This window comes from Pyrus communis, chromosome 8 (assembly GCF_041283825.1).
Source record: "Pyrus communis isolate YQ-2024b chromosome 8, ASM4128382v1, whole genome shotgun sequence".
Taxonomy (NCBI): Eukaryota; Viridiplantae; Streptophyta; class Magnoliopsida; order Rosales; family Rosaceae; genus Pyrus; species Pyrus communis.
The window spans coordinates 14,509,157-14,581,245 of NC_142572.1; the positions used below are offsets into that span (position 1 = coordinate 14,509,157).

A 72,089-nucleotide genomic window follows, 5' to 3' on the forward strand; every position below is an offset into this window, starting at 1 on the left:
CCTTTTTCAATCACATGCTTTTAACGTTGAATTTCGTAAGCTAATTTCAGCAGTGGAGCGATAATAGAGTTTATTATTAAGTTTGTATATGAGAGAGCATGTGCGGAAAAAAAAACCCAAAAAAACAAACAAGTTATTAGTTATCTAAAATGCAGTTGAAGAAAATAGTTATTAGTCGTAAAAAATACACTTGTATATGAGATAGCGTGCAAAAAGACTAGTTATGAGTTATCGAGATTGCAGTTAAAGAAGGAACCATGGGTGGGAAACACTAGAGCGGCGGAGCTCATAAAACGCATCGTCTAAATTATTTTGTTCATCTTTTGAAAATTAGGAATGTCTTTACAATGATTTTGTCCACGGACATGGATCCTCTCCGGATCCAATTGTCCTAATCCTAGGGATCCATCAATCCAGGCCGTTGAAATTTGATCTAGCGGCTACAAACAGGGGTCCACTTTAAAAGTTATAATATCTTTAATCGTTAAATCAAATTTCAACGGTCCGGATTCATGAATTCCCGATAATTGGATCAGGAGAGGACCCATGTCCTTTGTCCACATGGGAAAAGCACTTTTCTTTTGCTCAAATACAAAATTAAATTAAACTTTTTAACTGTAAAGCAATGCCCCTAAGAAAATGACAAATGAAAAAACACTACGAACTAGTCTTAGTAGCAAAAGCAAAGTAAAACTCATCCCTACACATTGCCACTAGAAAGTAGAAATATATTAAATTTCGGCAATTTGTATATTTGAGGTTCACCTACTCATCGCCACTAGAAATTTGTATTTAGTTGTCTTGATCCATCTGAATTGTACCATCATTTTCATCAAAATCATTTAGACTTTGATAGCTTCTTACATTCTAATTCATCTCCGTTCTCCTCATAATATCCTTTGTCTTCTCACCATCGGTCCGTCTGATTCTCATGAACTATTGAAAAATGCTTGTCCTTAAGCCCCGGGCAAAATTTAAATGATACACCATTTTAGAATTGATAGGAGTTCTAAAAAAAAGGAAATTGTAGCAATGATTTCTCAACTTTAACTCAATTGGAGCAATGGTCTCTCAACTAAAAATTCATGACCATTGGTCCCTTAACTCATCAAAATGTGTAGCTATGGTCATTTTCGTCAACTCCGTTAAAATTTTCGTCAAAATTAATCATGTGCCACGCACGTGAGGCTGAATCAAGAGGGAAATATAGAAAACTAAATGAAAAATTGTAGCAATGGTCCCTCAACTTTAGCTTAGTTGTAGCAATGATCCTTCCAACATAAGTCATTTTGACGGAAATTTGATGGAGTTGATGAAAAGGACCATAACTGCACATTTGGATGAGTTAAGGGATCAATGGTCATGGATTTTGAGTTTGTAGCAATGATCCTTCCAACATGAGTCATTTTGACGGAAATTTGATGGAGTTGATGAAAAGGACCATAGCTGCACATTTGGATGAGTTAAGGGATCAATGGTCATGGATTTTGAGTTGAGGGACCATTGCTCCAATTAGATTAAAGTTAAGAGGCCATTGCTACAATTTTCTCAAAAAAAAAATTTCAAGTGAAGCAATGTCCTCTTCATTTTTTTTTTCTTTCTTTTTCGATTTGCAGATATTTCTAAAAAAAACCTCATTTAATTTCTATACTAGACCCAAAAGCAATACTAGTAAAGCGGACAAAAAACTTCCACAAAGAAATAATTTAACTAATTAATAGGGATTTGGAAGGAAAAAAAAAGAATCCTAAAAATTTAAAACTTTTCTTCAGCTTGAAACTTCCATAATGCGATCATTAGGTTGGATCCGGCTAGAATGTCTATAAACTCGATCACTTATAATAACTTCCACATTGCTGATCAAAAACTCATTTCTCTGCACGCGCTCGCTCTCTCAAGTGCAAGGGACTTTTTCAATCACACGCTTCTTTTAACGTTGAATTTTGTAAGCTAATTTCAATAGTGGAGCTGTGACATCCCGTCCCGGGATTATTAAAACGCACTTGTGGAAGGACATTTTTACCCCTAGTTCGTTTCTTTGACGTTATTGGTTGTTTTGTGTGTTGTGGCATTTGTTGGGCCACACACACACAGGCACACTCACTGTCTCTCTCTCCCTGCCCTTTCTCTGTCTCTGTCTGTCATCTCCCTCTCCCTCCCCGTTACCTTGATACGTACGGACCAACCCACAACCACCCTAAACACTAACAGATCGAGGAAACCAAGGGTGCAGCTGTGATCGTGAGGTCGAGGGGAGCACGAATATACCATTTTCAGGTAAGAACTTCGACGTTTTCACGTCGATATCGCGATGTCCGTTTTGAGCACTGTTCATGCAACATTAATTTACTTAGTTTTTGGACATTTGAAGCTTATAGGTGTGTTGGTGAAGTCCTAAGGAGCGTCGGAGTAGCTCGTTGGACAAATTTGGACGTCGGGAAGGCCTGGTTCGAAGTTGGCCGAACTTGGAGTTTTTGGACAAGGTATAATCTCTTAGTTTTAGCCCTTAAAACTTGTTGGGACTTGTTCTTCTAGTCTAGGGCTTTCATTTGGTCCAAGAATCACGAAAAAAGGATGAAAAATGAGCGAGAAAACCTAAGTTGCAGGTTTTCCCAGTTTCCGGCGCCGGCGACGTCGCCGGCGATCGAATGAAGAAGGCGACGGAATATTCCGTCAGACTGACGGAATATTCCTAACGCCGTTAACGGTTCCGGTTAGATTTAACGGAATATTCCGTCAGTTTGACGGAATATTCCTGACGGCGTCTGTTGACACCGTCAGTGTGCCTGGCACGTGGCCGCGCGTGGGGGGCGCGTAGGTCCGTGCCTGTGCTGGCGCGTGGGGGCGCGTGCGGGGTCCAAAATTTTTTCTAAAAATATGGTTGTGACCTTGAGGTTGTGTAGAGCACGTGGGTATATTCATTTGTCCATTTTGAGCAATGTATGAGAAGTTATTACGAGAAACGGGTTATGTGCTTTAAAGTTAACGTTTTTATAGTTGTTTCGCATCTAGGTGACACGTACCCAGAGGACGAGCGTGCACATGCGAGACAGGGGGGCTACGACCCTTCTACATACCAGTGAGTGGGCTTTTGTTTTCCGTATATACCTATATACATTTATATTCCCAGAATTTGATTAAAAAGGGTTATTTACATTATGCCATGCACTTTATTATTATCGTTTATGCATCATTGCATGCATTATTTGTGGCATATATATACATATGCATATGTCATATATATTTATATGTGGGTGCTGTGGAGGCATAGGTAAGTGCCAGGTAAGCGTTAATTAACGATTGCATTAAATAGTGGATAGAGATGCTTAGAGAGCTCATAACCTGCACCCCCGGTGTTAGTGCTCCCGCCCAGAGTAGGGCACAGTCCTTCACGTGTTGTTCACCTCCCGCACCATACGCTCAGCTTGGATCCAAGCTAGGTGCATAGGCTTGTCGTACAGACCACAGTAGGTGGTTCCGACTCGTAGGTGACCCGCGATTATTCGCACAGCCCTCACGTGATCGTAGCACTAGAGCGTATATACGTGTTACACCCAGGCCTGTCGTACAGACCCCTTTAGGTGGTTCCGACTCGTGGGCAGGTTTAGATGTGGAGTTGAGATTTGAGCTCTATATGCAGCCGTACAGGTCACGTTAGGTGACTCCGGCTGCCAGAGGATTGTGTGATTGATATGACTCATACCTGAGCACTTGCATATCATTATGAGATTTTGACATGGTATATATTGAGCATGAATGATATACCCCTGAGCATGTTTGGCATATCTATACATACGTATATATATTTATTTTCTGGGAAGTATACAGGTTTTACGGCGAGGGGTTAGATTGTATTTTGCTAAATGGTTTTAAAAGAGCTTTGTTTTTGCCCACTCACGCTTTTGTTTTGCGCCCCTCCAGGTTCTAGTTGCTTAGCCGTTGCGGTGGTTTCCCTTGAGAGCTTTTCGGCGTTCTGACAGACACTCCCCATTGTAGGGTCGCCTTCGGGCGTACTACTGTTGTTGTTTTATTTGGACTGCTATAGACCTGCTCTGAATTTGTATCGCACTAACTAGCACTTATTCTAGTACTTGTATGCTAGTTTTTAATTATTCGTACTTTTATATTACTACTTATTAGCTTCCGCACGCGCACATGGCTACGTCACCTTTGTGTGACGGCCAGCACGCTCCGATCTCGGTCGGGGTGTGTCAGGAGCACTAATGGAGTTTATTAATTTAATTTTATATTTGATCAAAAGAAATGCTTATTTTTAACTACGCTTTATGAAATTTAATTTTAATTTTACTTTATCCTCTGCAACTCAAAATCACCATTTTATTCTCAAAATTCTTTCCACTTGACTTGTGGACTCCTTTTTCTCCCTGAAACTCAAAAGTCATCCCTTAAACATATGTGGAACTCACCATTCAATAAGACTATGTTGCATGTGCTAATGAAATAACATGTCAGTATCCAACAATCCAAAAATATTAAAATTGAATTTTATAGAGTAAAATGACGAAATTAACAGAAAATATTAAAATTCACCACTACATGTTAACATCCCACATAACAGAATTAACATAATTAAGGCAATGTGGAATGAATTTTGAGTTTTATAGAGTAAAATAACAACTTTTGATTTTTAGGGAGCAAAATAGGATCCAAAATCAAGTTTCATGAGACAAAGTCGAGCGAATTTTGAGTTTCGGGAAATAAAATAACGATTTTTGAGTTACAAGGGATAAAATGAGATTAAAATCGAGTTTCAGGTAGCGCGTTGTTAAAAATAAGCCCAAGAGAAAAGTGTTTTTCCCTTGTGGACAAAATTATGACAAAGACGTCTCAAAATTTCAAATGACAAAAAAAGAGTAATTCAGACAAAGCGTTTTATGGACTCTGCCACTCTTCAATGTTTCTCACCTATTTTTCCTTCTTTAATTGCGTTCTCGATAACTAATAACTAGTTTTTTTGCACATACTCTCTTATGTACAAGTGCATTTTCGATGAGTAATAATTAATTGGGGTTTTTTTGAAATAGGTCCAAAGTAATTAAAAATTAGACCTATTTCAAAAGTCAAAAGTCACTAAAAATTGGACCTATTTCAAAAGGTAGTCTATAAAATTGGACCTATTTCAAATTTTCCCTAATTTTAATTTTCCCTTAACTGCATTCTTGAAAACTAATAACTAGTTTTTTTTTTTTTTTTTTCGGCACACGCTCTCTCTTATACAAATGCATTCTACCTGACTCATAACTAATTTCTCCTCACACGCTCGCTCTCTCATGTGTAAGGCTTTTTCAATCACTCCTTTTCAAGTTCAATTTCGTAAGCTAGTTTCAGTAGTGGAGCAATAGTACTGTTTCTTAATTGAATTCGTATTTGAGCAAAAGAAAAAACGATTTTAGAGAATGGTTTTGTGTTTCAAAAGTACTTGAAGTATTTTCTGCAAGAAGCACCAATTATATGCTTCTTCCAGGAAGCACTTTAAGTATTTTTTCCAGGATTCACTTGCATTTTTACTAAAGATAGATTCTAAAAACATTTTCAACAAAAAAACTTTTCAGTCCTTTTAAAATCATATCTAAACGAGCTTAAAATCATGGCAAAAACGTGCCAAATTTTCAAAAGACGAAAAAAGTAATCCACAGGACGCATTTTATGATTCTTCCTCACGGTCGGGCATGTCATCTGCTTCTCCTCGGCATCGTCAACTTAGCAGTTCGCAACTTGATCTCCAACTCTCCCATGAGCAGCTCGTTGTTGTTTTTCTTCCCAGAGATGAAATCGAGGACGGGACGGGAAGCTATCCGGTCGAACAAAACAGCGAGGGAAGAAGAGAGAAAAGCTCCGCCTACCAACTCAGCCATGGTCACAACTGAGTCGTCGACGGAAGGGAATCTGAAAGATGAAGAAAGAGTTTGGATTATGGGGATGAGGTAGTTCAGAGCGTTCAGATCTCCGTCAACTTTTTCCACATGGGATGTTTCATTGAGTTTTGTTTTGATGCTAAAAGATTAAAGTTGGAATGCAACGCGGTTTATGGGGTCCTCCAGTTGGGGATTTTTAACTTTTAGCTGCTGGGATAGGGACAATAATATACAACCACTATTCTTGATTGAAAAATGACTTTACCACTTGTCTCGGATTCCCTTCAATAATTGACCATCAAGATTTTTAACTAATATTTCATGTCATTTTATTTTTATTTTTGATTAAGGAGTGTGATTAGTTTTTAAAATCGAACCCTAAGTGACGGAAAATGTGATCTATCCCTGTAGTGTTCTTAGGACATTATGAGTGCACAACACAAGCCTTTGAGGGAAACATAATTCAATCGTCAGGCTTCTTTTTGAAGCTCTAGTAAAACAAGTTAAGATATGATTATTGTTTTCCAAAAGGAAGGTGTTATTGACATACCTTCTTTGTACTTACGTACACCTCTTTATTAATTTTCATCATTTTATTATTTTCAATTTATTTGACAATTTATTTGATCCAACAGTCAAAAATTGAAAGTAGTGTATGAAAAGTAAAAAAATGTGAGTGATAGCACCACCTTTCAAAACTATCTACCTGCAGCAATAGTGTGAGTCGCAATGGGATTTTTTGTTTTTGGAAGGTGGATTAAACAATAAGAAGAGAAAAGTTGGAATTGTTGGGAAATTTTGTTTTTCTTTTTACTCGTATTGATTTTGGGGCTAGTATATAAATTAAATGATGTTTCTTAAGAAATAAGTCTGCAAATCTGAAAAGAAAGAAAAATAAAGGAGGAGGAGATTGCTCAAACAATGGTTCACTTGAAATTTTTTGTAAATTCCTATCATTTCTATAAATGGTGTATCGCTCAAATTTTTGCTCGGGGCCTCATGACTGTCTCTGTTTACTAGTTCATGAGAATCAGACGGGTGTGAGCTGACGAAGATATTATGGAGAGAAAGGAAGTGAATTTGAATGTAAGAGCTATCAAAGTCTAAAATGGCCTTAGTTAAAATGACAGTACAAATTCAGATAGATCAAGATAGCAAGATGCAGATTTCAAGTGGTAATCAGCAGGTGAAACTTGGTGTAGGTGTAGATCGAATGCATCATATCATAGTTAGTATCAGATCGATCGAGTTGCACTTTCGTTATACTTGAAATGTAATCTAATATGAAATTTAATTGGTGTAGGTGTAGAAGAAATTATTAAGATGTACATGACCCACTTGACTACTATGTTACATACGAAATGTAATCTAAGTTTCATCTTCCTCAAGGATTTACTTATATCACATTATAACTAAATAACGCTATGCCATGTGAAGAAAGAGAGATTGAGAGAATCCATATAATTTCATTCTACAACTAACTTACTCTTCATATCTATATTATTTTTTATTCAACTATCATTATCTCTTTAAACACAAATTTACTACCTAAAGTACTCTTACAAACTCAATTCAATATGTAAATTTATCTTTACATCTATTTAAAAAATAAAAAACTAAACTCAAAGCATACATTCTCTCCTTTGACATTTTAATTTATTTGGTAATTGTTGGCTGAATAGTTTTGCAAGCATTACAAAAGAAGATGCACAGTTGCATCCGCGAAATGAATTATGCACAATCCATGGAAAATGTCATGGCTGCAACCTTAATTTCAACATAATTCCACGAATCAAAGGGCCTTTTTCCTTTACAACTCCTCTTCTTTTTCACATTAAAAGCTGGGGTCTAAATCTTTTTTGTTTTTTTTTCTTCTTTTGTTTCGCACACACAGACTTGGGCTAACAAAGTCTTTTTATGCAGGCAATGCTAAACCTTAAAAAAAACTTGAAATCAAAATTATTTTTTTGCATAAATCGTCTCATACCTTACTTGGAGGATCCAAAACTTTAAAATCAACACCTATCGGTCGAAAAAGCTTGTTTTTCTGTATGAGATCGTCTTAGGGTTTTAGCCAGAATAGAACATTGGTTAAAGATTGTGTGATGGTTAGGATTTGTTTATTGGATTTTTTATTTATTAATAAATTTTAATTTTATTATTAGTTTATCTTGTACTGATGGTAATTATGCAATAAAGTAAAAAAGACAATTTACATTTAAAATTTAAGTTGAGTGTAAAATTGTGTTAAATGAGTTCAAATAAAATTTTTCATGATATTATATTAAAATTCTTTTGTTCACCCCCCATAATTCGTTAAAACACCCCGGCATCAAAATTTCGCCCTAGAATTCCAACTTTACCCTTGTTTCTCAAGGAAGTGCCACCCCTTGCAAATACAAAGCATCCCACATCTATCCAACCTACCACCTCACCGTCGCCGGTGACTCTATTGTGTCCTCTAGGATCAACCGGACCTTTGAAATCGAGCCGCGAGGGAGGGAAAATGTGATCCATGGCTGTAGTGTGGTTTGGTCTTTATGATTTAGATAAACAATTAAGTCTTTGAGGGAAACAGAATTCAAACGCCAGGCTTCTTTTTGGGGCTCAAGTAAAACAAGTTAAGATATGATTTTTTATTTTTATTTTTAAAAAGAATGGTATTATCGACACATCTCATTTAACTTTTTATACACCGATGAACACATATTTTATTACTTATTTTACCCTGAAAATTACATTTTATGATGACTTGTTGGATATAAACAAGAGGAATTATATAACTTTGAGTTTTTATAGTCATACTAATGAATAGGATCAAAGTCATATTAATTTCTTAGTTTTAATATAATCATGTGCTATGTTAAATGCCTATGACCATGATTGAAGTGTGGACTATGGATTTACGATTTAGAAAATACATGTGACTTAAATTTGTTTTACTTCAATCTCTTTGCAGGATACTCATTGGAATAAAATTGGAGGATGTCCATTTGGAAAATACAATTACCGTTTCGAATCAAGTAGAGAATTTAAGAGGGCAATATGAAGGTCATGGTTGTGGTTTTAAACCTTCGTCAGTTACGGAGAATGAAAGAAGGAAGTTAAGGGGAAAGACAAAAGAAACCAAAAGGAACAGCTGGAGTTCAATTGGCATTAATTTGGAGATAGTTGGGGCTGCTCATTATGGAAGAAATGAATGAAAGTGGGAAGAAGAAAAGGAAGAATAAGACAAGCAGAAGAAGGAAGCAAAAGTGGGCAAGACAAAGAAGGAAAAAACAGCTGGTTAATATAGTTAATTGGTTGGTCATTATTCATGGAAAAAAGAGAAAAAGAAGAGGAATTAAAGGGAGGAAACTGATCATCATTCAAGAAAAAAAGAAAAGAAAAGAGAAAAGCATCAGCGGAACATGTAATATCCCACATCGTCCAGGAGAGTGGATCATGTAAGTCTTATATGTATATTCTCATCTCTACCTAGCACAAGGCCTTTTGGGAGCTCACTAGCTTTGGAATTCATAGAAACTTCGAAGTTAAGCGAGATTGGGCTAGAGCAATCTCAGGATGGGTGACCCACTGGGAAGTTGCTCGTGAGTTCCCAAAAACAAAATCGTGAGGGCGTGGTCGGGGCCCAAAGCGGACAATATCATGTTACGGTGGAGTCGAGCCCAGGATATGGTGGGGGCCCGGGCCAGGATGTGACAGAACAAGAAGAAGAAGGCAACAGCAGAGCAAGGGCATTTTTTAGGCTTTTCTAAACTTTTTTTTTTTTTTTAATTTTATGAATTCAATAATATTTACGATTATGTTCCAGAACTAATTTCTTTTCACTAGGGCTACGATGTAGCCTAACTATGAATTCTTAATTTCTTAGTTTAATTATTTATGAATTTTCATTCACTTTGAGTATCATTTTGTTGTGCTTATGAGCTTGATTTTAATATTGGTGATTGGCCACCACTTTGGTTTGAGTTGAGTGTATTTGATGAGAGTTAACACAGATGCCATGTTGTTAATTCGATATTAGCATCTTGCAAATGGTACCATGAATTCCTTGTTGTAGATGCCATACACTAGGTTTCATGCGGTCTCTTAAGTAGTTCCTAAATCGTTAATGAACTCTTGTGTGTTTAGTAATCTAGATGCCATGGATTGTTAGCACATATGAGTATACATAGTAATCTAGATGTCATGGATACTATATGAATTAGAGGAACTAGACCATCAATTTGGATGATTACTCATTAATAATTAACTGTAGGAATTGAGTTGGATTGGTTGTGATGAATTGGATGCTCTAGTGTCTTTCACAACTAATTTATAATTTTCTTTGCACGTTGTTCATCATTTTACATTACTTGTTAATTTCATTTTACTTTTTATTAATTTAGAATCTCTACTCCTAAATTTTTCTCAATCATTAATCGTACAATTTCAATTCAAGTGCAATACAAATTAAGTTAGATAGAATTATTTCAATCTTAGTTGGAACGATCTTGTGCTTGCCTACTACACTACTTAACGATTCGTACACTTGCGAGCATTAAAATTTGGACTTAATTGGGTTGATTTCGGTTAATCTAATTTTGGCAACGTATACTCTTTGTTAATTTTTATCATTTTATTATCTTCAATGTGTTTAATTCAACTGTAAAAAATTGAGAGCATTGTATACAAAATAAAAAGAAGTGTGAGTGATAGCACCACACTTTCAAAACTATATACCCGCAGCGATAGTGTTAGTCGCTGTGGGACTTTTTATTTTTGGAAGGTGGATTAAACATTGTCGGGAAATTTTGTTCTTCTTTTTACATGTATTTCTTTGGGGTCTAGTATAGAAATTAAATGATGTTTCTTAAGAAATAAGTATGCAAATGTGAAAAGAAATAAAAAAGAAGAAATAGTTTGGATTGTGGGGATGAGCTATTTTTCACATGAGATGTTTCAGTGACTTTTGTTTTGTTCCTGAAAACTTAAAAGTTGGAACATGCAACGTGTTTTATGGGGTTCGGCAACTTTTACCCAATCAATAACTTCCCTGTGTTCCCACCTACTTTTCCTCCTCTAACCGAAATCTGAACTTCTAATAGCATTGGATTTTTTTTTTTTTTAATTGAAGAAAAACTTCAAAGTTTAAGTTTAGTAACGCTTTAAGTAACTCGCCTATAAAGTACATTCGTAAAAATAAAACCCAATAAAATTAACGGAGACCACACATGTGGTGGAGCATGTGATTTAATTTGAATCATGATCGAGAAAGCAAGATACATAATTTTTTCATAGTGATATAATTGTATCATCAGAAGTTTACCTATTGGAGTTAAATCATAACCTGCTTGACTAGTGTGTTATTATTGTCTGATCTTGGACCAGAAAAGCTTTATTTGCTGGGATAGGGACAATACTATCAACTACTATTCTTGATTGAAAATGACTTTACCACTTGTCGCGAATTCCCTTCAATTATTAACCATCCAGACAGAGATCTATTGCAGCTCTACATAAGAATTGTTGTTGGACTTGGAAAGAAAGCATAACTGTGTAATTAACAATAGAATGATATACATAGGGTGATGTTATTTACACATTTTTTAATTTCCGACCGTTCAAATCGAATGAAATGAATAAAAATTAACAATGGTGTGTTGGAGGTAAGAGGGATGTGTGAATTTAACACTACCCTATATATATTAGCATATGCCTTCACACTTTACGTGTGTAAACAATTTTATTTTGTATTTTTTATTTTTGATTAAGGAGTGTGATAAGTTTTTAAAATTCTAAAAAAGAAAATTTCAGTTATGAAAATGGGATAATAATGGGGAAATAGATCCTCTCCGGATCCTTATGTGGGGATCCTAGGGATTCCCACATCTCAGTTATTCATCGTATATCGTGCGATCAGTTTTCGTCAGGTACTATTTGTGTTTAATTTTAAATAATAAAAGTCAAATGATTTCTGACCGTACAATACATAATGAACGACTAAGATGTGCAAATCCATAGGATCTCCACATAATGGATTCGGAGAAGATCCATTTCCTAATAATGGGGCTGTTTCTTTTAAAGTGGGCATTATTTATTTTTTAATATATCGCATAATTACTGTCTTGTACTCATATTGTAAATATTGTGTATTCAAAGTAAGGATAAAATAGAAAAAAAAATAGGGATATGATTGTCATTTTGAGAAAGAATGAGGTTGACAAAACCTCTTTCTTTAATAATAGTATAGATGGTGGGAAAATACCTTTCTCGAGCTTTTGGCTAAGATCAAGAATAGATAGTAGGAAACGGAATTTGGGACTTTCATCTTCCTCAAGGATTTACTTGTATCACATTATAACTAAATAATGCTATGCCATGTGAAAAGAAAGAAAATAAAGAAAAAAAACTTACTCATAATACTAGAGAAGTTTTATTTGAATCTATAAAATTTCATTCTAAACATAACTTACTCTCTACACTTATATTATTTTTTTATTCAACCTTCATCTCTTTAAATACAAATTTATTACTTAAAGCACTCTTACAATAATATGTAAATTTATCTTTACATTCATTTAAAAAATAAAAACTAAACTCAAAGCATACATTCTCTTCTTTTACGTTCTAATTTATTTGGTAGTTGCTGACTGAATAGTTTTGCAAGCATTACAAGAGAAAGATGCACGTTGCATCCGCGGAATTAAGCATGCACAATCCATGGAAAATCCCATGGCTGCGACCTTAATTTCAACATAATTCCACCAATCAAGGGCCCTTTTTCCTTTACAACTCCTCATCTTTTTCACATTAAAAGCTAGGGTCTAAATGTATTTTTCTTTTTCTTCTTCTTTTGTTTCGCTCAGAGACTTGGGCTAACAAAGTCTTTTTATGCAGGTATACACTCCTAAACCTTAAAAAAAAAAAAAACTTGAAATCAATAAATTTTTTTTTTGTGTGCATAAATCGATTCATACCTTATTTGGAGGATTCAAAAACTTTAAAATCATCATATATTGGTCGAAAAAGGTTGTTTTTCTCTATAAGATCGTCTTAGAGTTTTAGCCAGAATAGAACATTGGTTAAAGATTGTGTGTGGTAAGGGTTTGTTTATTGGATTTTGTATTTATTGATAAATTTTAATTTTATTATTAGTTTATCTTGTACTGATGATAATTATGTAATAAGATAAAAAAGACAATTCACATTTAAAGTTCAAGTTAAGTGTAAAAGTAATATTATATAAGTTCAAATAAAATTATTCATGATATTATATTAAAGTTATTCATGATATTATATTAAAGTTCTTTTATTCACACCTCATAATTTGTTAAAACACCCCGCTATCAAAATTTCCCCTACAAGTTAAACAAGTTCAAATATGATTATTGTTTTTCGAAAGGATGATCTTAGTTTATTTTTCATTTCGAAAGGATGATCTTAGTTTATTTTTCATACACCTTTTTGTTAATTTATGTCATTTTATCATTTTTAATTCATTCTAAAAATTGAGAGCATTTTGTGAAAAGTAAAAAAGGGTGAGTGATAGCACCACCCTTTCAAAACTATCTACCCGCTGTGATAGGGTGAGTCGTTGTGGGATTTTTTGTTTTTGGGAGGTGGATTAAACAAAAGGAAGACAAAAGTTGGTATTGTCGGGAAATTTTATTCTTCTTTTTACTCGTATTGCTTTTGGGTTTAGTATAGAAGTTAAATGATGTTTCTTAAGAAATAAGTCTGCAAATCAGAAAAGAAATAAAAAGGAAGAAATAGTTTGGATGAGCTAGTTTTGCTTTGCCACTAGAGTACTAGTTCAAAGTGTTCAAAATTGACAGAGTCTACACAAGTGGTGAAGCATGTGATTTAATTCGAATAATGATCGAGAAAGCAATCACAGTGATATAATTGTATCATCAGAAGTTTACCTATTGGAATTAAATCATGACCCGCTTGACTAGAAAAGCTATATTTGCTGGGACAGGGACAATACTGTACAACTACTCTCCTTGATTGGAAATGGCTTTACCACATCTCTCGGATTCCCTTCAATAATTGACCATCCACACTGACATCTATAGCAGCACTATATGTGAATTCTTGTTGGACTTTGAAAGAAAGCAAAACATTGTAATTAACAATAGAATGATATATATATATATATATAGATATATATGTTGGTGCTATTCATCCATTTTTTTTTAATTTTAATAATGAATAATGATATATACTAGCAGATGTCTACAAATTCTGTGCGTAAATAATTTTATTTTATTTTTAGTTTTATTTTTTAATTAAGGAGTGTGATTAGTTATTAAAATATTTATCATTTACGAAAGGGAGGATTACAGGTTTTACAAATTGTTGTGGTGCTTGTGTAAGATAGGTGGGCGGAGTGCTTAGAGAAAAACTTATAAGGAATTCTCAGAGAAGTGAGGTAACAGAAATGATTAGGGGAGAAAAACTGGACAAAGAAAATATATATATATATATATATATATATATTTTCTGTAATTATTTTAGTTAAAAAGGGACATTGTAATATTTTCATGTCATGTTTTGATTAGAATTATAGAAAATTATAACAATTAGTTAAAATTCTATACATGATCCAAATTTAGATTATTTTGCCAAATTTCCCTTGAGAGTTCAAATATAGACCCTAAGCTTGTAGAATCTCTTAATACCCTAAAAGAAAAGGAAAAAAAATGATGAAATTAGGAGCCGAGTGAAGCAAAGGCACAACTTTCATCCTAATACGTAACCAGTCGATTGAGTGACCTCGAATGAAATTCGAACATTAAAGTTAGAATAAGAAAATACTTTGTATAACAAGGATTATCACCATAGTTTAGAGGTGTGACTTTTACACAAGAGGTAGGCGACCACTATCTGGGCACAGTCATCGTATGCTAATCTCCAGTTTAACTTTGAAACCTTCAAAACGACGTGTCGTCTTATATCAGTCACGACTCACACTTGAAACGACAACCGATGAGTCAGTATCCTTCAGTCAGCAGCACATAGCTTAGAAAGCGAGGGGAAAATGCCAGCGGCGTTGTTTAGGTGGCTACTGCAGCTGCACATGGACGTGCCAACAGCCGGCCGGTTCTACGCCGAAGGGTTGGACTTCACCGTCAATGTCTGCACTCTTCGATAGACGGATCTACAGTCCAGCCTATTCAAGCTTTCCCTTATGCAAAACCCCAAGTGAACTCTCTCTTTCCATTCTCTGAGACTCTGTGCTCGGTGCACACCAGGTGCTTGATGATTTGTATAAACCATTTTTTTACACATCCTTTCCCACAAATTGTACTGTTTGCTCGTGTTTTTCGTAAAAACAGTATAATGGAAAGAGACCCAAGTGAAGTTTGTGTCGATTGAAAGAGTAAAACTTAGAATTTCTTGGGTTTTTTTCGATGTTATGATTCTTGCTATTTTTTGGTAATATGGTGTTATTTGAGCAGTAATTGGATTTAAGCATTATGTTTTGAATGAAATTGGCATCTGCTAATGACTAATTTTGACAGGGATCATGCAGTGCAGAATGGAAACTCTTCACTTTTGTCCTTCACAGTGCCAGACATTAATCAAACAGTCACCAAGTTGATGGCATAAGGAGCTGAAACTTAATGGCCCTATCAAATATGAAGTCCATGGTAAGGTGATGACTAAATTTCTAAACAAAACCATTGCGATCATTTGTTCGTATATCATTGCTACACTGGGTGCAGAGATTTTAGTAAGAGTTTCGTGTTACAGGTTGCTGCCATTCGATGTATTTGATGGGCATATGTTAGGCCTTTACGAACCTGCATAGGATTTTCGGAAGCAAACCCCTTGAAAAAGTGCGACCAGCTGAGGATCAAAATATGGTGATTCGAGCTTTCGTAAGATAATCATGAAATTTTTACCCCATTACACAAATGACTGTAGGAGCTTCTATTCCTAATTCTCCGTCATTCTCTTTTGGTAGCATAGTTTGGACCCAAAAAAATTCACCAATTACATAGATCGAACTCAAAATAACAATGTCACTTACACATGACATTGTGTTATTGGTTTGGAACGACAATGTGGCATCTGAAGGGGCGCATGTAAGTCCTTACACAACGAGTTTGACCAATTAAGATGTCTAATGTAAGATGCTATCAATTGATTTATGTCTAAATAAGAGGAAATTGTAGTAATAGTCCATCAACTTTAACTCAATTGAAGTAATGGTTTCTCAACTAAAAATCTAAAACCATTGATCCCTTAACTCCTCAAAACGTGTGGCTATGGTCATTTTCTTCAACTCCGTTAGAACTTCCATCAAAATGAGTCATGTGCCATGAGGCTGAATCTGGGGCAATTATGGAAAACCAAATGAGAAAAATTGTAGCAATGATTTCTCAACTTAACCCAACTAGAGAAATGGTCCCTCATCTTTAACTTAATTAGAGCAATGGTTCTTCATCTTTAAATCAATTGTAGCAATGGTCATTCCAACATAACTCATTTTGACGGAGTTAACGAAAAGGACCATAGCTGCACGTTTTGAAGAATTAAGGGACCAATGATAATGGATCTTCTGATAAGGACTACAACTCCAATCTGAAATTCACCGTCTCGATCCTTCAGTTTGAAGTTGTTGCTCTGTATGTTGTTTCTCTCTGTGCAGCTCTTTTCTTTGTTTCATGTTATTATAGACTTAGATATTTATGTGCATGCATCTTATATCGACATGGGTCTGAGCACAAATATCAGAAAACAGAGGTATAAATCTTTGTCTTCAACTTTTTTTTTTTTTATACAAATTGATGTGCATATCGAGCTACAAAACAACCAATTTCTGATATATTTGTGCGTATAGTTTGTGAAATGGGCATGAAAATTTATTTTGGTGAGCTTGAATTCTGCATATAAATTGTTAGTTTAGGTTAATTTGTTTTCTAGAGCTGAAACTTTTCTTGCTGCGATATATCTGTTTCTATTGACCTTTCAAGTTAGCAAAAATGATAAATGACAGTATTCATTTGATTACCTTACCTCTAAAGAGTAAAGACTTATCTGCTTGATGGAGATACTGGGTGGTGACGTCTGTGCTGTCCTTGAAAGGGAATATCAAAATATGGCTGCTGAGTTTATGATGAAAGATGTCCAGTTGATTTGGGCAGAGGTTTTTAGCCTTTCACTTTATTAGATTGATGATAGGTATAAGTTACAACTTAATGTTGATGCTGCCATCTATGTCTGGTAAAATTTTTTTGCTGAGTTTATGTTGTAACTTGCATTTCCCTTGAATTAAATTGCTACGTGCGTGTCTATGTCATTAGCCATTGTTTTGATTCTAGTTATAGCAGATAACAAAACTTTTGATTTTCCTCTGTAAAGACTATTTGGTCTTGTTGTGGCAGGTCAAGCTTGCAAAATATTGTGGTCGATATTTACTTTAATCAGTTAGGAGGGCTCTGTACACTATGCTTTGATGAGTAAGGAGTCATTCACACACAACTGAATTGACAATGGAGTTCAGTTTGTCACATATGAATTGAATGATTTACCAGATTTCATTCATATAATCGGATTCTTGTATGAAAGCTCTAAGTTGTTGAATGAAACTTGTTTTTCAAGTCTTCTGTTGAAAGTATATGTTGACTTATGCCTTATAACCATTAGAGTACTCTCTTATTTATTAAAGTCTCCTAATCGAACTCTATTATTCCGGGGTAGTGTGATTGGATCTTATTATTAAATTTGGTTATGCTAGATTAGACTGGAAATGGTCTGTGTGTATAGGATTTATGAAGTAGTACCGGTTGACTCCCCCCATCTTATTCCTTATATTTTTCAGGAAGCTAGTAAACCTTCTGATAATTTGTTCGAGCTGAAGTTCAACACGCATGTTTGTGCAACTCTTCACCCTAACATTTTTCGTTTCCCATCTGCAACAATGAAAATAGTTAAGACACTATTTTCTGAACTACAACAACTATTTCTGGAATTACAACAAGTAAACCCACACTATTTATGAAATGAACCAAAATAATCCACACTGTATATGGAAGGTAACAAAATAAATATTATTTTTGAAATTACAGCAAAATAACTAATACTATTTCTAAAAGTAAACCAAAATAATACATATTATTTTTGGAATTACACCAAAATAACCAAAACTATTTCTGAAAGTGAGCCAAAATAATTCATACTATTTCTGGAACTACAACGAAAAACTTATACTATTCATAAAACCAAACCAAAATAACTATACTATTAATGCAAGTGAGCAAAATAAACATTATTTCTGAACTATTTCTAACAATGAACCACTATTTCTTGAACTAACACAAAATAACTCACTATTTCTGAAAGTGAATCAAACTAACCTGCACTATTTCTGAAATCACAACATTATTACCCACACTATTTCTGAAAGTGAACTAAAATAACCCACACCATTTCTTGAAATACAGCATAATAACTCGTACTATTTCTGAAAGTAAAATAACTCACTATTTATGAAAAATAACAAAATAAACACTATTTCTGAAACTAATACAAAATAGCTCACACTAATTCTGGATTTGAACAAAAAATAATGCACATTATTGCTGAACCAAAATAACTCATAATATTTATGCAAGGGAGCAAAATAAACATTATTTATGAACTATTTCTAACAGTGAACCATTATTTCTTGAACTACAACAAAATAACTCACACTGTTTCTGAAAGTGAACCAAACTAACATGTACTATTTCTAAGACAACATTATAACCTACACTATTTTTGAAAGTGAACTAAAATAACTCACACTATTTCTTGAACTATAGCATAATAACCCGTACTATTTCTGAAAAATAACAAAATAAACTCTATTTCTGGAACTAATACAAAATAACTGACACTAATTCTAGATTTGAACAAAAAATAATGCACACTATTGTTGAAACTATCACAAAATTATAGACTATTTATGAAATTGAATAAAAACACACTATTTCTCATGGTTTTAAAAGACGCTAGGCGCTTATCGAGTGATGGACTGGGGCTTAGGCAGGTATAAGTAAATTTATTTAGCTTTAGTACTTTGGCAAATTTTATAGAATGAGATGAAAGTTTAAATAATTACAACTCCATAGTACTTTACAAAATAATTTTCAATAATCATATGAATTTGTTGTAAATTTTAAAAAATAAAAGTGACTGTTTTGATTAAAAACTAAATTGAATAACAAGGTGACTTGTATAAAGAATTGATTTGCTACAACAGAGCAATACGTGAATCGTGATTGTGCTATAACTCAAAAGCCATTGGATGATTGGAGATTTTTATATCCTTTTTCCTCTTCGTGAATCGTGATTACTTCCGTGAAAATGTAATGTACCACTTGCTAACAATGCCCGAACCTAACCTAGCCTAATAATAGACCGGATACGGAAAAATGAAAGGCCAAGACCCCACATGTATGGAACACATACATCGTGGTTGGTGTGTATGATGTCATGCCAGCTATTTTATTTCCTTTATTTCTTTTACCAAAAAACTTCACATTCAAGTATTACGGCTTTTACGTGAAAACTTTTATGCGTAATTTTCGTCAAAGATAAATTTAAACTAATTTATTTTGGTTAATCTATTGTGAAATTTTTCTCTTTCTACTTTCTCATTTCTTTTTTATGATCAAGCAATGTCACTCAATGATCAAAACCGTATGTCATTTTTTAAAGAGCAACTTTGCAACAAAAGAACCAAACAAGATATCGTCAAACCATTTTAGAATAATATTGTCATAATTTTAGTGTTCAAAAGAATTATTGAATAACCGTTACATATGAGCAAAAACCTTTGAATGCATTTAGCTTTTTGTAAAGATGGTTTTTAAATGATGACCTAAAGATAAACAGTTCAAATCATCGTACAACATTGCAGGATGAGAATCAAAATAATAAAATTTCAAAATTGATTTGTATAAAAAAAAATAACAAGGCGACTTGTATGGGATATTGCTACTATGTAATTTTAATTTCATGTGCTATTTTTGTTTTGTAGTTGAACTATAAGATTAATTTGATTTTATTCATGCTGCTTGATTATTAAGATGCATTCCTATTTAAAACATGAATAATAGGTAACATTCATGATAACCCACACTATTTTTGAAAGTGAACTAAAATAACCCACACTATTTCTGAATTGTGTATGATTTATCCTTCATGGTGTGAAATCATGATTTCTTTTACTATTTAGAACAAGAAAAGAAACCTTGATTTGAACAATTCGTTATGAAATCTAATTTGGTAATTAATTTAATTTAGTGTTTTGAAATCTAATTTCTGTCTTTCTTTTGAAATTTAATTTAGGGTTTGGAATTAATTTTGTTTGCAGAGTTGACTTCTTCCTCGGCCTTCCACAACCCACCTCAGGCATCGTCAGGCATATTTGGTTATGTTGAGATTGTGTGTTTTGCATAGTTGGTTATTTCGTTTGATTTTATTCTTTAACATCTGCTAGTTTATAGAAATTGTTCAATAAGTGGTACTTTATTAATTATTGACATTTAAAGAGCAGGTGTTGGTTCTTGAGACTTTCATCCTACTCGTACTCAGCACCACATGGAAATTTCTTGCAAGAAACATTGTCAGATTGGCACATTGCTTTTGAATAGGCAATTGTGCAGATTGGCAGATTAGTAGAAACAAATAGGCAGATTGGGCCTGCCTATATGTTAATTTTTCAATATAAAAGGTTGAATTTTAGCCCAAAAGCATAATATATCAAATTTTTATCCAAAAGCCCAAAACCATTTCGGGATTCCCGATTTGTCCCGAAATCCCGACACTATTTCAGGATTCCCGAAAATTGGGATTCCTGAAAATTTGGTTTGGGATCGATATTGAAATTGGGATTCCCAAAAATTTCGGTTTGAGAATCAAGACAAGGATTTTGGTATGGATCCCATACCGAACCACCCTTAATCTTTACTAATGGCATTGTCCTTGGAGTTGGAGGTTACATTGCACTAATGACAGTAGTCTTCTTCTGGCTTATGAGTGATACCGACTGATCTTCTCGGTAGGAATATAATTCTTTATTTGATTTCCATTAGTATACAAGCTGTTCACGACACAACTATTTTGGCAAGTATGTTAATTATTTGACTTATTTTTTTTCGTAATGCAGGACAAGTTTCATGCGAGATCTTTGAGGAATAGGCCTGAGCAAATGATGGCGGTGTTGTACTTACAAGTGAAGTGAGTATTGTGAGTCAAGCCCTTATTGTTGTGTCTAGAATGGTTAGAATGGCTGTCGCTTCGGCTACCACTCCCTCCTTCCACTCCATACTCCTCTGAATTCATAGCTCAAAATTATCACCTTAGATTACTTAGTTGAACTGCCAGTGTTGGTTTGTATAAGTAGCCATTAATTTATTATTAGTGAAAATGCTTTTTCATTTGGCAGACAAGAACTCTCTTTAATTTCAAAAGCGCTTTTATACAATACAAAACACTTGGTTGCCTACCAAACAACAAACTGCTTCATTGTAAAAGTTAGACCTAGCAATTTCTTACACGACCCGTTAACACGACATGTAAACGACACGAAAATAACGGGTTTCGGGTCATTATCGGGTCACACGATAATAACCCGTTAATAACGGGTCCTTAACAGGTTTACACGAGAGTGACACGCGGGTAACCTGTTTTGACACGATAAGAAAAATGCTATTTTGATGATTTTAATTTTTTAAACTACTAAAAAAAACTTACTATAAAATGCAATAGATATAATGAATATGTATATATTGTTTATTAATTATTATTCTATATAAACTTTAAATTTTAAGTTTTATTTATTTATTTTTATAGTATATTATAGGCAAAGATTGAGATTAAAAATCATAAAACACATTAAAAATAAAAATATCAAGTAATATAAAAATACCAAACACATAAAAAAATTATAATAATTAATTTCCCGCCTAATATTTCAAGAGTTTCATCCATTTCCCGCCTAATGTTTGGGAAATTTTGCAGCCTATATCCATCCATTTCCCGCCTAATATTTAACCCAAAGAAACTCTAAGTGTTAGTTAATGTATCGTTTTGATGGGATACGCATCCTATGAAACAAATTTCAATGATCCAACCGTCAAACTTGTTTATATATGCTTCGAGATTGCATACGCCAAAATTTGCAAAAAAAAAATATTCACAGATCAAGAAACGAGACAAAAAATTTTAACGGTTATAAACGAAAAATCACGATTTAACGGTTGTTTTAACTATGATTTTGATGATTTTTTATAGCTATACTCTTTGACCCTATATGAATATAATGAATAAATTCGATCTTCAATTTAAAATATTTACATTGGTGGATACCACAAAATCTTATGTCATACTTGATAAAAGTATAAATAAACTCTCAAGTGTTAGTGAATTTATCATTTTGATGGGATACGCATCTTACAAAACTAATTTCAACGATCCAACCGTCAAACTTGTTTATATATGCTTCGATATCGCATACACCAAAAATTGCAAAAAACAAACATTCAGAGATCAAGTAACGAGACAAAAAATTTTGACGGTTATAAACGAAAAATCACGATTTAACGGTTATTTTAACTCCGATTTTGATGATTTTTTACAGCTACACTCCTTGACCCTGTATGAATACAATGAATGAATTCGATCTTCAATTTAAAATATTTATACTAGTGGACACCACAAAATCTTATGTTATACTTAATGAAAGTATAAATAAACTCTTAAGTGTTAGTGAATCTATCGTTTTGATGGGATACGCATCCTACGAAACTAATTTCAACGATCTAACCGTCAAACTTGTTTATATATGCTTCGAGATCGCATACGCCAAAAATTGCAAAAAACAAACATTTAGAGATCAAGTAACGAGACAAAACTTTTCAACGGTTATAAACTAAAAATCATGATTCAACGGTTATTTTAACTCTAATTTTGATGATTTTTTACAGCTACACTCCTTGACCCTATATGAATACAATGAATGAATTCGATCTTCAATTTAAAATATTTACACAAGTGGATACCACAAAATCTTATGTTATACTTGATGAAAATATAAATAAACTCTCAAGTGTTAGTGAATCTATCGTTTTGATGGGATACGCTTCCTACGAAACTAATGTCAACGATCCAACCGTCAAACTTGTTTATATATGCTTCAAGATCACATACACCAAAAATTGAAAAAAAAAACAAACATTCAGAGATCAAGTAATGAGACAAAACTTTTCGACGGTTATAAATGAAAAATCACGATTTAACGGTTATTTTAACTCCGATTTTGATGATTTTTTATAGCTACACTCTTTGACCCTATATGAATACAATGAATGAATTCAATCTTCAATTTAAAATATTTACACTAGTGGATACCACAAAATCTTATGTTATACTTGATGAAAGTATAAATAAACTCTTAAGTGTTAGTGAATCTATTGTTTTGATGGGATACGCATCCTACGAAACTAATTTCAACGATCCAACCGTCAAATTTGTTTATATATGCTTCGAGATCGTATACGCCAAAAATTGCAAAAAACAAACATTCAGAGATCAAGTAAAGAGACAAAACTTTTCAACGGTTATAAACAAAAAATCACGATTTAACGGTTATTTTAACTTCGATTTTGATGATTTTTTACAGCTACACTTCTTGACCCTATATGAATACAATGAATGAATTCGATCTTCAATTTGAAATATTTACACTAGTGGATACCACAAAATCTTATGTTATACTTGATGAAAGTATAAATAAACTCTTAAATGTTAGTGAATTTATCGTTTTGATGGGATACGCATCCTACAAAACTAATTTCAACGATCCAACCGTCAAACTTATTTATATATGCTTCGAGATCGCATACGCCAAAAATTGGAAAAAACAAACATTCAGAGATCAAGTAATGAGACAAAACTTTTCGACGGTTATAAATGAAAAATCACTATTTAACGGTTATTTTAACTCCGATTTTGATGATTTTTTATAGCTACACTCCTTGACCCTATATGAATACAATGAATGAATTCGATCTTCAATTTAAAATATTTACATTAGTGGATACCACAAAATCTTATGTTATACTTAATGAAAATATAAATAAACTCTAAGTGTTAGTTAATGTATCGTTTTAATAGGATACGCATCATATGAAACTAATTTCAATGATCCAACCATCAAACGTGTTTATATATGCTTCGAGATCGCATACGCCAGAAATTGCAAAAAACAAACATTTAGAGATCAAGTAACGAGACAAAATGTTTCGACGGTTATAAACGAAAAATCACGATTTAACGGTTAGTTTAACTCTGATTTTGATGATTTTTTACAGCTACACTCCTTGATCCTATATGAATACAATGAACTAATTTGATCGCCAATTTAAAATATTTACAGAAGTGGATATATACCACAAAATCTTATGTCATGATGATCTATGAAAATTGAGGATTTTGTAAAAGGAATAACATGTAAGCTTTGAGTTCCATTGGTAAGGTTACATGGTTGTTTAGATTTTTAAAACCCTCCAAATCTCATGAACAATGTTATTTATTTTAGTGAAAAATTAATAAAATTAATAATAATTATTGTAGAAATGTGAAAAATGTAATCACTCGTAATAAAAAGTTTTACAACTTTCATTAAGGGGTCAACTCCGAAATTTAGTATGCATATATTGATTTAGTATTATGTTTTACATTTTTTGGGGTCAAATTATGTTTTTCATTTTCATTTTTATTGATTTAAAATATATTTTTCTTAACGGGTAACGGGTCGGGTCATATTACCTGAAAATATTAATGGGTTGATTTCGGGTCGGGTCATATTACCCGTTTACTTTAACAGGTATTACACGACACGACCCGTTAAGCTATCGGGTATAACACGAAAACGACACGAACACGAGAAACACGACACGAATGCCAGGTCTAGTAAAAGTGATACGATAAAAAACGTTCGTGAATAAAAGCATTTTACAAAGTAGCACGTCCAAACGAGCACTAAAGCGTAACTTTCATCCTAAAATGTAACAAGCCGATTGATCGGCCGTGGAAGTCGGATGAATTTCAAACATCAACGTCCGGGTAAGAAAATTATTTGTATATCAAAAATTATCAACACAGTTCAGAGGTGAAACCACTATGAGCTGAGAATGTAAATCCGGACCCATTCATCATCAGCTGCACAAGTAAACTCGGTCGCTCTCCTTTCCCTGAGACTGGGTGCTCGATGCACACCACGTGTTTGATGATTTGTCAAAACCAGATTTTTATACATAATTTGCCACAAATTATACTGTTTGCTGTGTTTTCTGTAAGCCCCAGTGAAGTTTGTGTGGATTGTAAGCGTGAAACTTCGAATTTCTTGGGTTTTTTTCGGATTTATGATTCTTGCTAGTGTTTGGTAACGTGGATTTAGTTGAGCAGTAATTGGATTTAAGCTTTGCGTTTTCAATGAAATTGGCATGTGCTGATGGTTAAAGTTTGACAGGGATCATGCGATGCCGAATGTAAACTCTTCACTTTTGTCCTTCACAGTGCCAGCCATTAATCAAACAGTGACCAAGTTGATGGCATTAGGAGCTGAAACTTGATGGCCCTATCAAATATGAAGTCCATGGCAAGGTGATGACTAAATTTCTAAACAAAACCATTGTGATCATTTGTTCGTATATCATTGCTACATTGGGTGCAGAGATTTTAGTAAGAGTTTCGTGGTACAGGTTGCTGCCATGCAATGTATTTGTTGGGCATAGGTTAGGCCTTTATGAACCTGCTTAGGAGTTTCAGAAGCAAACCCCTTGAAAAAGTGCGACGAGCTGAGGATCCAAAATATGGTGCTTCGAGCTTTTGTAAGTGAATCATGAAATTTTTACCACATTAGATTTGGAGAAAATTACAAGTCCTCTCGAATTTCCTTCAATGATTGGTTTTGTTTGATCATCCAGAGATCGATTTCAGCTGTAGGCATAGTGTGTGAATTATTGTTGGACTTGGAAAGAAAGCAAACAGTGTAACCAAAGAGTGATACTTAGTGGGCAATGGATTCATTCTGTGTTCGAGGTTTACCTTCTTACAAGGACTTACTTGCATCGGGTTTGCCCCTACCATGCTATCCTAGACTAATAACGTAATGCCATTTGGAGACGCTTCTACCTGACAATGTGTTATGCCGTCTGAAATGCCACCATGGCGTCCGACGTGGTGCATGTAAGTCCTTACACAAATTACTGCAGGAGCTTCTATTCCTAATTCTCCATCATTTTCTTTTGGTAGCATTGTTTGGCTTGGCCCTAAAAAAATTCACTAATTACATAGATCAAACTCAAAGTAACAATGTCACTTACACATGACATTGTGTTATTGGTGTGGACCGCCAATGTGGCATCTGAAGGGGTGTGTGTAAGGCCTTACCCAATAAGTCTGACCAATTAAGATGTCAAATGTAAGATGCTATCAATTGATTCAAGTCTAAATAAATAGCCTTTGATTAACTGACGGCACAAATCGGATGGATCGAGACAGCTTGATACATACAATGATAATGAGCATGTGCTGCTGGAGCCTGGAGTTGGAACACTAACCCAACATACTAAAAAAAACCCCATCAGAATAGTACCCAACTAAAGTGTTTTTGGCCATTCAGATGATATGTAAATACATATAGACACCCACATACATACACCTGAGAGAGAGAATTCAGCAAGTACCAACTTCAAGAACATTCTATATCTATGTTGGTGATGTGAGCAATCTTGGGCCAATCTTCCCCTGTCTCTCTTCGGAATCGTTCTTCTAGCAGTGGACACCGCTGGATTTTCAGTCCAGAAAGAGATTTGGGAAGCCATTCTCCTGGCAATCTCCCGAGATTACGGCACTCCCAAATAGTCAAGCTTTTCAGAGATTTGGGCGCTTCTTCTGGAAAGCCCTGGAGCTCAGGGCATTGGTGTATCGTGAAAACTTCAAGAGAGGTGAGTTGTCTCAAAACCTTGCCTTGGATGGTTGTAAGATTCGGAAGATTGTAGATGGAGAGACGAGTGAGACTGGCGGGCAGCAAACCCTCTTCCGGAAACGAACATCCCATTTCTTCTCCACCTTCTTCACTGAATCTGATTTTCAAATGTCTAAGAGAGTTGAGTCTTGTTAAACCCCACAGTGAGCGGTTTGCAGCGAGTTTTCTACAACACTGAAAAGAAAGGTCTTGTATATTTGACGCCAACCCTCCTTGAGGAAATGATTCCACTTCTGGACAGCCAATTACCATCAAATTCTGAAGAGACGGTAGAAGCGTATGCATTTGTTCTGGCAATGACCTCAATTTCTCGCATCCATTGATATGCAGATACTCCAATTGGGGTGCATCCATCCCTCCATCTGGAAAACATACAAAATTTGGACATCCTTCAATGTGCAAGTAACTGAGGGAGGGGAATTTAGGGCATGTCGATTCCACATGTGAAAGTGAACCATTGAAGGATTTCAGCGCCCACAATCCTACCCTTTCAAGCCTTGGCAGCTTCTCCAACGGTAACATCTCAGTCAGCTTGGGACAAAGTTTCAGTTCAAGCCGACGAAGATTGGGAAACATTATTGTGGTGTTGCCTATGCTTCCATCATAATATGACCACTTTTCGCACTCCAACATATTTCTGAAGGACAATTGTTCTAGAGATCTAAATGGAGTAATCCCACAAGTGTCAGTACCGTAAAACTCACTACCAATCTCCACCACGTTCTTCAGCCCTTCAATACAAAGCTTCTTGAGGTAAGGTAATTGCCCAAGTGCTGGCAATAAGCGGCAATGTTTGCAATCTGTAAGTCGAATACAAAATAGTTTAGAGAAAGATGGATCTCCTAACCAACCTGGAAATCTTAAACCCCCATAAGATTCAATCTCAAGTTGTTTGAGGTTTGTATGAGGTCGGAGGTTGTTGAGCACTTCTCTGTCATTTTCTGGACCATGATCACTCGTGTCATTATCTTCACCTCTTCCCCATCTCAAAAAGTATGCATCACCTCTTCCCCATCTCAAAACAAGTTGGTCCAGATACTCCTTGTTTTTCATGATATCTGCTTCCAAACCATTTCCCTCATGGTGAATGTTACCAACTCCTGAGATTGCAAGTCTTTTGCGCAAATGCTGAAGCTCTTTTAACTCTCCAGTCCTTTGACCTGTTTGTTTGTCCACCACAAAATCGCTTAATGTTTGGAGATTTTTCAAATTACACATCCCTGGAGGCATCTTTTTGACATTTGTTCTTCTGATACTGAGATGGCGCAAGTTGATTAGTTTCCCCAGTTCAGTTGGTAGTTGAGTAAGTTGAAAACAACAGGACAACAATATGGTCTGTAAATTGTACAAGGTGCACACCGTCTCAGGTAATTCTCTTAGAGAAGTGTAAGACACGTCCAAATGCCTTAGTTGTTTTAATTTGCCAATTGAGCTAGGCAACTCAACAATACTGCTTTTTGATAAACTGAGCACTCTTAAACATCGTAGAACTGGCAATAGATCTACAAGTTCGTTTCTCAGCATCAACTTATGGCTGGCATTAAAACTTACTGAAGGACTTGCTGAACGTAGTTGTAGAAAGGTGTGCAAATGCTTAGCCTCATATAGCGCCTCGAAGTTCTGAATGCTTTGATCGGCAAACCCCATGAAAGAAACATGACGAGTTCTGCATATATTTCTATTGACTGTCCGATGGTCGTCCTCCAATCTCAAACAAAACTCTCCAGATACAAACTTTGCTAAATCATTGATAAGGTCATGCATGGTGAAACATGACTGACCATACTCGTTTACTGAATGTTGAAAGAAAGACCTTGATAATAGAATATCGCAGTAGTGACTTCCAACATCTTCCAATACCTCCTTCTCGTGGGGTTGTAAGAGGTCTTCAGCCATCCACAATAAGATTAACTTCGCAGATCGAAATGCGTAACCTTTAGGAAATATTGCACAGTAAGCAAAACAACGCTTGAGATGCGGAGGCAAATAATGGTAACTTAACCATAGAGCCGGCAAAACCCTATTGTTTGACAACTCCCATAAATCACTCTTCAATATGTTTTCCCATTGCTTTGGATTCAAAACAGAGTGTAATAGGCCCCCTAATGATTTTATGGCTAAAGGAAGGCCTTGACACTTCGTAACAATTTGCCTTCCAATGACTTCAAGATACGGATGTTCAGTAATAACACTGGCATCCGTGAAGGCATGCTTTGCAAATAACAACCAAGAATCGTCCTCGGATATCTCCAACAGATAATGTGCTGAAAGAGTGCCGGTGATAGATGCAACACGTCGGAGGCGTGTTGTAACAATGATCCTACTTCCATGTACTCCGCAACGATTGAAGTGAGCCATCAAGTCATTCCAACGAAGATAATCCTCACTCCAGACATCATCAAGAACGAAAAGGAACTTCTTTCCTGTCAAAATCGCCTCCAATTTTTCAGAAAGCAGATCCAGATCTGTGATCCCGCAAGTTTGATCCGTGATCCTCCCATATATTGTTTGTGCTATTTGAAGAATATCAAATTCTTGTCCGACCCAAACCCATGCTTGGACGCCAAAGTCAACCTTTACATCTTTGTACACCAGTTGAGCAAGGGTGGACTTTCCGATCCCTCCCATGCCCACAATGGGAAGCACTCCTATCCTAGGGCCAGTCGGATGATCCGAACGTAACGCTTCAAGGATCGTTTCTCTGTCCTTTTCCCTTCCGAAGACGCCAGACTCATCGAATCGAGAAGTAGTTTGACGAGTTCTTTCTTGGGGTCTATCTGGAGAACCTTCCTTCAGACCAAGAACATCTTTTTCATTGAGAATGAGATCTAACATGCGCAGAATGTTTGATATCTTCGATTCGAGAGAGTTGTGAAATTCATCGGACGGAGAAGAAGACTTGAATACTGATCTCATGATCCGGCTTGTGCTGCTGCTAGCTGCAGGAGAATGGTTATCGTCACCTTCCAGCCGGCGTCGAAGAGCTTCAGTGTTGATCTCGTCCAGCAACTCTCCTACGCAGTAGATAGCATCTTTGAGATCGTCGAGCCACTTCCTCACGGTCGGGCTTGTCATCTGCTTCTCCTCGGCATCATCCACCAGCTTGTTAGCAGTGAGCAACTTGATCTTCAACTCCCTCATGAGCAGCTCGTTGTTGTTTTTCTTCCCAGAGATGAAGTCGACGACGGGACGGGAAGCCATCCGGTCGAACAAAACAGAGAGAAAAGAAGAGAGAAAAGCTCCGCCCACCAACTCAGCCATGCTCGCAACCGCGCCTTGGGTTGGATAGGAAACTGAAAGATGAAGAAAGAGTGGATTTTGGGGATGAGTTTTTACTTTGATTTTGCTACTAGACTAGGTCAGAGTGTGTCGACCAAAAAAAAAAAAAAAAAAAAAAAAAACCAGTTTAGAGTGTTTTTTCGTTTGTCATTTTCTTAGGGACATGCTTAACATTAAAAAGTTTAAATTAATAATGTATCTGAACAAAAGAAAAGTGTTTTTTCCGAGCAAAATCGTGGCAAAGACGTCCCAAAGTTTCAAAACACGAAAAAAGATACGCGTTTTATGGGCTCCATTACTTTCCACTGTTTTCCACCCATTTTCAACTATGTTCTATAAACTAAATAATTTTTTCGCATGCTTTTAGATCTCAGTCGACTTTTTTCACTTAGAATGTTTCAATAAGTTTTGTTTTGATGCTAAAATATTAAAGTTGGAAAATGCAACGCGTTTTGTGGAATCCACCACTTGGAGATTTTTAGTTTTTATGTAATTTTTATTTTTGGACGAAACCTTTACCTTATCAATATATTCCCCGTCTTCCCCCTACTTTCACTCCCAACAACCAAATTCTGCCCTTCGAAATTCCAATAGCATTGGGTTTCTTTTTTAATCAAAGAAGAACTTCTCAGCACCCGCCTCTTAAGTATGTTCGCAAGAGTAAATTTCAAATGAATTGATGCGATCTGCACAAGCGATAATTCGGATAGATGATCAAGACAGCAAGATTCAGATCATTTTCAAGGTGAAACTCAAATGTACAAAAGCTGAAATCGAATGCATCATATTATACCAACATTAGTATTAGATTGATCGAGTTGCAGCGGGTATACCTGAAATGTAATCTAGTATGAAACTTCGCCTAGAAGAAATTATTAAAGGAGTGTGATATTCACACTTTTTTTTTTTTTTTCGTACACTTCGTGTTAATTTTTATTATTTAATCTTCTTCAATTTATCTGATTCGACCGTCGAAAATTGATAAGAATGTGTGAATAACATACCCCATTATTAAACCAGTTTAGAGTGTTTTTTCATTTGTCATTTTCTTAGGGACATACTTAACATTAAAAAGCTAAATTAATTTTGTATCTGAACAAAAGAAAAGTGTTTTTTCCAGACAAAATTATGGCAAAGACGTCTCAAATTTTCAAAAGACGAACAAAGTAATTCTGTCACGCCCCAATCCCGACATACGTCCAGAATTGACACGTGGCGTCAACAAAAATCCGTATCTATCATATCCCACCTCCGGGATATGGCCCAGCACAACTCAGTAATCGAATCACATAGTTATTTTCGTATGCTTTATGGCTGCATCTAACCTCCCTGTTAGACTGCCTACGTACCCTAGACAGGGATCAAGCCATTCGTAGTTCGTCATGCACAATAATTGACATATAACACAGTCCGATTAAGTCGAAAGGTATAACATTTCTCAATCAGTCAATAGAACTTGACAAGCATGAAAATACTAGACTCAGGGTTACATAACAACCCATTTGAAAATCATGATTTCCCCTCCAACAATATATAGGCCATTATGTCACAACATGATACCGCAATTCACAACATATATCATTTCAAAGAATCAACGATGTATAATACCATTCTCTAGCCACATTTATCAACAAATCTAGTCATAACAATAACCATGGTATCCAACATAACAATCCCACATGACGATTAACATATCCCACTTCAACCCTCACATAAATTCCTCACGTTTCCCGCATAAATTCGCGTTTCATAGCGAGTAACATATTTAAGAATTAACAAAGAACATATTAATCTCTAGAAACATTAATCAACTAAAATACTCATGATAACTCCACTCATATCCAACGTCATTCCACAATCACATCAATCAATAACACATACAACAAGTCGAAACGCAAGGCTAGAGCAACACAATTCAGTTGAAGACTACATCTTTGGAAAAGGGGATTTTGGACCGCACAACGGACCAAGGCTCCAAAGGGGATTCCGGACCATCACTCAACGGAATCCAAACAGAACTCAGTTCCAATCCACCCAACCGAATTGAACGGAAGTCCAAGAAACATAACAACGGCTCGAAGGAACAAGACATGATTCAAGTTACCCAATTCACGAAACTCAACGAAACAAAGCAATAATTGAGTAAAATCCACATCACAATGGGTCATCGGTCATTTACTAGCCTCACATCTCCCAAGCAATTCAATATGCATTACAATCATGTGTCATAACCATTTCCAATACCCAAGTTACATCACATTTCACTTCATCATACTAATCACTATACTTCCAACATTATATTTCAATACATAGCTTGTAACATATCAAGGAATCACGAAGTACAATATTAACATTTAATTACGTTAATCAATCAATGAGATAACATATCATTTCACGAATTTAATTAAAGAACTCTACATAATTCCCAATTTGGGTTAAGAATAATAACATGGTAATTCTAATTTATTTTCACAATATCTATTGTGGGTAATTCCCATCTACTCGAATTTAGGATTCTAAATCACCTTACGGAATGAACAAGAGCAAGGATTCCGGACCACTCAACGGAATCCAACAACATTGGGTTCCGGACCACTCAACGAAACCCAAACCAAGATACGATTCCGGACCGTCACTCAACGGAATCGCGGAGTGGAGTAGGAAGGATTCCGGACCATCACTCAACGGAATCCAAACCAGGATACGATTTCGGACCATCACTCAACGAACTCGCAGAGTAGAATGTGTAACACCAATCGATAAAACAAGACATGGATCAAGTTACTCAAGGTACAAAGACTCAATGAAACGAGAATGAATAATGACACGAGGGTTGAAACATGTTTCGAAGCAACAAACCCCATAACAATGGATTAAAGGTCCACTACTAGATCTCGCATTTCATCACATCAATCCAATCATACAATACAAACCATATTTCCAATCCACAAGTCAAATCATACTTACTGAAAATAGATCACTGGCCACAAATAAAATAACACTTCAATAGAATTCACATTTAATTAACATAGGTCTATGGCGTATGTATATATATAATTCACATTTCAATATGCAATTCGAATCACTTTTCCACAATATTACCCATCCATAATCAAACCACATTTAATAAAAATAGATCGATGGCCAATTATAAAAGAAATCACATTTTAATAGCTTAGTTTGGTTAGTAATGTGTGCTACTTGTATTTATACTCTTGATTGTACTTTTGTGTTCCGATTAGGCTCTTCAAAGAAACAAAATTAATATTATCTAAAGAAAGTACACTGATTATGGAATCTACCACTCAAATAATATCACTCAATTAGTAGTAAAGAAGATTAGAAAGGAAACTGGAAAAGAAAATAGATGTGGCAAAAAAAAAGTACTCTACTTCTCCACAAAATCTGCAGAAAACAGCACTATTAGACCAAGTTTAGGCTCCCTTTGGGACATTCCAAACTAAACCAAATCATGTGATATTATATGGGTTTTGAAGCTTGTGTTCTGTACTTTAAAAGCATACAAAGTTTGTAGAAAACGGAGCTCTAAATTGGAAGTTATGCCAAAAGGAAAAACGGAGTCTTGAAACTGGAAACCCAATTTTCTGCTGCTGTTTGGCAGCCTGTGACCCAAACTTAAAGAAGGTTTTGATCAACCAAAACTCAACGAAATTGAGTGAAACCAATTGGGTTATGATCATGAGCATATATACTTTCAACACACTAAAAATTTTCTCCAAAGGAGCACTTGAAGGCCTAGAAATTAAGAGCCAAAGAAGGCTACTCGAAACTTGAGTTTTCTTTGCAAAGAAATCAATTTTCTGCAACTTACGTAACAACCCACTTCCAATTCATATCACACATCCCAAAATACTTCCCGGTAGTCCAGAAGTCATGTACACAACATCCAAAACTAACATGACTCAAAATTAACCAGAAATTGACCTTTGAACCAAACCCTTGATCAAGAAATTTGATCTACACACCCAACAATTGAATCTTTGGAAACCAAGCTAGACATAGGTTCATATGGTCACTAGAAGGTATTTAAAACCTAGACAACACTCGGGAACGATCCCACGCACTGCCACACGCGGTGGAAGCCAAGATGGAGGGTTTACAAACCCCGAATTTCAACCTTAACTAGAGGAGCTCAAATTTACGTGGTAGCTAGAGCTCAACAAGGGAAACACTTTTCACAACTAGGCCGGCGATAAATTCTAACCGGAAACAGTCCAATTTCACCGGAGAAAACCAGATTTCTAGTTGTTCTAAACACCCAACTCTAAAATGAATACGAAAGCATACCCACTTGAAGATTATGAAGAGTAGATGAAGTTTCATACCTCACTCGAAGGAAATCGTTGCCGGAATCACCGGAAAGATGATAAATCCGTCGGTAAGGTCGTGGACTTTGCGACCTCGAACTGCCCGGATGGAAAAAGAAATGGGAAAATATAAAATCACAGAGATGTAGAGCTCGTCAAGAGCTTTCTAGGGACACCAAGATCATCCAAAACGGAGCTCGGATGAAAAAGATACAAGCGGGTCAAGTTTGGTGGTTTTATGGGTCAAATTTCCCCCTAAAACGGTTTTGTGCAGTTTCCCCTCCCATTTTCTGAAATCCCCCCAATTTATAGCATTTTGGTAATATAACCAAAATGCCACCAACTTCAAACGACTCTAACTTCTCCGTTCAGACTCGGAAATAAGATCTATTTGCGCCTACGCGCTCATGGAATCGAACTCTACCTAACCAATTCAAGAGTTGACCGAAAAGGTCGAGAAAATTAGAAATGACTAAAGTACCCCTCACTTCGTTTTCTTAAATTTGGAGAAATAAAGAACTAGTTCCAATCAAATCTTCGAAATACGTCAAGAATAAAATAAAATAATAATTTTGGGGACGGGATACCACAAATTCAAAAGACACATTTTATGGGCTCCGCCACTCTCCAATGTTTCCCACCCACTTGTCTTTCTTTTTCTTGTTTTGGTCAGATACACACCTTTCATTCGTTAACTGATTTTCGATAACTAATAACTAGTTTTTTTTTTTGCACACACTCTCATATACAAGTGTATTCTCGATGACTAATAATTAAATTTTCTTCAACTGCATTCTCTATAACTAATAACAAGTGTTTTTTTTTTTTTTTTTTTTTTCCGCACACGCTCTCTTGTATACAAGTGCATGCTGGATGACCAAAAATTTATTTCTCCGCACGCACTTGCTTGCTCACTCATGTGCAAGGGGCTTTTTCAATCACACACTTCTTTTAACGTTGGATTTCGTAAGTTAATTTCAGTAGTAGAGCAATAATGGAGTTTATTGTTTTAATTTTGTATTTCAGCAAAAGAAAAGTGCTTTACCTTGTGGACAAAATCATGGCAAAGCCGTCCAAATTTTCAAAAGACGAAAGAAATAATTCAAACGATGCGTTTTATGGGCTTTGTCACCTCCTATTCCGATTGTTATCCGGATAATGTTAGGGAGACCAAATTTTTATACTAAATTTGCAAACCAAATAACAACATAACACCAATAGGAAGTAAGCATGTTGATCAATAGTTAAACAATAATCCAATCATCAACAACCATGTAATTTGGTTTAAAAAATTAATTTCCCTAGCACTACCCTTGTTTCCCACCCTCTTGTCCTTCTTTAACTGCATTCTTGGTTTTCCTTCTTCAACTTCATTCGCGATTACCATTAACTAATATTTTCACCCGCTCTTTCTCATCTACAAGTCCATTTTCAATAACAAATAACTAGTTTCTTCGCACACATGCTCTTCCATCTACAAGGGACTTTTTTCAATCACACACTCCTTTTTATCATTGAATTAATTTATGTAGTGGAGCAAAAATTGAGTTTATCATTTAACTTATTTAAATGACGAAAAAAAAAGTAATTCAAACAAAAGAGTGGACAAAATCATGGAGCATCCCAAATTTTCAAGAGACGAAAAAAGTAATTCAAGCGATACGTTTTATGGGCTCCATCACTTCCTAGTATTTCCTGCCAACTTTCCCTTCCTCAAGTGCATTCTCAATAACTAGTAACTAATTTTTCCACATGCACTCTCTCATCTGCAAGTGCACTCTCAATAGCTAATAACTAGTTTCTCCACACGCACTTCTTCATCTACAAGTGGCCTTTTCGATGACTTGCTTTTAACGTTGAAATTCGTAACATAATTTCAGTAGTGGAGCAATAATGGTGTCTATTATTTAACTTAGGGAAGTGTTATTGGCACTCCAAAAATCTCATTCTACACTCCTCACAAGTGTATTTTTCTTTCCTAATATAGAAAGTTTTGAGTGTAGAATGAGATTTTTGGAATGCTAATAACAATTCCCTTAACTTATTGTATCAGTGATTGCACCGTGGAAGTCATGTGATTGGGTTTACAAGCATTCTAGCCGGATCCAATCTAGTGATCGCATTGTGGAAGTTTCAAGTCGAAGAAAAGTTTTAAATTTTCAGGATTCTTTTTCTCTTTCTTTTGTCTAGTATAGAAATTAAATGAAGTTTCTTAAGAAATAAATCTGCAAATCGGAAAAGAACGAAAAATGAAATGAAGAGGAGATTGCTTCACTTGAAATTTATTGAGAACTCCTATCAATTCTATTAATGGTGTATCATTTAAATTTTGCCCGGGGCCTTAGGACCGGCCTTGTTCAGTAGTTCATGAGAATTAGACGGGCCGGTGGTGAGAAGGCAAGGATATTATGGAGAGGACGGAAGTGAATTAGGATGTACGAAGCTATCAAAGTCTAAAATGGCCTTGATTAAAATGATTGTATAATTCAGATAGATCAAGACAGCAAGATACAGATTTCCAATGGTAATCAGCAGGTAAAACTCAAACATACAAATTGCCGAAACTGAATCTATTCCTATTGTACTCTAGTCCTAAACAACTAGAGCTATCCCTGCACCACCTTTGGCAATGGCTTTGTGCAAACCCAGATGTTCCGAATGGTGTAGCATTACAAAGAGTTCCCCTCGCATATTTCCCCATGAGTTTGGGGAAATTCAACACTATTTCTGCATATGCTACACTAAATCAATGTAACAATCAATAGGATTACATGAACTGTTCACTGTTCAGTAAACTGTACGATCCATAAATCTTGTTCATAACTTTCCATATAACATTAGCATTAAAGTTGCAACTGGTTGGTTTTGTTATATCTCAAACATAATCCTAGACCAAAATGTTTTATCAGAATTCTCCAAGAATCATCAGTAAATAGTGTTGAGGGAAGTTCATCAAAATTTTAAGGGAATTGTTATTGGCACTACAAAAATCTCATTCTACACTCCAAACTTTCTATATTTGGAAAGAAAAATACACTTGTGAGGAGTGTAGAATGAGATTTTTGGAGTGCCAATAACACTTCCCAATTTTAAATATCATTTATATTGGCAGCAGTAAGCAAGTAAAAAGTCACCAATCAGAAAGAATACCTTCGGGTGAGCTCATAGTTCGCAAGGCATCCTCTGCATAGAATGTTGAAGTTGTTGAGTTTTCTAGCCGTTAACTGATAAGGTTTACTGCTAGGGTTCTTAGTTTTTAGGGTTGTTAATCACGTAGGAGTCCAATAATCCCTATACTTGAGGGACAAGCTGCATTTTCTTGTTTTGACGTAGTCTTTACCACGATTATAGGACCTGTAAAATCGTGGGCTGTTATTTCTTGTTTCTGTTCAAGTGTAAGGCTATTTAATAGCCATGATAATTGCTTTCATGAATAAGATAATTCTCCCTAGTTTCTGTAAGCTTTCGAACTTTGCATTATAGTAATTCTTTGCAAGTTTCTGGTTCTAACATTTGGTATCAGAGCCCCACTACGGGGCCTGATCGAAAGCTTGCAACCCAGGGGATTGAGTGAAGAAACAAAACCATGGCGTCTGAGAATAGTTTCGTGCAACCAGCTATTCCAAGGCTTGATGGACACGACGACCATTGGAGTACGCTAATGGAGAATTTCCTTCGTTCCAAAGAATATTGGAATTTGGTGGAGGTTGGAGTCACTGCTGCAGTAGGAGGATCGGATTCCGGTGAAGCATAGAAGAAGATTTTAGATGAACTGAAGCTGAAGGATTTGAAGGCCAAGAACTATCTGTTCTAATCCATAGATCGGTCAATACTGGAGACCATTCTGAAAAAGGACACGGCGAAGGACATATAGGACTCCTTGAAACAGAAATATCAAGGAATTGCATGTGTAAAACGTGCTCAATTGCAGGCTCTTCGCAAGGAGTTCGAGGTGCTGCACATGAAGAATGGAGAAACAGTTGATGACTATTTAGGAAGAACACTTGTCATAGCTAACAAGATAAGAACTCACGGAGAAAAGATGGATGATGTGGTGATCATCGAGAAAATTTTGAGGTCCATGACTTCGAAATACGACTATGTTGTCTGTTCGATTAAGGAGATATCATATCTATAGACGAACTCCAGAGTAGTCTTTTGGTGCACGAGCAAAGGATATGTGATATCCCATCCCCAAAATTATTATTTTATTTTATTCTTGACGTATTTCGAAGATTTGATTGGAACTAGTTCTTTATTTCTCCAAATTTAAGAAAAACAAAGTGAGAGGTACTTTAGTCATTTCTAATTTTCTCGACCTTTTTGATCAACTCTTGAATTGGTTAGGTAGAGTTCGATTCCATAAGCACGTAGGCGTAAACAGATCTTATTTCCGAGTCCAAACGGAGAAGTTAGAGTCGTTTGAAGTTGGTGGCATTTTGGTAATTTTACCAAAATGCTATAATTGGAGTGAGACCTCCAGAAAAGGGGGGAGGTTTCAGAAAATGGGAGAGGGGAGCTGCCTCACCCGTTTTAGGGAGAATTGGACCCATAAACCCACCAAACTTGACCCGCTTGTATCTTCTTCATCCGAGCTCCGTTTTGGGTGGTCTTGGTGTCCATGGAAAGCTCTTGACGAGCCCTACATCTCTGTGATATTGGATTTCCCCATTTCTTTTCCATCTTTGCAGGTCAAGGTCGCAAAGCCCACGACTTTTTCGGCGGTTTTATCATTTTTTCGACGATTCCGGCAACGATTTCCTTCAAGTGAGGTATGAAACTTCATCTAATCTTCATAATCTTCAAGTGGGTATGCTTAGTTTGCGCTTTCGTATTCATTTTAGAGTTGGGTGTTTAGAACCCTAGAAATCCGGTTTTCTCCGATGAAATTGGACCGTTTCCGGTTAGAATTTATCGTCGGCCTAGTTGTGAAAAGTGTTTCCCTTGTTGAGCTCTAGCTACCACGTAAATTTGAGCTCATCTAGTTAATGTTGAAAATTCGGGGTTTCTAAACCCTCCATCTTGACTTCCACCGCGTGTGGCGGTGCGTGGGATCATTCACGAGTGTTGTCTAGGTTTCAAATACCTTCTAGTGACCATGTGAACCTATGTCTAGCTCGGTTTCCAAAGATTCAATTGTTTGGTGTGGTGATCAATTTGGACCGCCATTTGTTTGTGTGATTGACGACAATTCGACCATTGGATCATAATGAAACTTTAGTATGTTATTCTCGAAGCATAATGTGGACTTTGGGAAGTTATGGATCATAAATCTGATTGCGGATCGTTGTGGACCCCATCGTTGACCGAGAGTTGAATTATGGTCAACATGTCTCGGAACGTTCTAAATAATAAAATTAGTACTATGGGAGACTTAAGTGAAGTCTAGTGGGCCTACATTGGTTAGAGAGTGACTTGAACATATGTGATATGGTTATTACCTTGATTTCTTATATTGGTATCATCTGTGAATTTGACTTGGTCTTATAATGTGATTCTATTGAAATGTGATTATATATATATATATATATATTTAGCCATAGACCTATGTTTATTAAACATGATTTGGCTTGTGTACTGATGATGATCAGGATATGTGATTTGACATGCATATTGGAAATATGGTTTGTTTTGTATGAGTGGCTTGATTTGATGAAGGTGAGGGCTAGTGGTGGACCGTTAACCCATTGTCATGGGGTTTGTTGCTTTGAAACATGTGTCAATGCTCATTTCCTTATTTCATTTCTTGTTTCGTTGAGCCTTTATAACTTGAGTAACTTGATTCATGTGTTGTTTCATTGATTGGTGGTTATGCAATGTACTCCGCAATTCCGTTGAGTGATGGTCCGGAATCGTATGCTGGTTTGGATTCCGTTGAGTGATGGTTCGGAATCCTTCCTACTCCACTCCGCGATTCCGTTGAGTGATAGTCAGGAATCGTATCTTGGTTTGGGTTCCGTTGAGTGATGGTCCGGAATCCCTCTTACTACGCGATCCCGTTGAGTGATGGTCCGGGATTGTATCCACCTTAGTTCATTGAGTTTAGTTTGAGATGGTTGCAAAGGTGTAGGCTTTGGATGAACTGTGTCGCCCTAATTCTACTTTCATTGTGTGTATGTGAATATGGGTGTGAGATGTTATGGTTGTTTGAAATGAACTTTTGGATGTCTGGGTGACTCCCTCGGAGTTTTCAAAAGTTTGGTATTGATTTCTTATGAAAGATTTGTATTCAAGGTTTATAAATTATGATGGATGGTTGGTTTTATTATTGTATCACATGCTTATTTTATTGTCCCTCACCCGAGCCTCTCAGCTTATCTGAGTGCCTAATTTGCCAGTGCACCAATTCCATAATATTGGCATTGACTTTACATATGACAGGTCTGGGTAGATTATGAGAAACCGCTTGATATTTTGGTTCCATTGAGTGGTCCGGAACCCAATGTTGTTGGATTCCTTTGAGTGGTCCGGAATCCTTGCTTTCATTCCGTAAGGTGATCTTAGAATCCTAAATTCAAGTAGATGGGAATTACCCACAATATATATTGTGAAAATAAATCAGAATTACCATGTTATTATTCATAACCCAAGTTGGGAATTATGTAGAGTTCTTTAATTAAATTCGTGAAATGATATGTTATCTCACTGATTGATTAACGTAATTAAATATTAATATTGTGCTTCGTGATTCCTTGATATGTTACAAGCTATGTATTGAGATATAATGTTAGAAGTATAGTGATTGCTATGATGAAGTGACATGTGATTTGACTTGTGTATTGGAAATGGTTGTGACATGTGATTGAAATGCATAGTGAATTGCTTGGGAGATGTGAGGTCTAGTAATTGAACGATAACCCATTGTGATGTGGATTTGTGCTCGATATTGCTTCGTTTCATTGAGTTTTCGTGAATTGGGTAACTTGAATCATGTCTTGTTCCTTCGAGCCGTTGTTATGCTTCTTGGACTTCCGTTCAATTCAGTTGGGTGGTCTGGAACTGAGTTCTGTTTGGATTCCATTGAGTGATGGTCCGGAATCCCCTTTGGTGCCTTGGTCCGTTGGGTGGTCCAAAATTCCCTTTTCCAAAGATGTAGTCTTCAACCGAATTGTGTTGCTCTAGCCTTGCATTTCGACATGTTGTATGTGTTATTGATGATGTGATGGTTGACATTATTGATTGATGTGATTATGGAATGACGTTGGATATGAGTGTGGTTATCATGAGTATTTTAGTTGATTAATATTTCTAGAGAATAATGTGTACTTTGTTAATTCTTAACTATGTTACACACTATGAAATGCGATTTTATGTGGGAAACGTGATGAATTATGTGATGGATGAAATGGAAATGTTAATCATCATGTGGGATTGTTATGTTGGATATCATGGTTATTGTTATGATTAGACTTGTTGATAAATGTGGCTAGAGAATGGTATTGTGCTTCGTTGGTTCTAGAAATGATATATGTGGTGAATTGCGGTATCATGTTGCGACATAATGATTTATATTTAGATGGAGGGGAAATCATGATTTTCAGGTGGGTTTGTTATGTAAACCTGAGTCGAGTAATTTCATGCTTGTCAAGTTCTATTGATTGATTGAGAAATGTTATGTCTTTCGACTTAATCGGACTGTGTTATATGTCAATTATTGTGCATGACGAACTACGAATGGCTTGATCCCTATCTAGAGTACATAGGCAGTCTAACAGGGAGGTTAGATGCAGCCATAATGCATACAAAAAAATAACTATGCGATTCGATTATTGAGTTGTGCTTGCTCATATCCTAGAGGTGGGGTATGATAGATACGGATTTTTGGTGACGTCACGTGTCAATTCTGGACCTCTGTCGGGATTGGGGTGTGACAGGATAAGCCGACATGTGGAGGCTGAACAAGCACTCCAAGTTAATCATGGAGTCCAGCAAGGAGGACGAGGTCGAGGAAGTTATCGAGGAAGAGGAAGAGGACAAGGAAGGCTAGGGTTCGATAAGTCAACCCTATAATGCTATAATTGTCATGAATTAGGGCATTTTCAGTGGGAGTGCCCTAAGAAATCTAGGAAGAGAAGGCGAATTATGCGGAGGCAAAGGAAGAGATGATGTTAATGTCACTTGTGGAATTTAAGAAGGCAACAATGGAACACACATGGTTTCTAGACTCTGGGTGCATCAATCATATGTGGGGCAAGAAGGAACTGTTTAGTGAGTTTGATAGCAGTTTCAAAGAATCAGTGAAGCTTGGAAATAATTCCAGCTTGGTTGTGCAAGGCAAGGGAAACGTGCGAATGGAGGTGAATGGCATTATACATATGATCACATGTGTGTTCTACGTGCCAGATTTGAAGAATAATTTGTTGAGTATCGGTCAGTTGCAAGAGAATGGACTTACAATACTTATCTAACATGGAAGGTGCAAGATCTTTCACTCTGAGAGAGGTCTAATCATGGAGACCAAAATGAGTTATAATAGAATGTTTACAGTATTGGCTTGATGTCCACCAAAGGAACAAAAATGTCTTTCCTCTCAAACAACTGATCAAGCACGATTTTGGCATTGTCGCTATGGGCATCTTAGTTGGAATGGGCTTAAAGTACTTCAACAGAAGCAAATGGTGGAGGGATTGCCTCAGGTGTGAAGATTGTTTGGTAGGCAGACAACATCGAGATCCATTTCCCAAAGAAAGTCTATAGAGAGCCTCCAAGGTACTTCAATTAGTGCATATTGATATATGCGGACCAATTAACCTTATCTCGGACAACAATAAAGGTATCTTATCACCATTATAGACGATTTCAGCAGAAAAACATGGGTTTACTTCTTGGTGGAGAAGTCAGAAGCATTAGGTACGTTCAAATCCTACAAAGCGTGGGCAGAGAAAGAAACTGGGGTATTTATAAAAAGCCTGAGGATAGATCGAGGAGGAGAATTTACCTCGCATAAGTTTGCAAATTTCTATCAAGAGAATGAGATTCATAGGCAATTAACTGCAGCCTATTCCCCTCAACAGAACGGTGTGGCAAAAAGGAAGAATCGCACCATCATGAACATGGTGCGAAGTATGTTGTCAGCCAAGCAAATCTCCAAAACTTTTTGGCTTAAAGCAGTAAATTGGGCAGTACATGTGTTAAACCTATGCCCTACTCTTGCCGTGAAGAACAAGACACCTTAGGAGGCATGGAACAGACGCAAACCATATGTGGATCATTTCAGAATTTTTGGCTGCATTGCTCATGCTCATGTACCTAATAACAAAAGGGTGAAGCTCGATGCCAAAAGCTGTTAATGCATATTTCTTGGGGTAAGTGAGGAATCTAAGGCTTATCGATTGTTTGATCCTGTTTTACAGAAAATAATTATAAGCCAAGATGTTGTGTTTGAAGAAGATCAACAATGGAGTTGGGATGGCAGTCACAAGGAAGTTATAGTGGCAGATCTCGAGTGGGATACTGATGAAGAAAATAGCACTCTAAGGGTGGTAAGTGATCTCGAGTCTGAAAGTAATGAAGTCATGGAAGAAACTGAAACTGAGTCAGATCACGGTGACTCGATGGTTGAAGAGGACAGTCAAATTGATGAAATCTCATCTCGCATGGGACGAACTCGAAGACCACCAATTTGGATAAGGGATTATGAAATAGGTCAGGGTTTATCTGATGAAGAAAATGATGGCATGGCTCACTTGGCATTATTCATTGATCAAGATCCCACAACCTTCAAAGATGCGATGAAGTCTGAGAAATGGAGACAAGTTATGGATTAGGAGATTCAAGCCATTGAGAAGGACAATACGATGAAGCTGCCACCAGAAGGCTAAACTATTGGAGTAAAGTGGGTGTTCAAGACGAAGTTTAATAAGAATGGAGAAGTGGATAAGTATAAAGCTCGACTAGTTGCTAAAGGTTACTGTCAACAATATGGGATCAACTATGCAGAGGTATTTGCACCAGTTGCTCGTCTAGACACCATTCGAATGGTAATTTCTCTTGTTGCGCAAAAGAACTGGGTAATCTATCAGCTTGACGTCAAGTCCGTATTTTTGCATGGGGAGATAGATGAAGAAGTGTTTGTTGATCAGCCACCCGGATATGAACAAAAAGGGTAGGAGTCAAAGGTGTATCGACTCAAAAAGGCTTTATATGGACTTAAGCAGGCCCCCCGAGCCTGGTATAGTCGTATATAGTCATATTTCATCAAGGAAGGATTCAACAAATGCCCTTATGAGCATACTTTGTTCATCAAGACAGCGGAGGGAGGTAAGGTCTTGATAGTGTGCCTTCATGTCGATGAACTTATTTTCACTGATAATGATGAAATAATGTTTGAACAATTTAAGAAGTCTATGATGTTTGAGTTCGACATGATTGACCTTGGGAAAATGAGATATTTCCTTGGTATTGAAGTAATACAAGGTTCTGATGGGATCTTTATCGGTCAAAGAAAATATGCTCAAGAGGTCTTGGAGAGGTTCAACATGGATCAATGTAACCCAGTACTAAATCCTGCAGTTCCTGGTTTCAAACTCACAAATAATGAAGGAGGAATAGAAATTGATAGCACTGTTTACAAACAGATGGTGGGAAGCCTCATGTATCTAACTGCTACACATTCTGATTTAATGTTTATTGTGAGTTTGATCAGTCAATACATGGAGCGTCTAACTGAGGCTCACTTATAGGCAGCAAAAAGAGCTCTAAGGTATGTTAAAGGGACTGTTGATTTGGGGAAACTCTACAAGAATGGAGGAAATGAGGAACTTATTAGGTACACCGATAGTGACTACGCAGGTGATCAAGATGATAGGAAGAGCACCTCAGGTTATGTATTTATGATGAGTTCGGGTGTTGTTTATTGGTCCTCAAAGAAGCAGCCAGTAGTTACGTTATCCACAACTGAAGCGGAGTTCATAGCAGCAGCAGCATCGAGTGCATGCCAAGTTGTTTGGTTAAGAAGGATCGTGAAGAGCATTAATCAGGAGCAATATAGTCCTACCTTGGTGTATTGCGATAATGTTTCGACTATCAAACTTTCAAGGAATCCTGTGATGCATGGTAGAAGCAAACATATTGATGTAAGGTTTCATTTCCTTCGAGACTTGGTCAAGAATGGAGTTTTAGAGCTGGTGCAATGTTCATCTCAGGAACAAGTTGCTGATGTCTTAACAAAACCACCGAAGGTCAATATGTCCCTGAAGATGTGAGATTTGCTGGGTGTTTGCAAGCTTCCAGGAGTAAACTGAATATCTGTGGTTCAATTTAGAGGAGGATGTTGAAGTTGTTGAGTTTTCTAGCCGTTAACTAATAAGGTTTACTGCTAGGGTTCCTAGTTTTTAGGGTTGTTAATCATGTAGGAGTCCAATAATCCCCATACTTGAGGGACAAGCTGCATTTTCTTGTTTTGACGTAGTCTTTACCACGATTATACGACCTGTAAAATCGTGGGCTGTTATTTCTTGTTTCTATTCAAGTGTAAGGCTATTTAATAGCCATGATAATTGCTTTCATGAATAAGATAATTCTCCCTGGTTTCTGTAGGCTTTCGAACTTTGCATTACAGTAATTCTTTGCAAGTTTCTGGTTCTAACATAGAAGAGGGTAGTTGGACCTTCCCGTTTTCCTTTTTGTTCATGGATGATATATTTGGACTGGTTTTTCTGGGTTGGCACACTGGTTATGCTATCACTGACATGAGTTGGAAGCACGGAAACAAGCTCTGCATGTTTAAGCTTCACAACAACCTTGATGCAAAAGGAAAATCACGTTCTTCAGGATGATGGAAATACATTTACTTTTGAGGATATAGAATCATGCATGCTACCAAGATAACACTCAACCACACGAACTCATACAAGAACTCTAAAAGGGACTGGCAGGGAATATACGCTGACATATAATTACAAATATGTTTAGCAACCCTCAAATAGTATTATCAAAATATTATTCCACTGATACATAAATACCCAAAAACACAGTATATGCAGGGGAACAAAAGCACCAACTGTTTGAAAGAGACGATTAAGCTGTAGGGAAGGATAAAACGAATTTCTTTGATCTGACTCCCATATAACTCCTTGGCAAGCCTAACCTACATGACAATCAGTGAAGTTGGTACCAATTAAATAAATAAGTGTAATGGAACAATGCTATAGTATCCACCCACCCCCATTCCCGTGTCTCTAATTTGCACATCTCATCGAGCATATGTTTAGCTCTTCAACATTTGGTAACAAGGCGGCTAACCCACCCTTCACCCATTTTCAATTTTTGTATGGGAATTGTTACTAACACTCCAAATTTTCTATAATTAGAAAGAAAAATACATTTGTGAGGAGTGCATAATGAGATTTTTAGAGTGCTAATAATAGTTCCCTTTATGTATTTCTAGTAAATACAACTTCAGTTTCGTTTACACGAGAAAATAAGCCCGCGCGTTGCGGTGGGAACCAACTGTTTTAGGCGTAGTTACATGAATAAAACACATTTAACCTAAATAAATTCAACACAATCATGAATGAACCTGAGACACTTGAGTTAATGAGGTCGATAAGATAAGCAGCTGACCTTTTATATACATTCAACTGAGCTAACATGTAAAGACATTGCACAATTAGTAGGAAGAAACTGAACATTCTTGATCACAAAGACATGGTTGCCAAAAAAGTTCAGTTTCTAGAAGAAACAGAAGCAACATGCAGTTCACACATATTTTTCCCTTGTAGTTAAGATGGCAAAATATGTGTCATGCAGGGTAGACACCTATTTCAGCAATTAATAAAAAACATAGAAAGTGCTCAGTACTTGTTCAAGTAGCTAATTTTCGAAGCACAAATATATCAAATTAGTGATTAATCAACCAGATAGTTAGTCTCAATGATCTCGCAATACTAGGGACATCATATAGAAATTCAAGTATACCCCGTTAACTCTTAACTCCTCAACTCCATCACTCTTCCCTCCATTGTTTCTAATTCACCTCTCCTTCGAACTCTTCGACTACTAATTTATATATAGCAAATTGAACAGTCCATTTCAAATCATATATACATAGGCAGAAAAGCAAAAACTAAACTCCTGCCACATAAATTAACCAATAACCAAAGAAGGAAAAATTCTTGGAGACCAGAACAAATCCAATTGAACTTTCATGCTGAGTGATTGCAATTGAAAAAGAAAACATATATTTAAGTGCCCAAAATTTAAGCTTTACATCATGTTCTGTTCTTCTAACACAAACAGTTTTTCGGCCATTAGGTATTTTATGTGGTTTTTGATCAATAGTTGTACTTATATACCAAAAAAGTAAAATAGTCGAACACAAATGAAAGAAATTAATAAGAAATTTAAGTTAGAGTTGTTAAAGTTCACTTTCATCTGTACAATTCAAACTTCCACACATATATTCATACACTTCACCAGTTGTCAGACACTGCTAATTGCCAGGATAGCAAGATAATGAATTTCGTGAACGAAAAAAAAAATGATATACAACTTCAACTTACCGTGCCAAAGAAGCTCCATAAGAGTAGTAGCATCCACTTCATTGCATGCATCAAAAGCATTGCAACCGTAGATCCTAGAAATTATAAAAATTCATCCAATCAAGAAACAATGTAATAGTTGTGGGAAGGTGACTATGCAACCAATAATCTAGGATATACTTCACAAATTTGCGATTTCATCATAATTTCACACAAAAAAAAGATAAAATTTTGATTCAAACATCTAACAAAACAATCCCATATGTTACAGATCAGACCAACCAAATAATCTAAGATATACTTCACAAATTTGCGATTTCATCGTAATTTCACACAAAAAAAAGATCAAAATTTGATTCAAACATCAAACAAAACAATCCCATCTGTTACATATCAGACCAACCAAATAAAGAATCTATTAATATGATTTTCAACCTAACTAATAAAAAGGAGCTTTATAACGGCACAATCAATATCATTTCAGCCCAACTGAAAGGAAACAGATTGTATGTCATAAATTCCATGGGTTATTTGATTTTGCAGATTAAAAAGAATAAGAATACTGAAAATTACTAAACCCCATCACAACATACCATCAGTGAAGAATTAAGTCCAAATGTAAACTGCAGTTTCTTATGGTGCATATCCAACAGTAAATTGCAGTTTCCTATCTCTCCAAGCATCTAAACAGAAACTGTAATTCAATACTCTGATTTCAATAACCCAAAAAGTTCAAATTGCTTACCTTGAGTACAAAACTGTATTTCATAGTCTTAACTGTGGTTTTTTTCCTGCCAAATTTCAATCATTTAAGGAATTTCCTTTAGAAAATTACAGAACTTTCTAAGTGAACGAACAAAGAAAGAAGCAAAATTTCTATGAACGACTTGCATCCTAATCAAAATTAGCTAAATCATTTTAAACAAAAAATTAGCCAAAAGCGGTAGAGGATTACATCCTAATCAATAATTGTCAATGAATGCTAACCTGCAGTCTTGAGTATGAAAAACCCTCTTATGTTGAATTGAGTGACAACATACAAAATATTTTAAAATAATGACATGAAAAAAATATAATAAAAAAGACGAAAAATAGAAACAAAAATACCACTCAAGCATCCAATGACATTGGGATTCTTCTCTTGAAATGAAATGGGTTGAGAGCCAATTGCTAACATGCACGTCACATACCCCCTTCAAACGCAAACAATAGAAAACACCAGCTTCAAACCCAAACACTAAAAAAGTCAAATGACATATATAGTGTTTTTGACAAATTCCAATTAAACTTTTGGCACTCAAACTATAGTGTAGAAATTAAAATATGAATGAAACACACTACAAATTGTATCTTTTGTGTCTTTAAAATGCAATTCAAATCCGAAAGTAATAAATTGTATCAACCAGTGTTGGTGTATCTTCTCCTCTATTATCATTATCCAGATCATGTAGTTGAAACGACCTATTTATACTACAACAGAGTTAGTGAGAACATGCCATAATGGCTAGATTCAAATGACAAAGAATATATGAAAAACAGTACTGAATTTAAGTGAGAAGCATGTACTTTTCTTCTTTCGTCTCATTTTTCTTCGACTTTACTCTCGCAACTGTTTCCAATACCGCCTGATCAACATAGATAGATAGGTAAACAATGAAATTAGAAAGAATTACAACATATCGCATATGAGACCTAATCAAGTATGCATCGAAACGTTAGATTGCACTATATTTGAGCTAGCAACCCATGAATTACAATAAGAAATGGTTCAATGTAAAGGTTTCAAATTCCTTGAATAAAACCGAATCAGATCTTAAGAAATGGTTCAATGCTAGATAAATTTGCGTAAAATTCACCTGCTGGCGAGCTATGCTGTTATTGAAACTTCCAGGATCAGTAGCTGCAAGTATAAGCAAGCAAGAGAAACAATAAATTTAATTTAAGACTAAAAACATGAATTAGCTAACAACTGCATTTAACAATTTAAGCATGATCTGATGGATTTTAAAGAATGAAATTTCACCACAACCAACTTTTCTTAACAAATTTCTCATCTTTTCCTCTCATCCAAACGCAAAATCCGAAGATCCTTAAAATTTTATTCTCTCTTCATTTCGGGTTTCAACCTAAAACCCTAATTTGAACCAAAATGCATAGAAAGAGGAAGCACATCGGATCTAATACGAACCTTCATTCTGATCATTCTCTTTGTACTCGTTATATTAAACTACATATAGGGAGAGGGAAAATATAGCACTATCAGCTTATTGTAAGCCCATTAAGCCTATAAGTTCACCGGTTTCCACTATACATGCCATAACGATCATATACGGCAGTTAGCAATTCAGAAACTTTATGAAATATTATGCATAAAATCTTTAATTTAATGGTAATTGAAACTGAAAAAACATTACTCATATCTGTGCTAGATATATTTCCTAACAAACAATTGGTTTTATGTTTTTCCTAATATCTGCTGAAATTTGGAAAGACAAATCTACAACTTGTGCAAAGTTCAAAATCTGTATTTAGAAGGTAAACCAGAATCCAATATCAATGAGAGCGGAATGGTAGATAAGAGCTTACTTGTTTCGTCTGGATATGCAACACACGTTGATATGTCACCGTGGTTTCCAATTGAACCATAAATTCCAGAATGTAAATCATACCATGAGTATAAGAAACCCCAGAAAAAAGAAAATTAAATCCCTCACAAACAGTGCAAGAAAATATGCGAAACCTATATTAGTCCCATCTGTGAGAGTTTTCATCAAAGAAGTAGACAATCCACACGCTAAATCACCAATCGAATACGAAGATGATCACTAAGAAGAAATCCCTAAAACCCAATATTTTATTAGAGTTGAAAATCGAAATTAAGCCGAAACGGAACCTACACGACCTAAATTAAGCTAATAATTCACTAACCCAACAAAAACGCAAAGAAAAATCACCTCTAGATGACTGCCATTGATTCAATGCAAAGAGAGCTCGAGCTTATTCATGTTGTTCTGAAATTAGAGAGAGGGCCGGTGTGAGAGATCATGAGAGGACGGAGAGGCGAATGACGGAGTGAGATTCAGCGTCTCTTCTCTGCATATAAAAGATGCTGCACAATTCTGAAACTGATATAAATTGAATAGACAATACACAAAGCATAAACAAATTCAGCATATGAACACCAAAACTTACCAAACTCATGTGCTAGCTTGAAGCTGTTTTTAGTAATTTTTCTACAATCTACTGCATAAAAAGGACCAAACTAGGCAAACTATAAATATAATTTGCTATAATACCCAAAAAAATTAAATTAAATTAACATTTGAGTGGAAGCCATGACCAAAGCTGTAAAATTCAAGAAAACATCAAAACCCCAGAAAACAAAAAAAACAAAAAAAAAAAAAAAAACAAATTATTTCAAAAAAAATCAAAGAAATTCAATCAGGTAATCAATCAATTAAGTACCTAATTCCCCTGGATGTCTTGAATAAATATAACAGTCCAACATAAATTAATTAATTTTTCCTGTTTCTTTCTTCTTATTCTCAGAAAAGAAACAAACCCAAAAACAAATAATTGAAGAAAACATACAGAAAATGCACTACATAAACACCACCATTGAGCATTACAATTTTCTTTTCCTTTTCCCCCATTTTCCTCAGCCACCAACCAAGGGGTAAGCCTCAAAATGTCAATTTTCATTTCCTTTCCTACACCTGCCCTAAGCATCCCTAAAATGACATATATAAACTCAAGCTTTGATAGTTAAATGTTAAGGATCAGCAATGATAATATTGACCCTTTTTAAATAAGTTTATAATACCTCAACCATAAACTGGGACATCATTAAATAAATGCATTAAAACCTTTATCTATTATCTGCCAAACCACTCGTCGAGCACCAAAATAAATGGTGATATTAATATAGACGATAAGGATTAAAAAATTTTAGTGAGTAATGACATGCCAATTACATGTCCAGACACCTCCCCCCCATGCGAAAGCAAGTAAAAGTGAAACTATAATATAGGTTTCTTTGTGAAGAGAACTTGTATAAAGAAAGGTAATCACTTCAAAATCACCAATCAACATAGGCATCTTCAATTAATTTAAATAAGCAAGAGATGGGTGAACTGGGCTGGTAGGATCAGCAGCTTAGTTTTCATTTACATTCAATTCAGCTGACATTAAGACCCATTGTACAATTAACTGGATGAACTTAAACGTTTCTGATCACAAAAGTTGTGATCGCATAAAAATACTGTGTTTGTATAAGAGACAGAAGCAGCAATCGATATGCAGATCTTCAAAAGAATACTAAAAAGTAAAGGAATAACAAACAACATTTGAGTTTCCATATCCCATTTGACCAAAAATCTAAAGACGTGCTTAATGTAAAAGAGACTTTTCAAACCAACTTACAAATACTTGGATGAACTAATAAATCCCAGTTTTGGGAGTAAAAGATATGAATTCACATATAACAATTGTACATATATTGCATGTACCAGAAATCATTTTAATTAATTTCCAGAGAGGCTTTAGGGAATGTAGAAATGGAAACAGTTGTCAAAAAACACTGTAGCTTCAAAAGAATACCAAAAAAATAAGGGAATAACAAACAGCATTCGAGATACATCACAAATGAAACTGGCCTCTCACCGTGAGACTTCTTTTTCTCTCAACCGACTCTTCTCTTTTGGCCTCACTGAAAATACCAAAAACAAAAAAAAAAAAAACAAAAAGAAGAGTTATTAGAAATATTTCGAATCCAACACCCACTAAACTTTGATAACGATATACCTTATGTTGATTTTCAAGGAATGAATTGTATCTCATTCATTCATCATTTCTAGTTACAAGAACAACAAAACATATATAGAGGAACCTATAGAAAACTAAGAGGAAAGCTACGGAAACAATGGAGAGTTAAGACCCCTCCATGACACCTCCACCTAACTTAAACCACTAATTAATCCTTACAATGATGATGAGGTCTCCACTCTACCTAACTAAACATCATCAAGGCTTGCATTATGCCTAAAGTAGATATTAAACTAAGATGCACTAAAGCATCACTTAAGTTTTAGCCGAAAGTTTGAATCCATGCATTAGCTAGCTTTCCATTATTCTATTCTTCCATGATACTCCATGATGCTTCCAACTCTTAGGAACCCTACTTCCAACCCTACTTCAAATAAACAACCATCCAATACTCCCCCTCAAGCTGGATCCAGAAGGTTGATGGATCCAAGCTTGGAGAGGAGTCTTTGAAACTGATGAGAGGCCAGAGGTTTGGTGAATATATCGGCCAGCTAATCGGAGCTTTTTACATAATGTGTCTGAATCACCTGCGACTGTACTTGTTCATGAACATAGTGACAGTCGACTTCAATGTGCTTCGTCCTCTCATGAAAGACTGGATTTGATGCTATGTGCATAGCAGCCTGGTTGTCACAAAATAAGGTCATTGGTTGAGTCGTGAACACACCTAAGTCACATAGAAGTCCTTTTAGCCATATCAGCTCACACGTGGTTGAGGCCATTGCACGATATTCAGCTTCGGCACTTGATCTTGCGATGAGAGTTTGTTTTTTGCTCTTCCATGTGACCAAATTTCCACCGACAAATGTACAGTAACCAGTGGTGGACTTGCGATCGATGGCATTTCCTGCCCAATCTGCATCGCAGTACCCCATGATTTGAGTGTTGTCATTCTTCGTCATGAGGATGCCACGACCAACGGACCCTTTTAAGTAACGTAAGATCCTTTTTACAAGGTTCAAATGCTCGATGGTGGGGGAATGCATGAATTGACTGGCTATACTCACTGAATATGAGATGTCAGGTCTGGTGATCGTTAGGTAAATTAGCTTACCGATATGCCTCTGATAGGAGCTGATATCCGAGAGTGGTGTGCCTCCCAAGTCAAGTTTGAGCTTGCTATCGAAAGGAGTAAGTGCAGGCTTAGCATCGCTCATATTAGCATCCTTGAGTAGGTCTATGACGTATTTTCGTTGATTAAGAAATAGTCCCTTGTGAGAAGATGCCATTTCAATTCCAAGAAAATACTTCAGCACCCCAAGATCTTTAATCGCAAATCTTTGTTGAAGTGACTTTTTGAGTGTGGAGATCTCTGCAGCATTATCACCTGTAATTATTAAGTCATCCACATATATCAACACAACTAATTTGCTCGCAGCTCCCGTGCGAACAAATAATGATGAATCTGCATTACTCCTTTTGAAACCAACACTATGAAGAACTGAACTTAGTTTTGCATACCAAGCACGAGGCGATTGCTTCAATCCATAAATCGACTTATGCAACTTACACACCAAATCAGGCTCCTGGCTTTGAGGGTGTCCTGGTGGCAATCTCATATAGACCTCTTCTTCAAGATCACCATGTAGAAAGGCGTTCTTTACGTCCATTTGGTACATGGACCAACCCTTATTGACGGCAACAGACAATAGGACCCTAACTGAGTTCATTTTTGCAACAAGAGCAAATGTTTCTTTGTAATCTACCTCAAATGTTTGAGTGAATCCTCGAGCCACCAGCCTGGCTTTATGTCTTTCAATTGAACCATCAGAATTAAACTTGATCTTATAGATCCATTTGCAGCCCACTGCCCTTTTTCCTTTTGGAAGTTTGGTGATGCTCCAGGTGTTATGTTGGTCCAGTGCTTTGAGTTCATCTCGCATTGCTTCTTTCCACACAACTTGGTTATTAGCCTTATGAAAGTTTTGAGGCTCACTGTGACTTGAAATGGTATTAAGAAAAGCAGCATGAGATGGAGTCACCTTTTGATACAACACGCAATTGGAGATTGGATACCTCGGTTTATATGTGACAAAATCTTGAAGTCTTGTGGGAGGTTGTCTATCACGCCGAGGGTTGCGTCGAGGTACTGGGAGAGTTGTCTCATCCTCGTTCAAATTATCAGCCACACTTTGAAGATTTTCTTGGTTGCCGCTGTTATCATCATCCACAGAACCATCAGGATGAGTGCCTTCATTGTTGACTTCAGTGAGTGGTGTAGGAGATTCATCATTGTTGTCATGGTTAGAATCTCTTTCGTTTAAAACATCTGGAGTGCTGATTTCATCTGGAGTGCTGATTCTTGGTAGAAGAAGCAGATCAAAGATACACTCCCCCTGACCTGTGGCTTCAAGTGACTTGCTGAAAAAATGGTTAGCTTCATGGAATCGAACATCTTTGGATACAATGATTTTTCTCAGTTGGGGATCATAACACTTATATCCTTTTTGTGTTGATGAATAACCAAGAAAAATGCATTTGAGAGCTCTAGGGTCCAATTTATCTCGATGGTGTGACTGAACATGAACAAAACAGACACAACCAAAGGTTCTAAGATGTGAGAGGTCGATTTTTCTTCCTTTCATGACTTCAAGGGGAGATTTAAACCCCAAGACTCGGCTAGGAAGTCTATTGATGATGTAAACAGCCGCCATGGCTCATTGGGACCAAAATCTCTTTGGTACATTCATGTGTAACATTAATGCTCTTGTTTTTTCCAGTATGTCACGATTTTTCCTTTCGACTACACCATTTTGTTGAGGTGTGCCAACACAGCTTGTTTGATGCATGATACCATGATTGCTCAAATATTGTGACATGAGATGGAACGTGTATTCGGTGCCATTGTCAGATCTTAAAGTTTGAATTTGAGAAGAAAAATGGTTCTTAACAAGGTTGTGAAAATCCTTAAATACTTCCATCACTTCACTTTTAGACTTTAAAAGGTACAACCAAGTGGCTCTAGAGAAATCATCAACAAAGATCACATAATACTTATAACCATCAAAAGATTCAAACGTTGGTCCCCATACATCTGAGTGAACTAGTTCGAAAACTTTACTAGTCCTAGATAAGGATGGGTTAAAAGGCAATCTAGTGTCCTTAGACAAATGACAGGTTTCACACGAAATTAAATCATTCCCTAAATTTGGAAACAAAGATGACAAAACAGGTTGAGAAGGATGAGCTAGACGTTGATGCCACAATTGACTATCTTGGGATGGATTGGACTTGGCTTGAAATCCCCTGGGACTGCTCTTTGATATGTAATAGAGACCATCTAGATAAAACCCTTCACCAATCGTCTTCTTGGTGAGACAATCCTGAAAAATGACATTGTGAGGAGAGAAGATGGCTAAACAATTCAAGGTATTGGTGATTTTTCCCACAGATAGAAGTTGAAATGGAAAAGAAGGAACATATAAGGCTACTGACTCAATTTTGTCCGACATTAAGTGGATATTTCCCTTGCCTAAAACCTTGGAACTCTCACCATTGGCAGTTGAGACTTGAGAAGGTTGCGAAAATTTTTCAAACTTTTGAAACTTAGAAACATGATTGGTCATATGATCTGTGGCACCCGAATCAACAATCCAAAAATCATGCATCATATTTACATTAAGAGCAGTTTTGAAAGCAGTCATGATACCTTGCATGTCATCTCGGGACATGTGTTGTGTGTCTGTCAGAAAACCAGCGAACTTGCTTAGCAAAGCTGTTGAGTTTCCATCTTCAAAAACGACCGTTTGATCACTCTTAACCTCTTCTTTCTTGCTTTGAAGATATGCTGCAAACTCATTTATGAGTGCAGTCGGATTTGCTGTGAAGCTCTTGAGTGCGTCAGACCCATGTGAGGTTGAGGTAGATGCATTGTTGGCTCTGTGTGGTGCACGGTTCAGTCTTTGTGAGCCCTTGTTATCCTTCATGAACTCTGGCTTTAATTCTGGATGTAAAATCCAGCATGTCTCCTTAACATGGTCAGTATAGTTGCAATGTTGGCACTTCAAGTGTGGATTCTTCACTTTGTATTTTCTTTCGTTGGTTAGGTAAGACCTTGCTTCAGTTACATTGGTCTTTGTGCCAATGTTCATGACTTTCCTTCGTACTTCTTCACGTTGGATTGTTTCACATACACTGGTGAAGGAAGGTAGTTCGGGGTTCATGAGTATGTGGCTTCGTAGGTCTTCGTATCCTGAATCGAGGCTTGACAAGAGTTGGAATATCTTGTCTTCTTCTGCCCTTTTCAGTAGCACGGACGCTTCAGTTGTATGAGGCCAATACATTTCCAACTCATTCCACATGCTCTTCATGCTGCCAAGAAGTTGAACAAATGGCTTTCCTTCTTGTTGCAGGTTGGAAATGTCCTTCTTTAGTTGAAACACACGTGCAGCATTGTTTTGACTACCATACATCTCCTTGACTGTCTCCCATAGCTCGAATGATGATTCAGAATAACTGAATATTTCAGCTAGTTTACGCTCCATGGAATTTAGGAGCCATGACATAACTAGCTGATCCTTGCAAAGCCAGTTTTCATATGTTGGTGAGGAAGCATCAGGAACTTCGATGCTTCCATTTATGAACCCTAGCTTGGACCTTCCACCTAGAGCAAGGCTCACTGCTCTCGACCAAGGTAAGTAATTAAACTCATTTAACAAGACTGAGCTTAACCTTTGATTTGGATTGACATCCACCTCAGACATATTTCCGGAAGAAAGAACCGGTGAACTTTCAGCATCTGACCTAAGAGGATTGTCTTTAGCCATCTTGAGGATTGATCACGTTCGGATGAAGCAGAAGCAGGTTATTTTTCCTGCTCTGATACCATGTTGATTTTCAAGGAATGAATTGTATCTCATTCATTCATCATTTCTAGTTACAAGAACAACAAAACATATATAGAGGAACCTATAGAAAACTAAGAGGAAAGCTACGGAAACAATGGAGAGTTAAGACCCCTCCATGACACCTCCACCTAACTTAAACCACTAATTAATCCTTACAATGATGATGAGGTCTCCACTCTACCTAACTAAACATCATCAAGGCTTGCATTATGCCTAAAGTAGATATTAAACTAAGATGCACTAAAGCATCACTTAAGTTTTAGCCGAAAGTTTGAATCCATGCATTAGCTAGCTTTCCATTATTCTATTCTTCCATGATACTCCATGATGCTTCCAACTCTTAGGAACCCTACTTCCAACCCTACTTCAAATAAACAACCATCCAATACCTTAGTATACCTACCACAACATACTATGACCAACTTCATTTGTCATTCCTTTCAAACCCAAAATAATAAAATTCGGGAAGACTTACCTTTCACTTCGTCAATGGTGGCCAAACAAAAATCCTAAACTTTCATCTCTTCACACTTCCTTGTCTCTCAACTGTGCACTGGAAGCTCAACACAGGAATTGTAGGACCCCAAATGTACGTACTCTCTATGCGAAAGCTGGATCAAACAGATAGAATACAAATAAGGATAATTCAGTAGGAAAACACAATATTACATTTTTTAACATCTAATGCATGATAACTCAGTAGGGAAGCACACTATTTTGGCTTAAACCGAAGTTGAGCAGACATAATACAAATAAGGAAATTATGGATTTTAGAACAACAAATAAATTTTGTTCAAAAATGACTTCTGTCAATTCCTTCCCACCAATCAGGACTCTTCAAGCAGGTAGTACATTTCAGCCTAGCCGACAATGATAAAAAGCAATTGTGCATCATTTTCCTTATACTTCCACTTTCGCATTCTGTAAGTAGTAATTGTTTGTAGTTTTCTCTTTTATACACCCTTAACATAATCAAAATTAGAATATTATTAGATCATTCAGGGGGCTTATCATATTTTCTTTCTATTTTATATTTCACACAACAGAAAAATGATAAAAGCTATATACTTTACGAAACCAGAAGGTTCATGAGGCCCTTCCTTCAATGATCAGCAAAGGACAACGGTGGAGAAATTTAAATTTGGCATTGCCTGGAAACTCTGATGATCCACATTTATGTTTCATTGAGTGGAGCTGTAGACGGTCCATAGATGTTTTGTTAATCTTCTCAGACCGGGCATTCTAATTCTTTTGTTCTATTTGCAAATCTATGCTGTTTCAATTACCATACGTATAATGGCAAGTAAAGCGATGATCAATATTTAGATGTTAGGGTTTCCTATTTTTGGTTGTGTGTTTGTTCTCATGTTGCTAAGTTATGTGCAGTTTGGATTTATGCTAATTGCTTTGATATGGAAGTTTGACTTTGCACCCTTCATGGTATTGATCATCGCCATCCTAAATGATGGTAAGATTATCCGCCTATCTGTTTGTATGGGTTACCATTAGAACACCATAGTTTTAAATGAGTCTGACTTTGTTTTTACGATTCTGCTAGGAACTATCATGACAATATCAAAGGATCGAGTGAAGCCATCTCCACAGCCAGATAGCTGGAAACTGAGGGAGATATTTGCTACTGGTATTGTCCTTGGAGGTTACTTGGCACTAATAACAGTAGTCTTCTTCTGGTTTATGAATGATACTGGCGTCTTCTCAGTAGGATTATAGTTCTTTGTTTTCCGTTAATATATAAGCTATTTAGGTCAGTTATTTTAACAAGCATGTTCATTCTTTTAATTTTATTTATTTATTTTCATAATGCAGGACAAGTTTCTTGTGAGATCTTTGAGGAATAGACATGAGCAAATGATGGCGGCGTTGTACTTACAAGTGAGTATTATGAGCCAAGCCCTTATTTTCGTCACAAGGTCTCGTAGCTGGTCTTTCGTTGAACGCCCTGGACTTCTCTTACTTGGAGCTTTCATGATTGCTCAACCGGTAAGCAAACTAATTACCTTTATAATTTTACCTAGTTGCTCTACTGGATGCGTTATGGTTTTATAATGTGTAGTAATTTCCAATAATGTTAAGGCGATTAATCTAGAAATTTGTACATTTTGAAAGTAAGAATTTTACTCTGTTAGCAAGCTTAAAAACCTATGTGATATTTCACAAAAGAATTTTCCCTTTTTTAATAATAACTCATTCCGCAAAATTGCAGGTTGCAACTCTCATAGCAGTCTATGCAAACTGGGGTTTTGCACGGATAAAGGAAGCTGGATGGGGGTGGGCTGGTGTCATCTGGCTTTACAAGTATAGTGACATATGTCTGACTTTCTTAAATTCGCAAACCGATACATTCAAAGCGGAAAAACGTGGAATAATCTTTTGGAGAACAAGGTATGTTGCATTTCACTACATTGTAAGCGCTACTCGACAATATAAGTTAGATTCATGTTTCTTGCCACAATTTACCTTGTTGTGTCTTTCCCACTAGACTACCTTCACTACAAAGAAAGATTATGGAAAAAATGAGAGAGAAGCACAGTGGGCTGCAGCACAGAGGACCTTTCACGGTCTTCAGCCACTTGAAACAACCAACCTTTTCAATGAGAAGAATAGTTACAGGGAGCTTTCCGAGATTGCAGAACAAGCCAATCGGAGGGCTGAGGTTGCAAGGTAAGGATCATTTGCACTCATACATAGATAAAGAAACATGCTTGTCTCCGTAATGATGTCTGCCGGTTCACTTGCTTGTTTCTTGGAAAATGCTTCATCTTGCATTGTTTTCCTTTGCTGGTTGGACTTGTTCCATGTTAGAATTGAGTTCTAAAAGAGCTTTTCATTATGGTTGTAGGCTTCGTGAGTTGCATACGCTCAAGGCTCATGTTGAGTCAGTTGTGAAGCTCCTTGTACACTCGTCAATGAAAGTTACATAGTACTTAAAATCATCTAAAGAAACACAAGGTGCTAGTCCCCATATATCACTATGCAGTACATCAAAAGGTTTTGTAGCTTTATTAACACTTGACTGCAATGGCAGTTTACAAATCTTGCCTTCTAAGCAGCTTTGACACATCATAGGTAAATTGTCATGACTACAGGGAATATTAGCTTTTCTATGTATTAAAGAAACAATAGGATTTGATGGATGACCTAGTTAGCTATGCCAAATAGTAGAGTTAACTAGCTGACCAAGCAAAGATGAGGGTTGAAGTTGAAATGAGTTGACATTAGACAAGGATGAAATTGGGTATAGACCATTACTGCACACTCCTTTGTATAGCATCCTCCCTGTGGCCTTGTCCTGAATCCAGAAATTGAAAGCATCAAAGATCAGCCAACAATTGTTGTCTAAACAGATTCTATGTACAAATAATAGATTCTGAAATAACTTGGGAACATATAGAATTGAATTGAGTTTAAGTGGTTGCAATGGAGTTCTTATAACAGTGTTACCAATGTGAGAAATGTTCAGACCTTCACCATTTGCAGTCTGTACCATCTCATTCGAAGGATAAGGAGTGGCCAATGAGAGATTGCCAAACTTAGATGTCATATGTTTAGTGGCACCCAAGTCAGTTAACCACACTTGAGAATTAGAGTGATGAGAGGACATGCCAGGAACACTCTGTGAAGACTGAGAAAGAACAGTGTTCATTGTTTGCATAGGATGCTGAAATGATGATTGACCAACAAGCATTGGGAATTGCTGCTGAAACTGTGGTTGAAACTGAGGTACTTTGTCTTTCTGAAAGCAATATTGAGCAATGTGATTTGATTTGCCACAAATGAAACACTTGGGTTTATCTCGAGGGACATTGTTACAATATGGAGCAGTATGACCACCTTGATTGCATAACTGACATGAAAGATAAGGGCCATGATATCCACCATATGCAGGCATAGGAAACTGACCAAGAAGACCAGGAGTAAGAACCGGTAAAACATGAGTTTGAGTAGGCATATTTGGTCTAGAGTAGACATACTTATTACCTTGATAAAGCTTGCCCTTTCCTTTGTTTTTGTTATTGTTATAAGGCTTGAAAGCATAGCTGGATTGACCAGAATTGTTCCCTTGGTAATTCCCAAAATTAATCCGTTGATAGCTGCCAGAATTATTCCCTTGATAAGTGTTACCGTGATAATGATTGCCCTGATAATTGTTGTCTTGATAGTTGGTGCCCTAAGGTGAACTTGCCTGAAAAGATGAACCTTTAGCATTGGCATCAACCAACATAGCAGACATGAATGGTGTAGTAGAATTAGTTTCAAGAATAGCCTCTTCAGCAAGCAATTGTGCCCGAAACTCTTTGAGGGAAATAACATTTTCTCTTCCTTGAATTACGCATCTAGAAATGTTATACTCAGATGGTAAGCCATTGAGTGCTAAGATAACAATATCTTCAACCTCAAATTTCACTTATGCAGCAGATAAGTAGTCCCTTGATTCTTTAATTTTCTGAAGATACTGTGATACAGTGATGGTACCTTTCTTGATATTCTGTAAATCAGACTTCAACTGAAACACACTAGTCTTGGATACAGTTTGAAATGTTCCTTCAATCTTGTCCACAAATCTTTAGAACAAGAACTACCAATTGCACACGAAACAGCAATAGGAGACAAGGTAGCAGTAATCAGTTGCATAATAGCCCTATCATGCATTTTCCACACTTTATATTCATCAGTTCCAAGATCATGCGGAGAATTATTAGATTCGACATTAGAATTCGTAGAAACTGAAGGTGAAAAGCGAGCAGGACATGGGTTTGAGCCATTAACAAAACCCATGATTCCATATCCTTCCAACAATAATTCCATTTGAAAATGCCAATTCACGTAATTTGCTTCATCCAATTTCACATTCACAGATGAAGAGATAGAAGAAATTAAAGCAGTAATCAGAGACTGTAAAATCTGAAGTTGCGATGCAGTTACCATTTTTGCAGAAGAAAAAGAATTCTTGACTGGAGCAATCAAACAAACACCTGGTGTGCAGCGAAGAAATTGATGAAGATGACAAAGGGTGGTCAGTTGTAGAACCACAGAAACCCTAATTCTTGAAGATCGGAGAAGAAATAAGAAGGTCTCTAGAGAAATAACAACTCAAAGGAGGGAATATGATCGAACAACTTCAGAGAGCAGACGAAGTTAATGAGCGAAAGCTTGTTGCAGATCGGTTGTTGTGCGAGCAAAGACGGCGATTGATACCATGTTAACCATGTTATACAGATAAGATCTCACCAAGAAGAAAACTTGTAGAAGAAGATACAAAGTGAAAAGAGAGGGAAAAACTGTATTGAATCTTTGTATATTACTTAATGAGAAAGTTATTACATGTAGAAGTATTTATAATTCCTCTCACAATCTTAACAAACTATGCAATAGAACATGTAGTCTTAGTACAAGTGTCAACATCTCAACCATTCATTCTATTCATTTCATATATTCTAACACTGGTGTCATCTGGGTTTACAAGTATAGTGACATACGTCCTTCTTGACTTTCTTAAATTCGCAATATGGTACATTCAAAGCAGAAAAGCATGGAATAATCTGTTGGAGAACAAGGTATGTTGCATTCTGCTACATTGTAAGCACTACTTGACAATATAAGTTAGATTCATGTTTCTTGCCACAATTTACCTTGTTGTGTCTTTCCCACCTGACTGCCTTCACTACAAAGAAGGATTATGGAAAATAGGAGAGAGAAGCACAGTGGGCTGCAGCACAGAGGACCCTTCACGGTCTTCAGCCACCTGAAACAACCAACCTTTTCAATGAGAAGAACAGTTACAGGGAGCTTTCCGAGATTGCAAAACAAGCCAAGCGGAGGGCTGAGGTTGCAAGGTAAGGATCATTTGCACTCATACATAGATAAAGAAACATGCTGTCTCCGTAATGATGTCTGCCGGTTCACTTTCTTGTTTCCTGGAAAATGCTTCATCTTGCATTGTTTTCCTTTGCTAGTTGGACTTGTTCCATGCTAGAATTGAGTTCTAAAAGAGCTTTTCATTCTGGTTGTAGGCTTCGTGAGTTGCATACGCTCAAGGGTCATGTTGAGTCAATTGTGAAGCTGAAGGGACTCGACATCGATACAATTCAACAACATTATACAGTTTAATGAGCTTTTCAAAAGGGAAACACAGAGAGAGGCTTAAGCTTGTACCTTGAAGAGCGAGTAGCAAAAGTTAATGACGATGATGATGAAGCGCTTAGTAATAACCTTGTGTCTTTAGAGTAGGTTGCAGCTACAGCTAGTTTACTTTTGATGTTAAATTTGGCCAGAGGATTATCCTCTTTTGTAGCCAAATAACATGAAGTTTACATTTTGGTTGTTTTTACTCAAATATCGGCTTTTCAATGTGAAAGCTGCTGCGTATGCTTTTGCATTATTACTGTATAGAGTAGGAGACTACAAAACAAGTAATAAGGGAGGATCCAATATGAAATTTGCAAAACTCATGTTGGAATTTTTACGTTAGGTTCTCAAGAAAGACGAGTTTCATACTAAATTATTGCAGCTATGTTATTGTGTATGCAATAATCTAATTCACAGCAATATAATCATGCTTAATCTCACCTAGCTTCCCAATCTTAACCCCAACTTGTCTAAGCTTAATCATTTCCATGACACTCTAGACACGAAAATATGTACTAAAAATATTTACCTCGATTTCTGGGCATGGGGGATATATTAATTTGTTTGAATATAGGGCAGCCCACATGGTTCAATTCTTATTATTGTTCAATCTTAAGCAAAAAAGCAACCTTTCTCATATTTCCTACCCTAGGAGGGATTTAAAATATTGTAACAACTTCAAAAGAGGAGTGGAGATGACAAAACAAATAGAGGCAACTGTTTAATATGCGTAGAAATATGATTCTTTGTATTAATTTAGATAAATCATTATAATATATAGAGTATTTTTCGATCACGGAGATGATTCCGGAGTAATTGACTCTAGTTAAACAATATGTACAACGAAGTAGTTTGTCTCTTATTTGGACTTTAATGTCTGATTTTTCGTGCCAATATCAATTTTGTCACATGGTCTATCTTTCCAGTTGATCAACACAAATTTCTCACTTAGGTTTTAGATTTCAATCACCAAACACTCTAAGAGTTCAATCATAAAACTTAAGCTTATAGAATCTCTTAATACTCCAAAAGAAGCGATCATGTCTAAGATTAGATTAAAAATTGAAAAAGAAAAAAATTATGAAAACAGGAGTCAACCAAAGCTAAAACACAACTTTCATCATAAAATGTAACAAATTGAATGACGACCTCGAACGACATTTACGTCCGGATAAGAAAATTTTATGTATAACAAGAATTATCAACATAGTTTAGGGGTGAGACCAATATAAGCTGAGTATATGTATCCGGGCCTATGCATCATAAGCTAATCCCCCAATTTAACTTTGAGACCCTTAAAACGACATGTCTTCTAATATCAGCCAAGACTTACGGCTAAAAGGACAACCAGTGAGTCAGTTTCCTTCGGTCAGAATTACATAGCCTAGAAAGCGAGGGAAATAAAAGCAGTGGAGTCGTTTAGGTGGCTACTGCAGCTGCACAAGGACGTGCCAAAAGCCTCCCGGTTCAATGCCGAAGGGTTGGACTTCACCGTTAATGTCTGCACTATTCGATGGGCGGAGCTACAGTTCGGCTCACTCAAGCTTTCCCACATGCAATCCCCTAAGTAAACTATGTCTTTCTCCTTTCTCTGAGATTGGGTGCTCGATGCACACCAGATGTTTGATGATTTGTGTAAACCTTTGCCACAAACTATACTGCTTGTTCTTGTTTTTCGTGAATTGAAAGAGTAAAACTTCGGAGTTCTTGGGTTTTTTCGATTCTATGATCCCTTCTAGTTTTTGGTAATGTGGTTTTATTTTAGTAGTTGGATTTAAGCTTTGTGTTTTGAATGAAATTGGGATCTGCTAATCATTAAAGTTTGACAGGGATCATGCAATGCAGAATGGAAACTCTTCACTTTTGTTCTTCACGGTGCCAGACATCAATCAAACAGTGACGATCGAGACGGCATGATACATACAATGACAATGAGCAAGGTTATATATGCGAATAGACAAATTGAAAAAGTCAAATTTGCTCTTGTTTATCCTAGTAATCATGTACATAGTTCTACTCCATCGCAAAACAACAAGGGCTATACCAGCTCCCCCTTTATTGTTGCATTAGGAATAGTTTGTGGCAAATTCAACATTGCACAACAAGAGCATGTGTTGCTGGATACATACACCTGAGAGAGAGAGAGAGAGAGAGAGAGAACTAATTTCAAGAACATCTGTGTTATACTCACACTAGGGATGTGATCAATCTTGGGCCAATCTTCCCGTCTCTCTCCGGAATCCTTCTTCTAGCAGCGGACACCTCCAGATTTCAATCGAGAAAGAGATGTGGGAAGCCATTCTTCTGGCAAGCACCTGATATTAGGGCACTTACTAATAGTCAAGCTTTTCAGAGATTTTGGCCTTCTTCAAGAAAGCACTGGAGCTCAGGGCATCCGTATATTGTGAGGTCTTCAAGAGAGGTGAGTTGTCTCAAGACCTTGCCTTGGATGGTTGTAAGATTCGGAAGATTGCGGATGGTGAGATGAGTGAGAGCGGTGGGCAGCAGCCCCTCATCCGGAAACGAACATCCCATTTCTTCTCCACCTTCTTCAGTGAAAAAGATTTTCAAATATCTAAAGAGAGTTGAGTCTTTTTAAACCCGACAATGAGCAGTTTGCAGCGAGTTTTCTACAACAGTCAAGACGAAGGTTTTGTAAATTTGACGGCAACCCTCCATGAGGAATAGATTCCACTTTTGGACCACTGAACACTTCCAATTTCTGAAGAGACGGTAGAAGGGTATGCATTTGTTCTGGCAACGACCTCAATTTCTTGCCTTGAGAGATATGCAGCTCCTCCAATTTGGGTGCATCCATCCCTCCATTTGGAAAACATACAAAATTGGGGCAGTTGTGTATTCCCAAGTGAACGAGGGAGAGGAATTTAGAGCATTCAAATTCCACATGTGCAAGTGAACCATTAAAGGATTCCAGGTCCCACAATTGTACACTTTCAAGCCTTGGCAGCTTCTCCAACGGTACTATCTCAGTTAGCTTGGGACATCTGCTCAGTACAAGCTCAAGAAGATTAAGAAACAGTATTGTGGTGTTGCCTTTGCTTCCATCGTAATAGGACCACTTTTTGCACTCCAACATATCTATGAAGAACAATTATTGTAGAGATCTAAATGGAGTAATCCCACAAGTATCATTACCGTAAAACTCGCTACCAATCTCAACCACATTATTCATCCATCGAACATGAAGCTGTTTGAGGGACGGTAGTTGCCCAAGTGGTGGCAATAAGCAGCAATGTTTGCAAACTGTAAGTTGAATAGAAAATAGTTTAGAGCAATATGGATTTCCTAACCAACCTGGAAATCTTAAACCCCCGTAAGACATAATCTCAAGTTGTTTGAGGTTTGTATGATGTTGGAGGTTGTTGAGCACTTCTCTGTCATTTTCTGGATCTTGATTACTAGCATCATAACCTCGTCCCCATGTCAAAACAAGTTGGTCCAGATACTCCTTGTTGCTCATGATATCTGCCTCCAAAGCATTCCCCTTAATGTTACCAACTCCTAAGATTAGAAGTGTTCCGCGCAAATGCTGAAGTTCTTTTAACTCTCCAATCCTTTGAGCAGTTCGTTTGTCCACCACAGAATCACTTAATGTTTGGAGATTTTTCAAATTACACATCCCTGCAGGCATCTTATGAATCTCTGTGTCATGGATATTGAGATGGCGCAAGTTGATTAGCCTTCCCAAATTGGATGGTAGTTGAATCAGACAACGACAACCAAACAATAACAAGGTCTGTAAATTGTACAAGGTGCACACCGTCTCAGGTAATTCTCAGGGACCATTTTGGCGATTTACCCTATATATATATATATAGAGAGAGAGAGAGAGAGAGAGAGAGAGAGAGAGAGAGAGAGAGAGAGAGAGAGAGAGAGAGAGAGAGAGAGAGAGAGAGAGAGAGAGAGAGAGAGAGAGAGAGAGAGAGAGAGAGTTATATCAATCTCTCTTCCTATTTAGATAGGAAATCCTACACAAGTTACAATTGGAAATTACTTTTGTATAATACATACAATAATCACGGATGGTGCGGTGTCGTTTAGGTAGCTACTGTAGCTGCACAAGGACGTGCCAAAAGCCACCCGGTTCAACGCCGAAAGGTTGGACTTCGCCGTCAATGTCTGCACTATTCGACGGGCGGAGCTACAGTTGGGCACACCAGATGGGTGCTCGATGCAATCCCCCAAGTAACTTTCTCTCTCTCAGTCTCTCTCTCCATTCTATGAGACTGGGTGTTCGATGCATACCAGATGTTTGATGATTTGTCTAAACCATATTTTTACACATCCTTTACGACAAATTATACTGCTTGTTCTTGTTTTTCATAAATTGAAAGCGTAAAACTTTGAATTTCTTTGGTTTTTTCGATTTTATGATTCTTTCTAGTTTTTGGTAATATGGTTTTATTTGAGCAGTAATTGGATTTAAGCTTTGTGTTTAGAATGAAATTGGGATCTGCTAATGATTAAAATTTGACAGGGATCATGCGATGCAGAATGGAAAGTCTTCACTTTTGTTCTTGACAGCGGCAAACTTTAATCAAACAGTGACGAATTTAATGGCATTAGGAGGAGCTAAACTTGATGGCCCTATCAAATTTGAAGTCAACATGATACATACAATGATAATGAGCAAGATTATACGTATACATTCGAATAGACAAATTTACGAAATCAAATTTGCTCTTGTTTTAGCCTAGTAATCATGTACCTACTCTATCGCAAAACAATAGTTATACCAACTCCCCCTTTGTTGTTTCATTATGAAGTTTGTGGCAAATTCAACACTGCCCAACAAGAGCAAGTGCTGCTGGATAGACACACACCTGAGAGAGAGAGAGAGAGAGAGAGAGAGAAAGAGAGAGAAAGAGCTAATTTCAAGAACATCTATATTATACTCACGCTGGGGATGTTAACAATCTTGGGCCAATCTTCCCCTGTCTCTCTCTGGAATCGTTGTTCTAGCAGCGGACACCACCGGATTTCCAGTCGAGAAAGAGATGTGGGAAGCCATTTTCCTGGCAAGCACCTGATATTAGGGCACACCCTAATAGTCAAGTTTTTCAGAGATTTTGGCGCTTCTTCAAGAAAGCACTGGAGCTCATAGCATCTGTTTATTATTAAGCATTCAAGAGAGGTGATTTGTCTCAACACCTTGCCTTGGATGGTTGTAAGATTCGAATGATTGAGGATGGAGAGACTAGTGAGAGTGGTGGGCAGCTGCCCCTCATCCGGAAACAAACATCCCACTTCTTCTCCACCTTCTTCAGTGAAGTTGATTTTCAATTTTCTAAGAGAGTTGAGTCTTGTTAAACCCCACAGTGAGCGGTTTGCGGCGAGTTTTCTACAACACTCAAAAGAAAGGTCTTGTATATTTGACGCCAACCCTCCTTGAGGAAATGATTCCACTTCTGGACAGCCGAATACGTCCAATTTCTGAAGAGACGGTAGGAGGGTATGCATTTGTTCTGGCAACGACCTCAATTTCTTGCATTGAGAGATACGCAGCTCCTCCAACTTGGGTGCATCCATCCCTCCATCTGGAAAACATACAAAATTTGGGCAGTTGTGTATTCCCAAGTGAACGAGGGAGAGGAATTTAGGGCATTCAGATTCCACATGTGCAAGTGAACCATTGAAGGATTCTAGGTCCCACAATTGTACGCTTTCAAGCCTTGGCAGCTTCTCTAACGGTATTATCTCAGTTAGCTTGGGACATCTACTCAGTACAAGCTCACGAAGATTAGGAAACAGTATTGTGGTGTTGCCTCTGCTTCCATCGTAATATGACCACTTTTTGCACTCCAACATATCTATGAAGAACAATTGTTGTAGAGATCTAAATGGAGTAATCCCACAAGTATCATTACCGTAAAACTCGCTACCAATCTCAACCACGTTATTCATCCATCGAACATGAAGCTGTTTGAGGGACGGTAGTTGCCCAAGTGGTGGCAATAAGCAGCAATGTTTGCAAACTGTAAGTTGAATAGAAAATAGTTTAGAGAAATATGGATCTCCTAACCAACCTGGAAATCTTAAACCCCCGTAAGACATAATCTCAAGTTGTTTGAGGTTTGTATGAGGTTGGAGCTTGTTGAGTATTTCTCTGTCATTTTCTGGATCATGATTACTAGCATCATAACCTCGTCCCCATGTCAAAACAAGTTGGTCCAGATACTCCTTGTTGCTCATGATATCTGCCTCCAAAGCATTCCCCTTAACGTTACCAACTCCTAAGATTAAAAGTGTTCCGCGCAAATGCTGAAGTTCTTTTAACTCTCCAATCCTTTGAGCAGTTTGTTTGTCCACCACAAAATCGCTTAATGTTCGGAGATTTTTCAAATTACACATCCTTGCAGGCATCTTATGAATCTCTGTGTCATGGATGTTGAGATGGCGCAAGTTGATTAGCCTTCCCAAATTGGATGGTAGTTGAATCAGACAACGACAACCAAACAATAACAAGGTCTGTAAATTGTATAAGGTGCACACCGTCTCAGGTAATTCTATTATGGAAGTACCAGACACGTCCAAATGCCTTAATTGTTTTAAGTTGCCAATTGAGCTAGGCAACTCAACGATAGCAGATAACTTGAGCACTCTTAAACATGGTAGATTTGGTAATGAATCAACAAGTGTGTAGTCCAATACCAACGTATTACATCCATAGTCTGGTCTGTATTGAAGTTGTAGAAGGGTGTGCAAGTGCTTAGCCTCATCCAAAGCCTCAAATTTCTGAATGCCACGACCTCCAAATTTCATGAATGAAAAGTGACGAGTTCTGCATAAATTTTTGTTGGGCGACTGATTTTCCTCCAATCTCAAACAAAACTCTCCAGATACAAACTTTGCTAAATCATTGATAAGGTCATGCATGGTGAAATATGACTCACCCCATAATTCACCTGAATGTTGAAAGAAAGACCGTGATAATAGAATATCAAAGTAATCACTTCCAACTTCTTCCGGTTCCAATACGCCCTCCTCGTTGGATTGTATGAGGTCCTCGGCCATCCACAATAAGGTCAACCCTGATTTTGTAAATTTGTCACCTTTTGGAAATATTGAACAATAAGCAAAACAACGCTTGAGATGTGGTGGAAGATAATGGTAGCTTAACCATAAAGCCGGTAAAATCTTATCGTTCGACAACTTCCATAAGTCACTCTTCAATATCTTTTCCCATTCCTTTGGGTTCGAATTAGAGTGTAATAGACCTCCTAATGATTTTATAGCTAAAGGAAGGCCTTGACACTTCTTAACAATTTGTCTTCCAATGACTTCAAGCTCCGGATGTGCGCCATCAACACTGGCATTTGTGAACGCATGCTTTGCAAATAACAACCAAGAATCGTCCTCAGATATTATCCGTAGATAATGTGTCGAAAGAGTCCCCGTGATAGATGCAACGCGTCCGAGTCGTGTTGTGACAATGATCTTACTTCCATGTCCTCCGCAACTATTGAAGTGAGTCATCAAGTTATTCCAATCATCATAATCTTCATTCCAAACATCATCAAGAACGAAGAGGAACTTTTTTCCTGTCAAAACCTTCTCCAATTTTTCAGAAAGCAGATCCAGATCTGTGATCTTGGAAGTTTGAGCTGTGATTCTCCCATATATTGTTTGTGCTATTTGAAGAATACCAAATTCTTCTCCGACACAAACCCATGCTTGGACATCAAAGTCATCCTTGATATCTTTGTACACAAGTTGAGCAAGGGTGGACTTCCCGATCCCTCCCATGCCCACGATGGGAAGAACTCCTATCTTAGCGCCAGTCGTATCATCCGAACGCAATGCTTTAAGAATCGTTTCTCTGTCCTTTTCCCTTCCGAAGACGCCAGACTCATCGACCCGTGAAGTAGTTTGACGATTTCTTTCTTGTGGTCTATGTTGAACTCCTTCTTTCAGACCAAGAGCGTCTCTTTCATTGAGAATGAGGTCTAACACGCGCAGAACCTTTGATATCTTCGGTTCAAGAGAGTCGTGAAATTCATCGGACGCAAAAGAAGGCTTGAATACTGATCTTGAGATCCAACTTGTGCTGCTGCTAGCTGCAATAGAATGGTCATCGTCACCTTCCAGTTGGCGTCGAAGAGCTTCAGTGTTGATCTCATCCAGCAACTCTCCTACACAGTAGATAGCATCTTTGAGATCGTCGAGCCACTTCCTCACAGTCGGGCTTGTCATCTGCTTCTCCTCCGCATCGTCAACCAGCTTGTTAGCAGTGAGCAACTTGATCTTCA

General features: G+C 36.8%; 3 protein-coding genes, 2 long non-coding RNA genes and 1 pseudogene across 23 annotated transcripts in view; 3 read left to right on the plus strand and 3 right to left on the minus strand.

Annotated features, from left to right (window-relative positions):
- Window positions 1-14,480: 14,480 nt before the first annotated feature.
- LOC137716889 (uncharacterized) lies at window positions 14,481-17,596 on the plus strand (annotated as a pseudogene). Its single transcript, XR_015964969.1, has 3 exons — window positions 14,481-15,068; window positions 15,389-15,522; window positions 15,621-17,596. The product of XR_015964969.1 is annotated as an uncharacterized LOC137716889 (transcript).
- Window positions 17,597-20,706: 3,110 nt separating this feature from the next.
- On the plus strand, window positions 20,707-21,302 carry LOC148695155 (uncharacterized). Its single transcript, XR_015964990.1, has 2 exons — window positions 20,707-20,919; window positions 21,028-21,302. It is a non-coding gene; the product is annotated as an uncharacterized LOC148695155 (long non-coding RNA).
- A 5,063-nt stretch (window positions 21,303-26,365) lies between these two features.
- LOC137717725 (putative disease resistance RPP13-like protein 1) lies at window positions 26,366-34,660 on the minus strand. The gene is made up of 3 exons (XM_068457183.2): window positions 34,539-34,660; window positions 30,712-30,878; window positions 26,366-30,206 (listed from the first exon to the last, which is right to left on the minus strand). Exon 3 carries the CDS (start codon window positions 30,172-30,174, stop codon window positions 26,617-26,619), a length of 3,558 nt encoding a protein of 1,185 aa, XP_068313284.2. The 5' UTR covers window positions 30,175-30,206; window positions 30,712-30,878; window positions 34,539-34,660; the 3' UTR covers window positions 26,366-26,616.
- Window positions 34,661-46,068: 11,408 nt separating this feature from the next.
- LOC137716719 (uncharacterized) lies at window positions 46,069-53,215 on the minus strand. 18 transcript variants are annotated; one of them, XR_015965268.1, is made up of 5 exons: window positions 52,805-53,215; window positions 52,664-52,709; window positions 49,858-51,120; window positions 48,023-49,626; window positions 46,336-46,608 (listed from the first exon to the last, which is right to left on the minus strand). It is a non-coding gene; the product is annotated as an uncharacterized LOC137716719 (long non-coding RNA). The 18 variants fall into 18 exon arrangements; XR_015965262.1 differs by lacking the exons at window positions 52,664-52,709; window positions 52,805-53,215 and having other exon boundaries at window positions 46,336-47,279; window positions 48,023-48,096; window positions 48,747-48,792; window positions 49,109-49,626; window positions 49,858-52,624; XR_015965257.1 differs by lacking the exons at window positions 52,664-52,709; window positions 52,805-53,215 and having other exon boundaries at window positions 48,023-48,096; window positions 48,747-48,792; window positions 49,109-49,626; window positions 49,858-52,620.
- A 4,856-nt stretch (window positions 53,216-58,071) lies between these two features.
- On the plus strand, window positions 58,072-61,196 carry LOC137717021 (plasma membrane ATPase 4-like). The gene is made up of 7 exons (XM_088698368.1): window positions 58,072-58,595; window positions 58,719-59,140; window positions 59,231-59,314; window positions 59,500-59,673; window positions 59,897-60,075; window positions 60,173-60,354; window positions 60,533-61,196. The coding sequence occupies exons 5-7, from the start codon at window positions 60,001-60,003 to the stop codon at window positions 60,612-60,614; spliced, it is 339 nt and encodes a 112-aa protein (XP_088554494.1). The 5' UTR covers window positions 58,072-58,595; window positions 58,719-59,140; window positions 59,231-59,314; window positions 59,500-59,673; window positions 59,897-60,000; the 3' UTR covers window positions 60,615-61,196.
- Window positions 61,197-68,372: 7,176 nt separating this feature from the next.
- LOC137718392 (putative disease resistance RPP13-like protein 1) overlaps window positions 68,373-72,089 on the minus strand; it is a 4,048-nt gene continuing 331 nt past the window's right edge. Inside the window, exon 1 of the mRNA XM_068457932.2 lies at window positions 68,373-72,089. This exon is cut by the window's right edge and continues 331 nt beyond it. Coding sequence (XP_068314033.1) covers window positions 68,725-72,089 — 3,365 coding nt within the window. The 3' untranslated portion in view covers window positions 68,373-68,724.

Bases quoted from the DNA above. Each gene is read 5' to 3' on its own strand.
- LOC137717725 (XM_068457183.2), bottom strand. From the start codon at position 30,174: ATGGCTGAGTTGGTGGGCGGAGCTTTTCTCTCTTCTTTTCTCTCTGTT.
- LOC137717021 (XM_088698368.1), top strand. From the start codon at position 60,001: ATGTCTGACTTTCTTAAATTCGCAAACCGATACATTCAAAGCGGAAAA. The intron at 60,076-60,172 runs GTATGTTGCATT...CTTTCCCACTAG, and splicing joins ATAATCTTTTGGAGAACAAG to ACTACCTTCACTACAAAGAA. The intron at 60,355-60,532 runs GTAAGGATCATT...TTATGGTTGTAG, and splicing joins CGGAGGGCTGAGGTTGCAAG to GCTTCGTGAGTTGCATACGC.